Source organism: Schistocerca nitens, chromosome 1, assembly GCF_023898315.1.
Source record: "Schistocerca nitens isolate TAMUIC-IGC-003100 chromosome 1, iqSchNite1.1, whole genome shotgun sequence".
NCBI lineage: Eukaryota > Metazoa > Arthropoda > Insecta > Orthoptera > Acrididae > Schistocerca > Schistocerca nitens.
Genome location: NC_064614.1, coordinates 898303429 through 898375517, shown reverse-complemented (window position 1 = coordinate 898375517; position 72089 = coordinate 898303429).

Sequence of the window (72089 nt, the reverse complement as noted above, 5' to 3'; positions counted from 1 at the left end):
CGCTTCGATAAGACCTGTCGAGACTTCATTAATGGCACCTTCAGGTCAAAGATTTAGGCGGGATTGTTATCTACATATTATTGGGGATCGTTAGTTACATGAAAATATCTTTCCTTTTCATAAGATTCTGAGAAGTTCACTGTATGTGAAAAACTGTTTTTCAGTATGCGTAGTACAAGCTTGCAGAGTCAGACGTCGTAAGCTTCCACCTCAGCTAATTTTAAAAAAGAAACTTTTTAGATTGGATTCGTGTGAGTGAGCAACACTATTATAAAGTAGGCCCTACTTTACATATGATAGACGTTACTTTCTGTACCTGAATCCAGCACTTGCAAGTAAAGCTCACACATTGCAGAAACAATTTATATTGTTAGGACATCGCATCTTTGGCATCAGTCGACAGTGAGAGCCTGTAGCGTTCGCGTTTTGAGCCTCTGGGAAGGCTACAGTATCTGTACAAGTGGTTCCATCTATTGAAATTGTACTTTGTAATATTTAAACCTTTCTTATTTGTTACCAGCCTGGTCGATGGTTGAACTACTGCAAATTGCTCATATAACAATTATCTCGACAGCAGGCGAACAAGGTGGTGCAGTGATACGACACCAGAGGACGACGGTTCAGTGTCCCGTATCCATCATACTGATTTAGGTTTCCTGTATTTCCCTGAATTGCTCAAGGCAAATGCTGAAATGGTTGCTTTGAAAAGGAAAGGGTCGATACTCTTCCCCGTTTTCCCCAAGTCACAGTTTGTGCTCCGTCTCTAATGAGCTTGTCATTGACGGGTCGTTACACCTTTATCTTGCTTCGAAATAAATGGTGTTTTTTTTACATAAAGTTAGTATACATAATTAAATTCGGTCTGACGCTGAATAAAATGATGGACAGCTAGCTATATGAGAAGCTGCACAGCACAAAAAGACGTACTCTTGACATTCCAAAAGAGCGCTTTCCAGACTCCCACTGCCCAAATTCCTATACAATTCACCTAACAATCGCGATGGTAAACCGAAATAACTTCTAACTTATTTATTCTTTATCCACGAATTGAACGTGTAGGAGAGAAATAGACATGCTTAACTATGTATCCTTCGCCACGTACTGTACGGTATGCAGATGGAGATCCAGTGGGCCCTGGTGTTAGGAATGATGGCAAGGACGCACGTCGCTGTTGCGGTGCCGTTAGCAGTGCATCCGCTGCAACACTTGCTTCAGAAGTGGTGGGAGAAGCCTTAAGCAAGAAGCCGAGCCTTGCGTCAGGATAGCGAGTAAAGAGCCTTAAAACGCGTGACCGGAGTAATGCCGTCTGCGGCCTCTCCTCTCTGAACAAGCGGCCGCAGCGACCACTCTTGCAGCACTCGAGGATGTCCCCCCCCCCCCTCCCCGCCCCCCTCACCAACCACCGCTTATTGGGATATTTTCCCTGTCCCACTGCTCTGCCCCAGACAAGTCGCTCCAAATTGTCTCCTATCTGCACCTCAGTACACATCCAGACTGAAATGCGGTTTCTGCTAGTCGGGAGATCCTACTTACTTCTCAGTCTGTTGTAACTTCCAGGGTCATTTTCGAATGTTTTGTAAACTGATGTCGAAAGAGGGAAAAACAATGTTCGCTAACGCATAACGAGATGTGAAATAAGGTATTATAAGCTTGCTGCGACCGAGGCGGTAAAATAGCGAATGCTTCAGTCACATTATGCAAGGAATACGGGGTTTCTCTGCTTTTAGGTCTGTAAATGGCAGTGGGTTTGCCGCCATCACCTCTCCGTTACTGGTGAGGTGTTATTGCTTGTGCTCAACAGTCGGGCAAAGAAATCGACTGTGGCCTACATAAGGCAACAATTCGAGAACACAGCTACATCACTTAAGGCTGATAAGCTTAATCCTCTTGAAATGTCTCGCAGCTAGCGTGGCCTGTTTTCCCGCTGCATTATGACAGTCATCTGCTTAGCGTGCTGTTCTGTTTAATGAGATCCTTTTTGTCGGGCAAATAAAAACAATAAAATTTAGGCTGCTCGTTTGTGCGCTCTGCGGTTCCCCATTTGATTTCGTTGAGAGGTTCCCAGAATTGTCATTGGTGACCTCCCTTTCATCATTAATTATGGGTATAGCTTAATTATCCTCTTTACCCTATTGAGTGTGATAGATTGATCTTCTGTAACGTCTTGTGCGACGAATAAATTAATTCACAATGGCAGAGGATGAGAATTTCTTTTACACTGCTGATTTCAATATGATTTGCTAAAATGACGTGAAAATGCGGGACCTGACGATAGAATAAATCGCTCAATAGATCTCAAGAGGAAACGCTTTATTTGTAATCAGGACGATATGGATTCAAATTTTGGTTCTATCAGTAGAAGGACGGCTGGGAGGACATTCCTAATGTAGAAAACTGACACGGAAGACTGAGGCTGCCATAGCGAAACATTCGTAACATATGAAATTTCTTGGCAGCTGATAATGGTAACAATGTGAAACGCCTTCAAATACTGAAGAACTGACCCTTGTCACAACGCCCTGTCCTGTAATATTCGCTGAACTCTTATGGTGGGTACCAATCGGGCTACACGATGAGGTGTTCCTCTGTCATAAGCCGGTTAGCTTTGAACACTATCGTAGCAAACTATCAACGTAGAGGTCAATTTAAAAAGTCAGCACATCGCTATATTTATTTCAAATGGCATCTTTAATTCAACTACAATTCAATATCACAGGAGGAGATGACTTGGATTACGGAGGCGCTGGCTTTAAACTAGTAAACGGGCGTCCAGATTTAAGTTTTCCACGAATTTTACTGAATCGTTTTAAGGCCATTCCGGGAAGATCCTATCAAAAAGACACTTCTGATTTCCTTCTCCAATTTTTCCGATCCTATCTTACGCTTCGTCTGTAATGACCTCATCGTTGATATAACGATAAACCCTAATGCTCCCCTTCCTTGTAATGATACCCTTCTTAATATCTTGGACAGACTAGAATAACTTCATCGCCTTCCGATGTAACACACATGACACATCACCGATACTGGCACACGTCAAAGACACAGGAAGTAAATTTGAGAACATAAACACTAATACGAAAATACTGTACAGATAACGAAAAGCCCGTATGATACATTTATATGAAGAGGAGAAGAAATGTATTCGCAATTGCGAGTAGGCTTAGACATCAGCTGCACAAGGCGATATATGAAAATTGGTGCCCGACAGGGACTCTAACCTGGATTTTCCGCTTTACGCAAGCGGTCGCCGTAGCCACTTCACTATCCGAGGAGGCCTCCCAGATCGACCTAAACCCTCATAGGTCCCGCACAGGGCAAAACATTTTATTATTACGCGAGCGCTCGCCTCAACCACTTCGGCTGTCCGAGCACACCTTCCGAGCCGACCCAAACCTCCATATGTGGCCGTGTGTCTTACTCGCACAGTTGCTCTTATTGCCGCAAAGAGACTTACTTGTTACTGTCACGGCCTCTCTGGGCATGTAATACTATTTTACAGTGTCTGTGTATCAGTGTACTATGCAATGTCTTTCAGACATGCACGTATGCTGAAGGAACAGGCACTCCTACGATGGTATTTTCTAACGGAACGAGTGTATTTATTCAGTTATGCAGTAACTAAAACTTCTGCTTACTTGTCGAAACGTGTAAAACATCTTTCGAAGCCATAATTGACGCTAAGGGTTCTTCACAAGTGCTTGTTACATCGCTATCTGTGAAAATAAACAACAGACGTGCAAGCCAGAAGTGCATTCCCTGATGTAACAAAGAACGAAATCCAGCTATTGACGATGTGACCTGTCGATGTGACGCTGTAGTTCACACACTGCTCTCGCATTCGGGAAGATGGCGGTTCAGATTCCCGTCCGGCTGTCCAGACTCAGGTTTCCCATAACGTTTAAGGCAAAGCAAGGAATGTTTCTTTTGAAAAGGACTCAACTGATTTTCTTCTCCGTTTGTTTCCAATCAAAGCTTTTGCTCCTTCTCTAATAACCCCGGCTTTGGCCGGCTGTTAAACCCTAACCTTTCTTTCCATCTTTTTCGCAGGTTATCGAAAGGCGTAGTGGCCTTTAAAATAAACAGTGATTAAGCAACAAACCGATGATTTTTTGTGTATATTTCTCTTTCTTTCCACGTAGGTACCGGAAGAGGCCGTGAAGTTTGCCGTTTTGAGAGATATTGCTGCCTTTAGCCTGAAAGCAAACGATGCTTTTTATTTAAGCTGAAAAGTGTCGTATTAATGTATCTATGTCAGCAGTGAGCGTAATGCGTAAAGACAGCTTGTGTACCTACTTCTCCAGTGAACATTACGCAGCGCGCCCCATGAACGTCACTACTACGAGGTGATCGCAACAACGTAGCCCGAGTGCGAAGAGTTGTCAGCAGTAAGAGTCGACCTTGCGAATTCGCCGGGCCGCGTGTCCTGGGAAGGCGCAGGAGAGCGCGCCAGGTGTTTGCGCCGTCCGCCCCCGCAGGCGTCCGCGTCTCGGGAACCAGTTTCATTGTCCGGCAGCAACCGCCTTCCTGTGACTCAGCTCTCGTCGGCGGCGACCTCGCGCTTCCGGCCACCGCTCCCGTACGTTGACCGCGGCCGCAGCTGCTCAAAATCTTGACTCAGCACGTCGGTAATTCGGCAAGTACGCTTCTCAAGACGTCTGTATATCTAGGGCAGTTTTGTACGTGATGTAGTTATCGGGATATGATGGCAAATTCTTTAAAGCACATAGTCGATAACATGACTCACAGCGCTTCCCTTTGGCTCCCTGCATCTTGAGAACCGGCTCACTTCGCTAATCGTAACGAAACCTGTAGTATAATGTGGACTCTGGACAACGGCGTAACCAAGTATTTTTCACGTACACAAAGCCTTATTAAGGGAGCAATGTCAAGGCAACTTGCAGAGGAAATTCTAGGACCAATTAAGGATTGAAACCTGAATCTCTCTATTGATAGTATAATACATCAAAAACTTGACCGGTTTAAGGCCTAAGTGACTCAAGCCGGCACTTAGGCGCTAAGCTGAGAGGGGTATGAGAGACACCACAACTGTCACAACTGTACGACTTCAATATGGGACTCATCACAATTATTAGCGGCCTCTGGGGCCACCAGGTTGAGAAGGGCGCCAGGGGCGCTCCTGTTCATGATTTATATACAGCGGACGTCACAAATTAGTAGCGGGAACGGGCACGGGTGAAAGCGCTCGAGAAAAAAGGGAGGAGGGTGGGGGGTTGGGGGCGCCAAATGATAAGTCGCTTATGTGCAAAAATATTCTCGAACTGGTACTGAACTTGCAATAAACAGTCATAGGTTTTCCCTAAATCTTATAATCCTGGCTGGCAGTGTAATTCATTTCATCAGTGCATTACTTGTAACTTTGCCATAATGCTTTTCACATGACGGACTGTTATTGTATTACCTGATTGTTAATAACTTTAAAATATTGAACTAGGTTATCGGTAGTACATTTTCTCATATACCAGGAATAAAATTTCAGTAATTTTTCTGAAGACTTGTCACTTGTCTAGTTGACTATAACATTTTCAGCTAAGTTTGCATTTTGCGCTAAATATGTCTACTAAGTCACGGAAAAAGCAATAAGAACTCTGCGGTATATACTCATAGTTGCTCTGAAATTCTCGCTTTCGTGTCAGAGACGTAAGCTAGCTTTGAATTGATTACGTCTACCAATCCAGTGGAACATAATCCAGTGTGATTGTTATTACTACTATGTGTTTCACGTCTATCCAGGTGAATGTTAAATTATCTCTTCATTCCAGCTCCGCTAAACCACATGAATACGAGTACATTTAAAATAAAAATATACAGGAGAATACGGTTGAAACGATCCTTGTAAACCTGTCGTGTACAAATTTCCTACTTACTGTGTACCATATTCGTTATCCTGGTCTAAAGCGAAATAAAAAATGTTGAAAGACTGTTTATGAATGACTCAAAGTGAGTTAAATGGAGAGGAAAAGTTAACACAAGTCTGTGCTACCTGTAGGCGTGTTCGTGTCTTAACCGTGCATTCAAGTCTCCAGTATGTTGTGTCTTACCACATGTATCGAAATCCTTTGAGGGATAAGTCGCAGCTCTCAAAGTGTACTTTCCTGTCTTCGGTAACAAACTATATGAAACAGACAGAAAAACGGATATTTGAAACGCGCATCGGTATCTCCCTTTTCCTGCTACCGCTATTCGGGCAGTCCTCTTTCACGTAGTTGCCTGCTCCAGCTGCTGCTAGCAGACAATGGCGCCGTGGTCGGCGGCCACTAGTATAAACATTGGCACGGCGCCAGTCGGCAGGCTTGTTGGCAGCGCGTGGGTGGCCGATAGGGAGTCTGATTTACCGCTCTCGCGCCGGAGCGCGTGCTGTACGTGACGTATCTCTCCCCACGACCTCCTGGCACGCTGAGACATGCAGGTCTAGCAGCACGTGGCGGATCTCTCTCCCTCTCTCTCTATCCTTTTCCTTCGATTCTCCTGCTCTCTTTAGACTCCATCAGAAATACGAACTAGCAAAGATCAAAAGCAAAGCAACATTTTAAGAAGAACTGTCTACATCATTTAACGAATTGTCGAAATTGTCTTCAAGGTCACAATGCTTGAATAAAGGGTAGTTCACATAAGAAGTTGTTGCTAAATTTTGGTCGACCTGTTCAAAACAGGAGTCCACTGATTGCGAAACCTGATACGTTATGGCTTGCGTAAGTTCTCTAAATTTATAGCTGCTGTTCTTGATTCGGACTATATCTGCCGCCTACGTGTCGCTCTCCTCGCAGAGCACACCAAGGCAGACTCCGGTCGGCCACGCCTTCTTCCCACGCGCGAGACAGCCTGACGGGTAGGAGCGAAGAGGGGCTCTGTCGTCAGCGCCTTCGGTCTCCAGCGCTCCTTCGGAACTGCGGATGCAGAGGACGGACAATGTGTCGGTGTCGACACCGGGACCTTATACGGGTGGTGCCACCGGGTCGCGGCGTGGGCCGCAAGCCGTGTGGGACGCGCCGGTTACGCATAGTGCTTGACCAGAAACTGAAAGTTCCGGCGCTTCAATTTTACGCCCCAGAGTACATCCCTACTCGCAAGACATATACAGTAATGTACTTGAAAATGAGCTTATGACCCTAAACCTAGGTTGTACAGTGAAACAAGGCAAAAAACAGTGTTTGGTTAGTTAACATATTTTTGTCTCTGTTAGCAAATTATTAATGGTTTTGAAAGTTGGTATTCTACAGAAACGATTAGCCAAATACGTGCCTGCAGTCGATCCTCCTATTTATTGATGAACTGCCATTTAACCTGGAGAGTGGTTCTAGCCGCGCAGCCTGCTGCTGTGACCGAGCGTTTCTAGGCGCTTCAGTCCGGAACCACGCTGCTGCTACGGTTGCAGGTTAGAATCCTGCCCCGGGCATGGGTGTGCGATGTCCTTAGATTAGTTAGGTTTAAGTAGTTCTAAGTCTAGGGGAGTGATGACCTCAGATATTAAGTCCCATAGTGCTCAGAGCCATCTGAACATTCTAGCCGCGCATTCATTTTGCGCATCCGTTGGAAAATTTACAGTTTGCCAATAAAGTGAAAAAGGGCCGATATGGCGGCTTCAGCATTCTCTGCTGGGACAGCACCTTGTTAGGAGTACGTACGCCACTGTGTATATTTCCTGGAGGTTCCGTGCTGAGTGCAGTATATAGGGATGGCACCTGCAACGGCACGTAGATCTACAGTAGATTTTTCCATCTGTTCGATGATAATACTTGATCAGCAGGACTAATCTGAAAGGATGATGATGTAGGAACAGCAGAACTGGTCTGATGGGCATCTCGACTCTAAAAGCGCCGGTTTGTTTCTCGAAAGAAGTTCTAACATTCCTCCAAAAATGGTTCAAATGGCTCTGAGCACTATGGGACTTAACTTCTGAGGTCATCAGTCCCCTAGAACTTAGAACTACTTAAACCTAACTAACCTAAGGACATCACACACATCCATGCCCGAGGCAGGATTCGAATCTGCGACCGTAGTGGTCGCGCGGTTCCAGACTGAAGCGCCTAGAACCGCTCGGCCACTCCGGCCGGCTAACATTCCTCCCCTTCATCCTTAACAGCCTATCAGAATTAGATAACAGCCACGTTTGCACGTATGTAAGAAAAGAAGTTTTCTCGTTCATCAGTAAACAAAAACACCCTGAAGAACGTCACTCGCAACAGTGACCGAAACGTCGACAGTTCTACATATTAACAATGTAGCCACCAACCCAGAAAAAATTTATTGACTGTGACACTGGCTGCAGAAGCCTACGTTTACGATCATTTAATCGATTTTTATTTCTGACTTCTGTTTTCAGAAGCAGTTGTGGCCTCGCACGGTGGCGATGAATGTGGAAGCAGGGCTTGCACTCGTTAACTTGCATCGAACTCAGAAGCGAAACAACTGGTTATTCTTACTGATGGTGAAACATTTTTGCAATTGGATTCACCGATTCATGATCAGATAGACTGCGCACTGAAGTGTACGCCTCTCATAGATTAATGTATCTCACTGAGGTGAAACTGACATTAAAGGCACACATTGAAAATGTCGATTTTTGTTAAAGTTAAAAGTATCGTGTACGAAAAAATCCCGAATTTCGTGTAGAAAAATCTTTTTCCACGTACGCGTACACCATAATTACTCTACCACGCAAACATTGGGGCTATACTCGTATGGCGTGATAGGTTCCCGACGGGGAGGGGGGGGGGGGGGGCGAACCGCAGAATAACCCTGGGTTCAGTGCGGGGTGGCAGTGGGGTGAGTGGACTCCTGAAGCCTGTTGTGGGGTTGTGGAACACTTAGGGCTACAGCGGGGACGAAGCCTCTCCGTCGTCTCTAGGTCCCCGGTTCCATGCGTACGAACAGGTGGCATCTCTATAATCGCAGTAAATGTATTCGAAACCAGCGGCAGACAGTATCGAAACCAACCGTCACATTACGAGCGCATCCGAGGGTGGCTCGGTACCAGCGCAAGAAACATTCAGTGTGAGCATGGCCGTTCTACAAGACGGATGTAAGCAGAGTTGAACAGCGAGCATGCGTGAAAATAGCCTTTCTCGCTTGCAGAAATGCTACTCAGTGTCATGCGGAACTACAAGCAGCTGCAGTTGATGATGGAAACGTCCGGCACTGCTGGACAATGTAGTCATAGTCTGTGATAACACTACAACCCACACTCGTACAACGATAAGGGTGGATAATCCTCGACCACCAACCCTACTCAGCAGACTCCAATCCATGCGACTTCGACCTCATTCCACAACTCATCAAACCACTGTTTGGGAGGCGCTTTGCAAACTGTGCGGATATCCTCACGGTATTTCGGCGACAGGCGGCACAAATTGATAACATTGGAAATGGCATTCAGCGGCTACCCCATCGTCGCCAGCGCTGTGTGTATGCACTGGCGGGAGCTATTTTTGAGGACAGTAGTTGATTTTGATACATTTTTGTTCCGTTTGTTCTCGTGCACAATAAATTTACACAGAGTTCCAGGGCGTGTGGTCCATTTCACCCTCTGTCGCGACCTTCTGTTCTGGAACCCTGTTATATGTTGTCATTCAGTTACACAGTGTCTTACCGGTTCAACGCTTATCGTTGAATTCCCATTACCGTAAGATACTCATATATCATAGTTGTCGTGACTTACGCAATGACTCTCGTAGAAGATACGGACGTGAGTGTGCGTGATATTAAGGTTATAAGGAGAAAGTGCGTCCGGCGCGCTCTCGCCAGGTGGACAGGTTGTCGGGTGGCACCGGCGCCTGGAGGCTGTCCGCCGGGCGGACTGGGCGCCGCGTTGCGATGCGCGTCGCGCGCGGGCGGCCGCTACGTGCGCTGGCTGCGTCCCCGCCGGCCGCGCCGCAAGTCTGCACGCGCGCCAGATCGCCTCGCTTGACCCGGCGCGGCCCGTCCGCACGCACCACGCCCCGCGCCGGACCCTCCCTCCTACTCTGCGGAAACCTGCCAGCGGCGCCCCGATTCACGCACCTCCGAGTGTACACGACGAGTCTGCAAAGGCGCTCACCAATTCCAGAGGCGCCCGTTAATACTACACTACTGGCCATTAAAATTGCTACACCACGAAGATGACGTGCTCCAGAAGCGAAATTTAACCGACAGGAAGAAGATGCTATGATATGCAAATGATTAGCTTTTCAGAGCATTCACACAAGGTTGACGCCGGTGGCGACACCTACAACGTGCTGACACGAGGAAAGTTTCCAACCGATTTCTCATACACAGACAGCAGTTGACCGGCATTGCCTGGTGAAACGTTGTTGTGATGCCTCGTGTAACGAGGAGAAATGCGTACCATCACGTTTCCGACTTTGATAAAGGTCGGATTGTAGCCTATCGCGATTACGGTTTATCGTATCGCGACATTGCTGCTCCAATGACTGTTAGCAGCCGGCCGGTGTGGCCGTGCGGTTCTAAGCGGTTCAGTTTGGAACCGCGTGACCGATACGGTCGCAGGTTCGAATCCTGCCTCGGGCATGGATGTGTGTGATGTCCTTAGGTTAGTTAGGTTTAAGTAGTTCTAAGTTGTAGTGGATTGATGACCAGAGATGTTAAGTCCCATAGTGCTCAGAGCCATTTTTGACTGTTAGCAGAATATGGAATCGGTGGGTTCAGGATGGTAATACGGAACGCCGTGCTGGATCCCAACGGCCTCGTATCACTAGCAGTTGAGATGACAGGCATCTTATCCGTATGGGTGTAACGGATCGTGGAGCCACGTCTAGATCCCTGAGTCAACAGATGGGGACGTTTGCAAGACAACAACCATCTGCACGAACAGTTGGACGACGTTTGCAGCAGCATGGGCTATCAGCTCGGAGACCATGGCTGCGGTTACCCTTGACGCTACATTACAGACAGGAGCGCCTGCGATGGTGTACTCAACGACGAACCTGGGTGCACGAATGGCAAAATCGTCATTTTTTTCGGATGAATCCAGGTTCTGTTTACAGCATTATGATGGTCGCATACGTGTTTGGCGACATCGCGGTGAACGCACATTGGAAGCGTGTATTCGTCATAGCCATACTGGCGTTTCACCCGGCGTCATGGTATGGGGTGCCATTGGTTACACGTCTCGGTCACATCTTGTTCGCATTGACGGCACTTTGAACAGTGGACGTTACATTTCAGATGTGTTACGACCCGTTGCTCTACCTTCGTTCGGTCCCTGCGAAACCCTATATTTCAAAGGATAATGCACGACCGCATGTTGCAGGTCCTGTACGGGCCTTTCTGGGTACAGAAAATGTTCGACTGCTGCCGTGGCCAGCACATTCTCCAGATCTCTCACCAACTGATAACGTCTGGTCAATGGTGGCCGAGCAACTGGCTCGTCACAATACGCCAGTCACTACTCTTGATGAACTGTGGTATTGTATTGAAGCTGCATGGGCAGCTGTACCTGTACACGCTATCCAAACTGTGTTGGACTCAATGCCCAGGCGTATCAAGGCCGTTATTACGGTCAGAGGTGGTTGTTCTGGGTACTGATTTCTCAGGATGTATGCACCCAAATTGCTTGAAAATGTAATCACATGTCAGTTCTAGTATAATATATTTGTCCAATGAATACCCGTTTATCATCTGCATTTCTTCTCTGTGTAGCAATTTTAATGTCTAGTAGTGTAGTTTACGGAAGATGCTGTGAAAGCGCTATCACTCGGCTCTTATCTACTTTATTGCTAATGCGTTTTAAACAGTCCAAGTTTGGAAAGAGGCCTTTCTTGACGAGCAATTGAATCATGCCTGGTCCGAATTCCCTGCCTGGTTTAATCCCTCGACTACCACTTTTTTCAGAGTAAAAGCAGTTAGTATACGGTTGTTTTAATTACTACCGTAGTCAGAAGTAACAATAAGGAAAATCTATTTCTCTGCTCCGGAAGGGTTGAGACCTAGAGGGTTATTCGTAAGATCCTACAGCGTTTGAGAAGCGGACTGCGCAAAACCTACAAGATGTACAGAAAACAGATAAACATCAGCTGATGGAATATCTTTCCAACTTTTTGTCGCACACTACCGGTGCTCACTACGGGCACCGTTTGTGACGCGCTAAACGTCACTTCATTGACGCGAACTGTCCAGGAAGGTACAACGATAGCCCGCTTTGCAAATCTCTTCATTGGGTTGCCTATTTGTAGGCAGGAACTAATTCGATGCAACAATACAGAACAGTGGGTTAAAATCGAAACTTGAAAACGAACAACCTACAGGTGTAATCTGTAATTATAAGTACGCTGTAAACCATTAGCAGGTTTCCCTTTAGCAGTGGGTCATTGATACATAGCAACAGGCAACAAATTCTCATTGTTTCTCTGATAACTGTCGTGGGACACATACTCCCCGACTGTAGTTAGAGGGTTAAAGTCAGGTTACCTGCATGTCAGCTCTGGCCACAATTTCTGGGCTATTTTCTACACGCGACTAAACGAATACTCTGTCGGTTTCTCCTTTGCTTCTGCAAGAGAGACCACGCAAATGCTTGTTAGTTTAACGGTTTTCGGTCACTTGGCAACACTGCTGAAGACAGAGGCGCCTAGGTTGATACCGTGTTCCTTGTCTTCCGTAAGGCATTCGATACAGTTCCACACTGTCGTTTCGGGAAGAAAAAACGAGCTTACCTAGTGTCGAACCAGATTTATGAATGGATTCGGTAGTAAGGTATAGGACTCAATACATTACTCTTAACGGGATAATGTCTACAGGTGTAAAGGTAATTTCTAGAGTGCACCATGAAACTGCTATAGGGCCACTATTGTTTACAATGCATATCAGTGGTATAGAGGTTAAAGACTGAAGCAACAGCATTGTCTGCTTTTTGCAGACCATGGTGTTATCTATACGAAGGATGCAATGCCAGAAGACTGTAACGAAATGCAGAATGACCCACAGAAGATCGATGGTTGGTGCAGGGGCAGAGTTGCTCGTTGCACCGTAAGGAGGAACTTTTTCTGTAGAGGAGAGGTGGTAAGGCGTCACTCCACGGATTGCCGCTTTGTTTGCAGTTCGAAACGATGATCACCTGTGGCAGTGTTCGACTAAAAATTATGTCGATCAACCTCGTAACGCGCAAGCAGCTCCGCGCGTTTGGTCCTTTGTTGCTCTTTATGATCTCCTTTTAGGGAGCGAGGAAACTAGCAGGCACACACCTGTGGTGGACGAGCACTACCAACAGACACGTCCAGTTGTCCAGCGAGACATTTGATTGTGATCCGTCGAGCACCTCGAATGAGAGTGTCCGCACGTTGCAACATTGCAGGTATCACAACTGTGTGTCGCCGGCCGACACGCGGGAGTCGGACAGGTTTGCGCGAACTGACGGCTCGCCCAACGCCTCACCGTGCTTTCGTTCACTAACTGATCTCCGAAGACATTCTGCAAGTGTGATGCTTTAGTTTTTCTGCGAAGCTCTATTTTTCCGCCAAAAGTAACTAATAACAGCTTTCTGTTTTGCACCTCCATTACAGACGCCACTTTGAAATCTACGTATAGTGCCGCCATCTATCGGAACTTCATGATATTATCATTAAACTGTAGGGGCTGAAACACCCCCCCCCCCTCCCCGCCCCACGAATCGCGGACCTTGCCGTTAATGGGGAGGTTCGCATGTTCGCATGACTCAGCGATACAGATAGCAAGTCTTTTCAGTAGTTCCAGGGGAAACAGTCTCTATGACTGACTGATCTGGCCTTGTAATATCAACCAAAACGGCCTTGCTGTGCTGGTACTACGAAAGGCTGAAAGCAAGCAGAAACTACAGCCGTAATTTTTCCCGAGGGCATACAGCTCTACCGTATGGTTAAATGATGATGGCATCCTCTTGGGTAAAGTATACCGGAGATAAAGTAGTCCTCCAATCGGATCTCCGGGCGGGGACTACTCGGAAGGACGCCGTCATCAGAAGAAACAAAACTAACATTCTACTGACCGGAGCGTGGAATGTCAGATCACTTAATCGAGCAGGTAGGTTACAAAACTTAAAAAGGGAAATAGATTAAAGTTAGATTTACAGGGAATTAGTGAACTTTGCTGGCAGGAGGAACAGGACTTCTGGTGAGGTGAATACAGGATTATAAATACAAAATCAAATAGGTGTAATGCAAGAGTAGGTTTAATAATGAATAAAAAAAATAGGAACGCAGATAAGATACTATGAAAAGCGACGTGAACGCATCATTGTGGCCAAGACAGAAACTAAGCCCACACCCGCCACAGTAGTTCAATTTCATATGCCAAGTAGCAGGAGATCGAGAAAATGTATGATGAGATAAAAGAAGGGAAGGTAGTGACACATAGTTGTAGCCTATCCCTGATATTAGTCAATCTGTATACTGAGCAAGCAGTAAAGCAAACAAAAGAAAAATTTGGACTACGAATTAAACTCCAAGGAGAAGAAATAAAAACTTTGAGGTTTGTCGATGACATTGTAATTCTGTCAGAGACAGAAAAGGATCTTTATGGGGTTGGGCTGTTTGGAGAAGATCAGACAGCGAGGTCATCGGTCTCATAGGATTAGGGAAGGATGGGGAAGGAAGTCGGCCGTGCCCTTTCAAAGGAACCATCCCGGTATTTGCCTGGAGCGATTTAGGGAAATCACGGAAAACCTAAATCAGGATGGCCGGACGCGGGATTGAACCGTCGTCCTCCCGAATGCGAGTCCAGTGTCTAACCACTGCGCCACCTCGCTCGGTGATCTTTATGAGCAGATAAATGGAACGGACAGTGTCTTGAAAGGAGGATACAAGATAAACATCAACAAAAGCAAAACGAGGATAATCGAATGTAGCCGAGTTAAATCAGGCGATGCTGAGAGAATTAGATTAGGAAGTGAGACACTTAAAGTAGTGGATGAGTTTTGCTATTTGGGAAGCAAAATAACTGAGGTCGAAGCAGAGAGGATATAAAATTTAGACTTTCAATGGCAAGAAAACCGTTTCCGAAGAAGAGAAATTTGTTAACGTCGAGTGTAGATTTAAATGTCATAAATTTCTTTCTGAAAGTATTTGTGTGGAGTGTAGCCATGTGTGGAAGTGAAACGTGGATGACAAATAGTTTGGACAAGAAGAGAATTAAAGCTTTTGAAATATTGTGATACAGAAGAATGCTGAAGATTAGATGGTTAGATCACGTAACAAATGAAGAGGTACTGAATATCCGGGCGAAGAGAAATTTGTGGTACAACTTGACTAGAGGAAGAGATTGGTTGGTAGGACACATTCTGCGGCATCAAGGGATCACCAATTTAGTACTGGAGGGAGGCGTGTGGGGTAAAAATCTTAGAGGGAGACCAATAGATGAGTACAGTAAGGATTGTTGGTAAGGCGGGTGCTAGGTTGAGATTCATTGGGAGAGTCCTTAGAAAATGTAATCCATCAACAAAGGAGGTGGCTTACAAAACACTCTTTCGACCTATACTTGAGTATTGTCATCAGTGTGGGATCCGTACCAGGTCGGGTTGACAGATGAGATAGAGAAGATCCAAAGAAGAGCGACGCGTTTCGTCACAGGGTTATTTGGTAAGCGTGATAGCGTTACGGAGATATTTAGCAAACTCTAGTGGCAGACTCTGCAAGAGGGCGCTCCGCATCGCGGTGTAGCTTGCTGTCCAGGTTTCGAGAGGGTGCGTTTCTGGATGAGGTATCGAATATATTGCTCCCCCCCCTACCTATACCTCCCGAGGAGATCACGAATGTAAAATTAGAGAGATTCGAGTGCGCACGGAGGCTTTCCGGCAGTCGTTCTTCCCGCGAACCATACGCGACTGGAACAGGAAAGGGAGGTAATGACAGTGGCACGTAAAGTGCCCTCCGCCACACACCGTTGGGTGGTTTGCGGAGTATACATGTAGATGTAGATGTAGAGATTCAGAAGGATGTAGGTTTCAGTAGTTACTCGGAGATTAAGAGGCTTGCACAGGACATAGCAGAGTTGCATCAAACGAGTATTTCGACTGCAGACCAGAGCAACAACAGGAGCTGAAGCGAGAATATTCCACGACGTCCCACAACAAATGCCACGTTTTTTCAACTGAAATTGGCCGAGAAAAACGTGTTGCATTAGTTACTGAACGCTACTCGTATGCTTCCTTTGTCAGTGGCAAGTTGAAGCTTTCATGCAGTCCGTGAGCTAGATTTAGGTGTCGGGATTCGAGTCTTTGCCCACTATATAGTTTGAATTATAACATGGAACCGACACAGCGTATATTGTAACGAGATGAAAATAAGTCCATCTCATATTCATGTGGAGTTTCAATGCAGATACCGTTACCAGTCGGGATTTGAGCTGCAGCCTTGTCGATATGAGAGGTCGGCGTTTTTTCGTTAGTGACTGGTGGTTTGGCGCCGGGTCCGAGAATAGGCCCAGAGGAGTGTGTTTTTGCGGCGGCGGCTCAGGGGCGTTGTCCCGTGTGAGCACCCCGCCCCCGCTCCGCCCCGCCGCCACCACCGCCGCCGTTCCGCGCGAGCACCTCCTAACAGTTCTCGGCGCCTGCTGCCTGCTGCTGCTGCTGCTGCCTCCAGCCGGCAGACCGGCCGCGGCCGTCGGACGCCGGACGCCGAGCGATGACCCGACGGGCACACCAGCTCAGCCCAGCCCAGCCCGGCCGCGCTTCCCACATCTGAGCGTGCTTTCTTGCTGCCCTCCACAACTGCCGCCATCTGCGCGACACAAAGCCGCGACACGACGTCCAGACGGCAAGACGTCGGTCTGCTTTACTCTCGGTCCACGTCACTCCACTAATATTTCTCTGGGGGTAGGCAGGGAATGTCGCCTCCACTCGGACAATGTCTCGGTAAATGCCCAAGCTAGATATCTTTGCTCTAGTGCGTCGGTCGTCTCACTGAAACTTCGCCATCGTAGGACCGCCGCACTTGTAGTCAACCGCACGATCTGCATTGCACTGTGTGTTGTCGAATGGGGAACCCACACAACTACATTCCTGTAGGTCTCACACCATCCACTTCTCATACTATACGAAGTAGCCTCATTGTACACTGCCGAAAATAGAAAGCGTTACACCGTGAACACCTCGATCGAACTGATGCTCCAGTATTTCGGTGCCTGTGGAATATGTTGATTAAAATTTCACCCTTATGCGAGCTCATTTTCATCACAAAAGAAAAGCTTCGCCTACAGATGAAGAACGGTGTGAGTACATGATGAGTGTGTTTCATATTACTGGAAAATTTCTGGCGGCGGTCGCCACACAGCATGCCCGGAGGACTTGTGCGTCCATCTTATCGCCACCTTTCGGAGTTTGAGAGAGGTTATCTTGTTTCTAATATAACCACACGTTCTCATCTTTCTGGTGGAAATGGCCGCCATCAGAGCAACCGCGGAAGAATGGCGTCCTGTATCTTTTGGGTTTCCTGCGCAAATTGAGAGGCTAGCACTTAGCTGTGACTGGACCCCACTATGATGCGGGGTTGCGGCTAACTGAAAGGAGGTGGGGCTGTAACCGATCTGTTCTAACCACTGCTGCCGTTGCAGAAAGTGCTGGCCATGGAGGTTCAACACCTCTGGCAGAACAAAGGAGGAGACACTGACACTTGCCGCCAAGCCTAAACCGTCGCTACTTCGTGTTCGCTTTTATTTAGACTGATTTATTTACGACACGTTTGTATCCAACGCTGCTCATTTTCGGACTTCAAGGGATACAAATCCTGTAAATACTGACAGTTCCTACCAATTTAGATCGTGCGCCCGACTAGGACTCGAACCCGGGGTCCCTGACTTGAAGACTTTGGCAGGAGAACTTCGATTAGGTTGGGGAGATAGGACATGAAGTACTGGCGGAAGTAAAGCTGTGAGGAGTACTAGCCTGCGGAAGGCCAAAGACCTTGGTTCGAATCTCAGTCCAGCATACAGTTTTAATCTGCCAGAAAGTTTCATATCAGCGCCCATTCCGCTGCAGAGTGAAAATTCGTTATTGAGGTAAATACTGCTCAGCGACGTAGATAATGATTAGTATTCTTTGATGCCCGAAGATGACTAGAAGTGGCTGGAGGTATGTCACGAATAAATTAATATTTCAACATCAATATGCCATAAACAGTGTGATTGGTTCCGGTATGTACATGTAACCTTTTAGCAACTGCATAATGCAATACACTACTGCACTTACTTTTATTTTCACTATGAATTTCGGGCACACTTTGACTATCAAAAATGGCTCTGAGCACTATGGGACTCAACTGCTGAGGTTATTAGTCCCCTAGAACTTAGAACTAGTTAAACCTAACTAACCTAAGGACATCACAAACATCCATGCCCGAGGCAGGATTCGAACCTGCGACCGTAGCGGTCTTGCGGTTCCAGACTGCAGCGCCTTTAACCGCACGGCACACTTTGACTATCCTTGAGTCATAAAACTAGCATTATTTAACGGTGCATTTCACAATTGCAATAACTAGTCATTGTTGAACTGCTCCGTTTTGACGTAACATGTGATATCATGATCATATACTTCTGTCTTCAAATTGAAACGTCGGCTATTTCCGTGGTAGGTGAGTATTCTCAACGCCACTAGGCTGTAAAAACATGTGCGCTATTGCTTTGAAATCTCTGTTCGGTCATCATGAATTAGGTTTCCAGCTATTTACATACACAGAGTGAATAATGATGATGCTACAAACTTTCAGGAATGAGGGAGAAGGATATATGTATGAATTTGAAGCAAGGGACCCTGGTCCGGGACAGAGTCGAGAGACATAACTGAAAATCGTTCTAGTGCCACTGACAGTGGGATACAATTGCCCAGAGGCCTGGAACATATCCCACTTGTTATTCGTCCGTCATGTCGTTCCAACATGATGGAGCCCTAACTCACTTTGGATCAAAATGGTTCAAATGGCTCTGAGCACTATGCGACTTAACTGAGGTCATCAGTCGCCTAGAACTTAGAACTAATTAAACCTAGCTAACCTACTAAGGACATCACACACACCCATGCCCGAGGCAGGATTCAAACCTGCGACCGTAGCGGTCGCTCGGCTCCAGACTGTAGCGCCTAGAACCGCACGGCCACTCCGGCCGGCCTCACTTTGGACTGAGGCTTCCTGAACATCTGAACCAGACACTCCCTGACACGTGTATAAGCAGAGGAGATCTTGTTTAGTGGCCAGCACGTTCATTTAATCTCACCCCCTTGATTTCTTAGTGTGAGGCCATGTGAAAAGTCTTGATTACGAGGCGCCTGTCGAGATTGAAAATCTTCTGGCAATAATTCACGATACCTGCGACACTGTTGAAACGAAGCCGGAGATTTAGAATGTGTACGTCAGAATTTTGTGAGACTATCCCATGTTTGTATTGACGGTTGAGGATGCCATGTTGAACAACTATTGTAAACGTAGCAGTTTGTTAAACTTGTTGCAGGAAAATGGAATTCATTGTTATTGTTCCGAAGAGAGGTTTTTCGGGGTCTCTGACATTAAGATGTATGCGCCGTTACTAGTTAATCAAAATGGGAAATCTGAGGGTTGTTGTTGTTGTGGTCTTCAGTCCTGAGACTGGTTTGATGCAGCTCTCCATGCTACTCTATCCTGTGCAAGCTTCTTCATCTCCCAGTACCTACTGCTGAGGGTGTAGGGCAGTATTCAGCGGGAATTCTGTACGTCAGGACCAGTGTTCGAAAGTGGGGCCCGTAGTTTTAGTTCCGCGCGAGGCCAAGGCGGAACTTGAGAAGACTTTCGGTTATACCTTTCGATTCAGTAGTTTCCGGACTAGTCTTACCTCAGACTGAAACATTTATCCTTCTCCATCATCCCTGAAAGTTTGTAACATCATCGCGAAATTAACTGTATACAGCGAATGGCGTGAAGGTTCCTTCAGCAAGACCAATTTTAGTTTCCTCCCACACTCAGACTCAGCTAGAGTTCTCACCCTGATGGCCACGTTCTCTATGGAACGTCGAGCACTACAGCTCCCTCCCTTCTTTTGCTAGAGCGTTGCCAAACGTATAGCTACTACCTGCATCTTATTGAGCCATACAGAGCCGACTGGTCTAGGGTCACCACAGGTGTGTTTCAGCTTGGTGCAATTGCGCAGCACGATGCACTCCCGACCTAATCTCTGGAGCCGGCGCCTTCCGGCCAGCCGACAGCCGGTAGCCATCAGCGGCCGAGGCGCAGCGGGAGCAAAGAACGCGTAAAGGCGCGGCGCCGCCGCCATATGGCGAACGAACATGGTGTGCACATGCAGCGCTGACTGCCGCACCGCGGTGCGCACTGCCACACGCGAAGTTTTACTCATCACCTCGAAACAATAAAGTTATGTAATTGATTACTGTTTGTTTTCTGGCATCAGGTGGTTATAATTAATGTGCAGCTACTCACGGAGGTCCATTGTGGGCTGTATCACAGTATCGCGGCGAAAGTTGGTCGATATGTTAATGTATTAATGAGGAACCGATTAACGCTAAAAAAATAATTTCCAGTTTTGGTCACCAGATGCAAATCTGGCGCTGTACAGCATCTCGTCGGCGTCTTCTGTGCTCATATTGAACAAACTGTCTAAGAGGCAGTTAACAACAAAAAATCAACATACTTTCTTTATTACTTGTTTGGTCTTTTCTGCCCACGTTCTATTCCTAATCCATTACATACTAAAAATTTCTATAGGTCTTCCTTGCGTTCACAGTTCCAGATTTGCACCTAGTGACCAAAACTGGAACTAAATTTTTTTTTTTTTTTTTAAAGCGTAAATCGGTTCCGTGTTAACGAATTAGAATATCTTCCAAGTTTTGCTGACATAGAATACAGTTCACACTGCACCTCTTTGAGTAGCTGCAGTCTTAATTATAACCACCCAGTACATATTTGCTCTCCTGGTACCCACTGAAATCCCCGCGCCAAGGTACGGTAACACCCCCGCTGTATAGGCCGAAAAAAAGTGGCGCAGACGATTGATAAATTAGGAGATGGCTCCACTATCGTTGCTTGAATCCTCTAGCGGTGTGCTAAGGTACTGTGGTGGGAGTTTCATTGTGTACTAGGACTGCAGACTGAAAACGGGCAAACATTCTGTGCGTAACCTTATTATTTCGAGGTAACAATTAAAACCCGATGTCTATACAACGTAAAACTACTTTTCCGTAAGGCTGGGGATCGGACTGTGGTTTTCTGCGCAGTGCACCTTAACAGTGAACACAGAAATCGTCTAAAGTTTCCTCGTTGTTTTACCACTTCAAACACAGAGCTTCGCTGAAAGTTCGGAGGGATGCCATCATTCGCATACATTCAAGGTTTCCTGAATGAATTAAATATGTGTGTTTTGCCTATTTTCCGCAGTCTTTTCAAAGGACAACTGTTTGCCGACAGCCGGCCGGTGTGGCCAAGCGGTTCTAGGGGCTTCAGTCTGGAACCGCGCGACCACTACGGTCGCAGGTTCGAATCCTGCCTGGCAGAGGTGTGTTGGTGCATGTCAGAGTACGGTGCAGCGAGTAAGTGTACAGACGTTTTCAGAGGTGCTAATGGTGACTGTGTGCTGAAAATTGCTCAAAGAACACATACTGATGACATTATGAGGGGCAGAATGAATACTAGGCCAACTGGAGGCTGGTCAAACACAGCAGGTCGTAGCACGGGCCTTCCGTGCGCCACAAAGTGTGAGTTCAAGATTATGGCAACGATTCCAGCAGACAGGAAACGTGTCCAGGCGCTACAGTACGGGACGTCCACAGTGTACAACACCACAAGAAGACCGATATGTCACCATCAAACAGACATGGTTTATTCGCCAGGAGACCTGCAAGGTGCATTCCACTGACCCCTGGTCACAGGAGACCGCGTAAAGCCTGGTGTCAAGAACACAGTACATGGTCTTTGGAACAGTGGTCCCAGGTTATGTTCACGGACGAGTCCAGTTATAGTGTGAACAGTGATTCTCGCCGGGTTTTCATCTGGCGTGAAGCAGGAAGCAGATGCCAACCCCTTAAGGTCCTTGAAAGGTACCTGTATGAAGGTCGTGGTTTGATGGTGTGGGGTGGGATTATGATTGGTGCACGTACACCCCTGCATGTTTCTGACAGAGGAATTGTAACAGGTCAGGTGTATCGGGACGTCATTTTGCACCAGTATGCCCGCCTTTTCAGGAGTGCATTGGGTCCCACCTTTCTCCTGATGGATGATAACTCACTGCCTCACCGAGCTGCCATCGTGGAGGAGTACCTTGAAACAGAAGATATCAGGCGAATGGAGTGGCCTGCCTGTTCTCCAGACCTAAACCCCATCGAGCACGTCTGGGATGCTCTCGGTCGACGTATCGCTGCACGTCTTCAAACCCCTAGGACACTTCAGGAGCTCCGACAGGCACTGGTGTAAATATGGGAGGCTATACCCTAGCAGCTGCTCGATCACCTGATCCAGAGTATGCCGACCTGTTGTGCGGCCTGTGTACGTGTGCATGATGATCATATCCCATATTGATGTCGGGGTACATGCGCAGGAAACAGTGGGGTTTTGTAGCACTTGTGTGGCATCATATTCTGCAATTATCCTTAAATTATAAGTGTAGTCTGGAACTTTTCCGTTCAGTATCGTACCGTAGACTTAGTGTATGTTGGCGTTATTCCGCAAAACAAGCCCTAACGGTTGAATTTAACCTTGAATCAGGCGGCCATTAATCGAAATTGTCAGCGCAACTGAAACTGAAAAATAAAGTAGTACGACTGAACAGCTGCGGATCGTATTACCGACGCAACGGATATCAGAAGAGACAGACGCGTATGCCCGCGGAGTGTACTGACAGGTTTGTTGCCCTTTCCTCCTCACTGCCAGGAAGAGCCGGAAGTGGCGGGACGCCCAGGTCTGCAGTGCAGAGCAGATGAGCGGCGCGGCCGACAGCTGTTCAATGTGTAATGCAGTAGGCGTCGGTGTGTGCGCCGCTGCGGTACGCACCGGGGGAGAGGCAGCGCGCAGAGGGCCGTGAACCTGCCTGTTTGATCCGGTCCGACCGCGGCAGCCCGAGATACGTCACGGCGGGCAGGCCGGGTACCTGTCGCAGAGACAGCGACGACAGCTGTTGCAGCGGCGCGGCGCGGTGCGCGCGGTTCGATGACCGAGCGGGGCGCGAGCGCACAGTTGCCTGCCTGCCAACCGGGCTCTCGCCTCGCACCACTGCAGCCAGAGAGACGACGCGCCCCGGCTCTCTCATCTGCATCCTAATGCCGCCGGCTTGTTTTACCTTTTTACGGCCCAATACGTTACGGCGCCGGATAACGTTTACGGGCCTTCTTTGGAGTAGCGACAGGGCGAGAAATTAAATCCTCGGTTGGGCTGGCGCGGGTCAAGGAGGCTGCCAGGTGCGTCTGTTACGTCAGCGCTGCGACCCTATCAACCGACTGTCGTAATGCTTTCCAACTGCCGTTATAGAGGCAATGCTGAGTAATTTTCTTCGAAAACGGCGCTTGCTTGGTGGACGATAAAAAAAAAAAAAACTTTTGCCTTAACGATCGGGCTATGAAAGTAATTTACCATAGAGTGAGATGTTTATAAATGGGACTAAAAGAAATGGAGTAATCAGACGAGACAAATTTTATTATGATTACTAGTTATTCGAAACCAAGTATCAGGTATAATTAGATAACTTAGATTACGTTTTATTGGGCTTTAGGGAAGCAATGACGGACGACGCGGTTAATAACTGGAACAATTTAGCTGCGTCTGCTTTGTGCGTACGAATCCGAATCTGCTGATAAGAGGACCCGTCAGATAGAGTAGTTTTAGCTTAATTTAATACAAACCGTTTAAATTGCATGTCTTGAAGTAGATCAGTAATAGATTATGCTGCAATTTATGTAACTACAAAGACTGTACAACGAAATCACGGTGTACAGTTCGTTTTTTGGACTAGGTAACATGGTTTGCCATAGTCACTAGGTGTCACACCTTTCTGCTACAAAACTTTGCGCTTTTCTGACCTGCTAGATGAGGAGTCAAGTATAAAGGTGAACACTCAACAGTCAGTCGGATGCGTGCGGTTCTAGGCGCTACAGTCTGGAGCCGAGCGACCGCTACGATCGCAGATTCGAATGCTGCCTCGGGCGTGGATGTGTGTGATGTCCTTAGGCTAGTAAGGTTTAATTAGTTCAAAGTTCTAGCGACTGATGACCTCAGAAATTAAGTCGCATAGTGCTCAGAGCAATTTCTGAGTCAGTCGGATGCGTAATTCATTTTCGAAATGTAGATTTCCCGTCATGTGCCAAGAAACGGTCAATGATCCCGACTTTTATACCTACCGAGATACTAAGGCAACTATGTAATTTTCATTTAATCTATGCTAATATACAAACGGGACACGTTATTAGCAGTCGGACAGTTCTTGAACGATTTACGTCAGTCTAGTAAGCATTCGGACGGACATACGCTACATATGTTTTCCCAAGCAAGAATGTAGAGGTTTTCTGTTAGAACCGACTGCGAGGAACAAAATGCTGTGGTGTGCTCTAAAAATGTTATAGTTTCTTTTCCTTTTTGTGGTCGGTTTTAACGCTGTAGCCATAGAGTGGTGTCTACATAGAACTGTACGCTTGAAGATTTTTTTTTTTTTGCTTCAAATGCGTTTTATGCATTTTTAGTGCATAATGCAGTCGTTTATGTTAAATATTAACATGACCAGACGTGTTCCATTTTTTTATGAAACGAATTTGCTTCGTTATCTCTACAGACATAAAAGTAGGACTGGGCTACGAAAAGATACGAATAAAACGAAACTTTGCATATTATCACTTCGTGAAAACCGTGTTTTAATATCTTGAACAATTGCAGATATATTTAACAGCTGAGATGACACTCCGCGCATAAAGCCACGATCGATTTTTTCCACCGAACTATGGGGACGCAGTTGCTAAGACATGGATTTATATTCCAGAGAAGCAGGAAAGCGATTACCACCTGACAGTAGCCAGATGTAGGTTTTCCGTATTTTCACTACATCGCTAGAGATGAATGGCTGGTTGAACCCATCAGTAACGCCATGGGCGGTTTTCCTCCATAAAGACCAGTGTGCTGACTCTGAAGACTTCGGTTCCTTCCGACAACTTTCCATAACGACTTAGCTGTCGAAGTTACGCAACAGAAAAAGTCCGCAAAATCTGGTAAATGCTTTGGGGCTATCCAAACAGTTCACGGCCAAGGGCACAATCGAGTTGGATGAAACTTTTTGGCAGATTAAAATTGTGTGCCGGACCGAGACTCGACCTCGGGACCTTTGCCTTTCGCGGGAAAGTGCTCTACCATCTGAGCTACCCAAGCACGACTCACGCCCCGTCCTCACAGCTTTACTTCTGCCAGTATCTCGTCTCCTACCTTCCAAACTTTACAGAATCTTTCCTGCAGGAAAGAGAAGCAAGATTTTCCACAGCTTCTTTTGTTTACGTTTTGCCCCTGCTGGAATATCCTGAAAAATCTTCTCCTTCTGCTTGTTTTCTATTCCCACCTAGGCTCTTAATGGCTCGTTGTCTGCACTCTCACGGAATGAAATCACACATCAGTCGCTCCGACTCTGGTTAGACGACGTCTAATTACGCGATTTCTATGGCGGGTATTGGCACAGATGTCATCACTGAAATTCAGGTAGCTCAGAGTTGTAATTAAACCATAATGGAGTCGGCCTCTGCAAAATTCACAATTAAGGCTGCTGACATTTATTGGCATACCCCGCAGTTTGCCTACACTCAGTGGCAATCCGTGTGGCTCGAGGAGCTGTTAAATGCTCGTTTACACGTCTCTTGCAATTACGACAGCAAATAACTCGATAATTGCTTTGTGGAGGGTTTCGATGATACGTATAAGAAAACGAATGGCAAGATTCATGAAAAAACAGGTTCAAATATTGAAATTGTTAGATATATGTGACGTGTGGCGGATTATGAATTGATTGATTTCGTTCTACCGAATTGGCTATCCAAGAATGCGTCACAATGCGAGCTAAAATCTTAATTTGCTGGTATGCCTTTCTTCATTTCCAAACTCTTTGTAGGTACCCCTGCAAGCTTGCTGCACCTTCATTCCTAGAAATAACCTCTTAGATGTACTTCGACTAAGCTTCCCTTTCTCTGAAAAATGATGGAAGCAACAGTATATAACGGATCAATTGATTACCCTACTCTACTCTAGTTACAAAGCAGCTTACACAAATACCAGTGGTGTGTACGTCGATTAATACAGACGATTTCTGATCGAGAGCAGTGTAGTTCAAATCGCAGTCCAGCTACTTGACCCACTACTGTTTCACCACACCATTGCCGGAGTGATTTCTTCGCAACGCCGTATTCGATTCCTCATTCGCCATCATTGCCCCATTCCTTTGGACTTCTAATGACTTCGACGTCAACAAAACGCTATAGTCATAGCCTTTTAAATTCTCCTTTTTCGCTGACTTGAAGCATGACGAAAAGCGTCCATCAATGTCGTCCTTCTCGTCGTCATGCGTCACGCTAAGCGCAATGTAAACAGTAATGCGCCTATGGAGGAAGTCGGCTCTCTTATACGTATTATGGACATTGGCGATGGTGTCTATTGAGTCATGGGAAATCTTTATCTTCACTTTCGTCTCAGAATAGAAACCTTCATGTACGGCAGTATGTGTACGCGAATATGCAGGGTGACTCAGTTGCTTCTACCTATAGGTTTTATAAAACCAGCAAAGCCTTCAAACTCGGTGCGCGAAATTTTTAAATTCTTTCGCTCGCTATTAGTCCTACAGAAAAAATTGAAGAGGATTTTTCTGTACGAAATTTATTGTAGTTAAATTTTGTATTGAGATATATTTTCGCTGTAGGCCACAAGAAAAACGAGTTTGAAGGTGACTTTTGTACGTTTTTCTTGAATAATTGGAAAACTACAGTCTCTAGCGAGAACGTATCCCAGTACAAAATTTAAGCACATTAAATTTCCCGCAAAAAGGTCCTGTTCAATTTTTTTCTGTAGTACTAATAGGTTGCGTGTAGTGAGCGAGAGTGAAGGAAAATCTTCAGCATGGCGTCTGAAAGTGCTGAGGGTTCATAAAACTAACTTGTAGGGGCAACTGAATCACTTTGTGTATGAATGGAGAGTCTCTGACCTGAATCAGCGATCATCATATTTCCATTCAATGAACAGGAACCACCAACAAGTTTTTTGGGTGGGTTGTCGTATGCGTATAGATATTGTTCTGTGAGCTCTGAAGCATTATGATACTTACATGGCGGTTCACTGACCTGAGCCACTGATTTTCCCATGTCGATTGAGCAAGTGGGAAATCGACAAGCAGCAGCTATGCTTTTTTTTGCTGGTTTTCCGCATGCCTCAGTCGCGCATATTCCCAGGCTGCCTCGCTACCGGAAGGCATCTGGGAAGGAGCGGCCGGTGTGGAGATCCGTGCTTCAGCACCTCGCCGCTTATGTTTACAGCGCAACGAGCGCCGTTGCGGGCTGGGACGGGAAGCGGGCTAATCACTGGGCCGCATAACAGGACCTGCTGGCTGCGGGTCAGCTGAATAATTCCGGGCCCGACCGGTTACGTCGCCCAGCCTCCAAGGCCGCCGCTCGCATCTCGCTGCTTTGCTTCCGCTCGCGCCTGCTTTCCTCGCCACTCTTGCCTGTCGTTCGATGTTCCGTCATCGTTCCGCTTTTTGATGTTTGCTTGGCAGGATGGCAACATAAGGACGTAGACTTTCGTAGCCGTTGTGGATTACGTTGGAAGTGCTCACTTTCTCTAAACCCCGTAATTGTCTCCCATTACGATGCATAGTTTGAAGTTTCGCTCAAAGGTGCCTAAAATCTTCCTAGCCGAAAGCGTGGCGCACTGCGACGTCATCCTCGGGTTCGATGACGGTTCAAACAGCAGCAAGGTGTCGACGCATGCGAAAGAAAGGCCACAGCTCACAAGTTCATGCGACTTGTAAGGTGGATTAATGATGTCACGTTAGCACCAAATTCAGGCACAGTTCTGCCCAACTCCGCCGTGGCTGTGTCACACGCTGGGAATGTCTTCATATCCCTCCTTACACACATTTCACCCATTTCTTGCTGTCTCTGCGATGGAGGTCAGAACCGCGACTCATAGCTTTGAAATGTCCGCCCCGATAGCTGAGTGATCAGCGTGACGGATTGACGTCCTACGGACCCGGGTTCGATTCCCGGCTGGGTTGGGGATTTTATCCATTCAGGGACTGGGTGTTGTGCTGTCTTCATCATCATTTCATTCCCATCTGGCGCACAGGTCGGCCAATGTGGCGTCGAATGTAATAAGACCTGCACCAAGGCGGCCGGACCTGCCCCGCGAGGGGCCTACCGGCCAATGGCGCCAAAAGCTCATTTCCATAGCTTTGAAATCACGTGATTTTCTTATGAGTGACCGAGGAAGACATTCCATACACACTGCGCTCAGAATCGGCACGAAAATGTCTCAGGGGGTCGCATGGAATCAATGAAACCACCGTTTCCCTGATGCATTGATTCCCACACATTTCAAAGCCGAAAACGACAGTTCGCGGTGAGATGAGCAGCAGGAAGGCGTAGCTGACAAACTTTGACACTGCTGACACTTTCTAACGCTTCAAACCTTCCCTAAGGAAACTGTGGGACTATATCTCCTTGTGATCACACCCCTTCGAAGCGCAGCGCGACCGCAATTTTTGGTCTCGTGCCAGTTTGGGAGGGTTGGAAAAGTATAATCACCATTTGCTCCTTCGGAACACGTTCAGATTTCGTTGAATAATTCTGAACGGTCTCTAGTGCTACCAACCTGTACATGAGAGCAAAAACTGTGGTCGAGCTGCTCTTCAGTGGGGAGCGATCACGTTTAATGGAGATGCAGCTACACAATGCCCGTACAAAAGGGTTGAAGCGGCGCGGGGTGTTAACAGTGTCAAAATTGTCAAAACGTGGCCCTATTGGCCATCACACTGCGAATTGTCAACTGCGTATCGCTTCATCTCCCAGGAAAGCGGTGGCTTCACTGACCCCCATTGTAACACCTCCTGAGACCTCTTCGTGTCGGTTATGGGCAGTGGTGCGTCTGGAATGTTTTCCTCGGCCGCTCGTACGAAAACCGCTTGATTTCAACGCTGCATGTCGCGATGGGAGGCTGTGGTGACAGAACCACGGTGGCGTTGGACAGAATTGTCGTTAAATTTGGTAACAATGTAACACAATTAACCCTCCTTACACGTGGCATGAACTTCTGAGCTGTGGCCTTTTCTTCGCACGTGTCGACACTTTGTTGTTTGAAATGTCGTGTCGAGTCCGAGGGTGACGTCGCAGGGCGACATGCTTTTTCACCATTCCATAGGAAGATTGTAGACATCTTTGATTCAAATTTCGAACTTATGCGTCGCAACGGGAGGTAATTGCGGGCTTTCAAGAAAATGATTCTTTAATTCTGTTGCGCAGTGTAGTTACACGCTGTGGGGCGCAGTCAAACTTAAGGACAGTATCTCCCTCTTTCATCGCCGAAGGTGTGCTAGTGGCTAGAAGGAAGGAAGCTTAGGTTTTATCGTCCCGTCAGCCAAGAGGTCGTTAGAAACGGCCCACGATTTCGGATTGGGGTTGGATGGGGCAGGAAATCGGCCGTAACCTTTCAAAGGAACTACCCTGGAATTCGCCTTGCGCGATTTAGGGAAATGACGTAAAACCTACAACTGGATAATTGGGACGTCCAACAACTCTGTCAATCAATGCCAAGTCGAATAACTGTTGCACAAGCGCCAGAGGTGGACCACCGCGTTGTTGAATTACTTAATTTGTGAAGCTCTTTGTCTTGAATAAATCATCCTATCTTTATGAAATTGTGATCATATGTTTGCCTGTACATATACATAATATCTACCAAGCTCCGTCCCATTCAGCTGTTTCCTTCTTGGTGCGTCATTTTTTTATGTCTTAGAGTGTATTTGCTCTTTACTTTCGACATAGTTAAAATCCCATCTCTAACATAAAGATATTTTTCTACTCTCGGTACTTGAAACGCCAAATTGGCCAAATACTCGGAGCCTGATGTGTATGTACTCCATAAATGGGAAGATTTGTACAGCAGGGTTATTTTTGTTTTTCTCATGCACAACTATTTCACTTTGTCAGAAATTCGCCGTCCTGGACCCGGGGCCATATTACCGTTACGAAATACTGGGCTGTATGTACTCGTTAAATGGTGCACATCATCCATGGAAAACAACTGTTTCAACTTTCGTGCCGCGATGACGAGGCTGATAGTCAAACGAACAAAAATTCCAAATCAGATGTAGAACAGTGATAAGATTTTCAGATCAGTGGACATTTGTGTTGCCTCAACGACAATGTGAGTACGCGGTTGGATGTATGTGTGTCAGCGCGTATGCACCCTGATATGTGTGTGTGTGTGTGTGTGTGTGTGTGTGTGTGTGTGTGTGTGTGTGTGTGTGAGAGAGAGAGAGAGAGAGAGAGAGAGAGAGAGAATAAGTCTTCGTGACTACGTCAGCCTGTGTTTGTGTTGATCCAAGTTCTTAGAAACTGGTGAGTTATCAAAAAATTTACGTAAAGGATATTCCTTAAACAGTGAATGGATGCATCATGTATGGTGCTATACGAACAGCCTTTATGAACTGTAGACAAGGCAGCTGTTTACAAGGAGTCTTCCAAATGCCGGTGTTCCTTAGGGAAGCTAACTGAAAATTACGGTAAATAAACAAATTCGTTTCTTCACCTATGACCAACAAAATGAAGACTCAGTAAAACTGACAGCGTCATTTTGTGGGAAATAAAAACGAGATATGGAATGCGGATTTGGACACAGAGGAATTTAAAGGAGGTAGTATAACTGTCATGTTATGAAAGTGTAGAATAAGCGTAAAATATAGCTTTCATATCGTCAAAATGTTAATAAGACAGAAATAGCAGATAATAATTTTCGTTACAAGTTTCACCTATATTCTTCGGCTCACGTGTATCAAGAGAGGAAAAGTATAAAATATACATGAGTGAGACGAGGACACCTGAACGAAGGAATGGCCACTCATTCGGATTTCGAGGAAGAGCAGTCGACCATAACGAGTTGTAATGTGCTCGTAAAGGAACGACTTGCCGTAAGGCGGCAACGCAGTAGGCAACCCGGCGACCCGGGTGTGTGTTGCGGGCAGCTCGCGAACACAGCGGAAGTCTGCGGCGCCACGGCACAGGACAGGTGAGTCGGGGACCAGCCCAGAGCGGGCTGTCGGCACAAGTCGGGTTCGGGGAAGCTTAGAAGATGCTGTTCCGTGTGACTTCGTGTTGTGTAGAACTGTACAGAACTGAGAGCAGTTATAATCGCATTTTGGATACTGTAGTTCTTACTTTTCGAGCTTGTTACGAAAAATTGGAGAGAAATTCCGTTATGTAAGACGTTGTGTGTTCACCTTTCCGTTGAACAGACACAGAAAGTGCTACAACGTATGTGGCCGAAGCGGAAACAAACAAATGGTGTCTTGTAGGAGGTAGAACTTTTAAGAGGGTTCACTTGACATGATGCCACACATTTATGACGAGGTTTTGTTTACTTCCTACAGCACGAAAGATCGTAAGAGAGGGTAAAGTCTGAAACATGCCCTACGACAAAGGACTGCTGCTTTGACAAAATCTGTCAATACAGCGTGACGGATATGGTTGGTAATCTTAGTGGTCAGTTTGATGCAAGACAATAACAAAAAATGTTTTCTTATAACTTTTCGTAATTTGCAAGAGCGATAAAGTGATGACAGGATACTGGTGCATATCGAGTATCCATGTATGGACCTGTTTGATTATATCGATATAGATGTAAACTGCCGTATAAGCTATAAGCATGGAGAGCTACATTTGACATTTCTATTGTTGAATGTACACGAATCACTTGAAAACGGCCTCTAATACTGAAACTCTGTACACATTAAGTCTCGATTAATTTTAATTGTTGACTAAAAGGCCACGGTCCTGTCAGAACCACGTTATTTAAGTTGTACAGAGTTCATACCGACTGTGAAAGATAACGAAAGAACATTGAAAAGCTAAACGATTTGCAGAATCTAAATCTGTCTCGAATTCAAGGCGTGTATATTGACCATTACGTCACATCGCCGCCTATGGCCACAGAATGATACAGTAATGGTAAGTATAAAGCAAAGGTGAAACACTGCAATATACTTTCTGACAAAGGAGAAATATGGGATGTAAACATTCCAGTCTTAAAGCCCACAATCCTCCCTCTGTTCTGCAAATTCCACTATGATACATAGCCGCTGTGATAGTGAGATTGCTTCCTGCGTTCAAGCGTCATTTAACACAAAGCGTTTCTTTACCTCAGCACTAAGTGTAAAATATATTTTTAGATTGATTCTTTTATATGAGTTTGAGATCAGATATTTCATGAAATAAAATAGTTGCAGTTGTACCTATTAAGGGGCCACGAGTAGACGTTTAGGTACTTCACTTAATCGTCTGTGCAGTGGCAGAAAAATGCAGCAGAAATTTGCCTTGTACATAGATCGTAGCGCCGGTGTCCACACCTACTCTAAAATTTATGTTGTATAAAGGTAGCTGAACAAGAAGTGAAATACTTTCTGTGGAGCTCCGTTGTGCATCTCCTAGTCAACTAGTGGAAGATTTAAATTTCTTGAAGGTGTAGTGGACAACGTTTATAGCAGAGAACGGAACGTCAGATGTAAATACCACACCTTCTTAATCACGACAGCCAGGGAGGTGGCGCAGTAGTTAGCACATTGTGTTCTGGTTCTGGAGGATGACGGTTCAAACCCTGTCCGCCTATTCAGATTTTTTGTTTTCCGCTAGTTTCCTAAATTGCCAAAGTTAAATGCCGAGAGAGTTCATTTGAAAGTATGTGCTCTATCTCTAACGAATTCGTTGTCGACGGGAAGTTAAGCCATAATCTTCCCCGCAGGTTGAGAATCGCTGCTCTGGATCATACAGCACTGCACCATCGCGGTCATGGATGACTGTGTGCTCGAATGTAAATCAATAAAACGCGGCAGTAGAAGCGTTCAGTGTGTTATATGTCGTATGTGTGGATAGGTGAGAGAGGCATACAGAAGTACTCACCGGCAGAGGCGGGAAGGCACGTCGCAAGGAGCAGCAGCAGCGTGGCGGCCGCTGCTGTCGACCACAGTGGCGGATCAGACATGGCCGACCTGCAGAACACCAAAACAAGACCATTAATGCAACGCTCCAAGGACATACACAAACGGAAAGTAGCGCCTTCATTAGCAAATCAAACTCTGTGTCTTCTATACACTCGTTTTGTCATCGGTTAGATTCTATTGGAATAGAACAGTAACAATCGTACAATATCTGCTTGAAACTCCACCGTCCGCAGCTCGTGGTCGTACGGTAGCGTTCTCGCTTCCCACGCCCGGGTTCCCGGGTTCGATTCCCGGCGGGGTCAGGGATTTTCTCTGCCTCGTGATGACTGGGTGTTGTGTGATGTCCTTAGGTTAGTTAGGTTTAAGTAGTTCTAAGTTCTAGGGGACTGATGACCATAGATGTTAAGTCCCATAGTGCTCAGAGCCATTTGAACGATTTTTTTTGAAACTCCACCGAGCGAGGTGGCGCAGTGGTTAGCACACTGGACTCGCATTCGGGAGGACGACGGTTCATTCGCGTCTCCAGCCATCCTGATTTAGGTTTTCCGTGATTTCCCTAAATCGTTTCAGGCAAATGCCGGGATGGTTCCTTTGAAAGGGCACGGCCGATTTCCTTCCCAATCCTTCCCTAACCCGAGCTTGCGCTCCGTCTCTAATGACCTCGTTGTCGACGGGACGATAAACACTAACCACCACCACCTTGAAACTCCATCTACTCCATGGACAAATTAGCTACATTAACAAGCTTGAGTTGCCTAGTAACTTTGATCGTTAGGAAGAGATCGACAGCAGTACACCCCCCATTTTTTTTTTAAAAAAAATAACACCTTGTATTTAAATTTATCACTGTCAACCTCTTCTATCTGCATGTCTTCATGTGTTATACACATACTGGAAGGAAATATGTTACAGGCTCTGAAGTGCATATAGTGGTTCTTTTCAAAGTTTAACGCACGTATCTGGGATAACGCCACTCGTCCATGCGATGGAGTTGACAGTAAACGGATGCAAACACAACGGAAATGCACACAGGTCATTCAGTCAACACTATTCAGTTGTTTGCCAGCAAAGGAAACGTAGAAATGCTACTAATCTAAGGAGAATGTAAGTTAGCAAAGCAGTAATTACCTGTGTGAATTTGCGTTCTGTTTCAATTTTTTTGTCGTCAGTTCTAGCAAGTGGAAAATTTATATTATCCCTGATACCTGAATTGTGCGGTAGTATAAGCGAATCGAATTCAACTTTATGTTAAGGTTTACAATAACGTCATGCTTACGTGACACTGTCATATGTTTTTGAATAGGTCTTGAGGAGAAGAAGTGGATTACATAATGAAAAGTATTGAGTGATACTCAAAACAGACGTTCTGCTTAGGCCTGCGAGAAAAATTAAAGGAAGCTAAAGAGCTGGTATCCAGTATCCATCGCTCTCAGCCTTAGTGTGGGACAGAAACTAGTGAGGAATATAGTCATTAACATTATTTGACCACTTAACCAGTGTTATGAACAGTGTAATAGATAACTGCGTCAACTTCAAACAGAAACTGAAACCTTATCTGACAGACAATTACTTCTACTGTATGAAACAATATCTGAATGTCTGTGTGTGTGTGTGCGTGTATGTATGAGAGAGAGAGAGAGAGAGAGAGAGATTGAGAGAGAGAGAGAGAGAGAGAGAGAGAGAGAGAGAGAGGGGGGGCTCGGCTGTGGGGGTTGGAGAGAATGCGACAGAACATAGTTAAGTATAAATCACTGTAAAACTACGCAATAAAATTAAAGGTAACCTAAGATTAATGTAAGCAGACAACATTGTAAATGATGAGCATGTTGCCAAATTTTTTCACAGTGACAGTGTATTATAATTTTAAATTGACTTGTTGCAGTGGCGATGTATGGAAAACGTAGATAACTAACTACTTGATTATAAAAGAGGTCAGATGTCACCCCACCGACTTTTCTGAAGACATTCTAATTTTGGTTTCACGGTAGGCACGTTGTCAGAAAGGAAACTAGTTGTCACTAGAAAAGGTCGATTTAATCCTTTGATGCTAACCAAATGCTTTTAAATCAATACATTTTGTATGTGCCCAGTTGATACATCAATCTAAAATTATTCACGCGATATTCAGTTCAATGACTTTCATTAACAGTGGGAACAGAAATCAATGTTTCCCTCAGCGACTGTGTCGCCTTATACTGTCTTCACACCTGTACCAGAGTGCTACATAATGGAATGATGAAGTCAACACACACTAGGCTAATAAGATTGTTCTGTCGATTGGACACAAAAAATTACAATTTAACAAGAATTGAGAGAGAAATTGAACAAGCTGTATCAGAGTGCTGCATGATGGAATGATGAAGTCAACACACACCAGGCTAATAAAATTGTTCTATCGATTGGACACATAAAATTTCAATTTAACAAGAATTGAGAGAGACAATTATTTTTTTTCCCGACACTTTATATGCCGTGGAACATCACTGAGCAGTTTTCTTTTTTTGGGATGACTATCAAGAAATCACCAGAACAACATTGTTAACGTCTCAACCACTGCGGACCACACTTTTTTTCACTGTTATGTTGTCTTTTTTCTTAGTTATTTACGCTTTTTAATTAACTTTAGTTGACCACATTTTTAATTTAAGTTACGTTGCTGCCAATTATGTAACGCAAATATTCCTATAGTGTCAAGCAAAAGGTTTGCTTTTCTTCTACTGTTAAGTTTGATGGATTGTAAACGTACAGTTTTCAAGTTACTGTATTTGTTGTGATATCGTTGCTATTACTCATCAGCGAACTGTTGCTATTCAAGGCGGTTTACGAGTATCTTGTGAACATATTCGAACATACCAACGCTGGAACAGTAATTTTCGTTCTTGGTTCCTGGTACATGGAATGTTAGTTGTTCTGCGTTAATCTTTCTCCCCCGTAACACGACTACAACCAAAATTATGATACTTTTGGCTTCCCACCTTCACTTTCATTGTCTTGTAGAAATGAGTTTACAGTGAAGCAAGGAACCTGAGATTTTCTCGAAGGAAGAACTGGGCCACACTAAATTAGAGCAAAGCTCATTTTTAGCGCTGGTCTGAACCTTCCGGTGTCAGGTCTAATTATATACTTCATTAATTATCGCATACACACAAAATCCTATATGTGCGGTAGTGGAGTATCCTAAGTTTCGAATATTCCCGAAACAACAAAAGGCAGGCTGTTAGCATCTCCTGACAATAATAGTTCAGACAGTAAACACCCCCCCCCCCCCCCACACACACACACAGAGTGAGAGAGAGAGAGAGAGAGAGAGTGATTGGGAGCAGGGGGGGGGGGGGAAGGAAGTGAGGAGTGAAGGGCTAATGGTTTCCCTTGTATGGAAATTAGGTTGCGTTAACATGAAGCCTTCAACAGATTTTTAGCTTTTCACAAAGCAGTAGAGAGCTAGTTCTTTATTTTTCTTCGGAGAGCGTAATTGTAATGAACTATGATCTCTAAATGCTTTCAATTTTTGAAATGTACATTCCGAGAGAAGTCCCAGAACTGCACGTTAAGGGTTTCAGTCACATACGTAAAATGCTACAATAATAATTTCATTCGGCCGGCCGCGGTGGTCTCGCGGTTCTAGGCGCTCAGTCCGGAACCGCGCGACTGCTACGGTCGCAGGTTCGAAACCTGCCTCGGGCATGGATGTGTGTGATGTCCTTAGGTTAGTTAGGTTTAAGTAGTTCTAAGTTCTAGGGGATTGATGACCTAAGATGTTAAGTCCCATAGTGCTGAGAGCCATTTGAACCATTTAATTTCATTCGTTCCTAAACATCGTGCAAAATTTTGTGAGAAATAAGAATAGAAGGATAATGGCGATCTGAGAAAAAAGGGAACATTCTTCTCCGGTTACGTAAAACACAAGTGTAAAGAAGAAACAGCAAAGCTTGGTAATTTGATCAGAGCTGAATACTGGTGTCGTTACCCGCGGATTACGTGAGACTGTCTTGGTAGTTATTACTCATCAGTCTCACAAAGCTACTATTTTCCAAGTCTCCTCGATAAGCAGCCAAATCTGAGAATGCAAAAGCGCCGCATTTTTAACGAAGTTCGCGTACATTGGAAGACCCGCCCAAAAGAGAAACTGCAGGCGTTGTTCAAGCTGTGGCGTTGCCGAGCACGCCCTCGTGATAGCGCTTTAGGTGCGTTGCTCGCGGATAAACGCTTGCCCATCCATCAGGCGCCGCCGTCCCCGCTATCTGTCCTCCAGTTTCACGTCGGCTGTGCTGGGGCGCGGTGTACCAGTCTGCTGGGGTTAGCAACTCTCCCGCCTGCAAGGGGATCACTTACAACCTAATTATGCCACGGCCGTCACGCCTGTCTCTTCTGCAGCCAAGATAGATGCGAGCGCGCCAGATAAATAACGAGAGCCGACAAGCAGCAAGTCACTGTGCGGCCTTAACGTCTCTATAGCGAGGCGCATTTCTCTCTCACATTCGCAAGCTGCTTGCGAGCAATATTTTGGTGAAAGTGTTTACACTGTCGTCTGCAAAGATAATCAACGTCTTACCCGAAGTTTAAGGACCTGAATAGAAAGAAAACAGTCTTAAATGTCGATTGACTGACTGTATTCGATTCCACATGTATTTACGAAAGGACTTCCGCACTGAACGTATACGTAACTATTTTAGATCAACAAAATTAAAACAAAGGCAATAACTTGTAGTAGAATTGAATCAGGCGATGCTTAGGGAATTAGATCAGGAAATTAGACATTGTAAATGGTATATGGGTTTTGTTCTTTAGGTGGTTAAATGAGTGACAATGGCCAAAGTAAAGATATGTAAAATGCAGATTGGCAACAGAAATCTGTTAACACCGAATTTAATTTCGAATGTAAGGAAGCCTTTTCTAAAGGTATTTGCCTGGACCGCGCCTTCATCCGCAAGTGAAACGTGGACGGTTAATTGTTCAGAGAAGAAGTGAATAGAACTTTTGAAATGTGCTGCTTAAAGGGAGTGCTGCAGACTACGTGAATAGATTGGATAACAGAAGTACTGAATCGAAAGGTGGACAAAAGAAATTTATGCCGCAACTTCGTAGATTGAACACACTCTCAGGCAGCAATAAAACACCAATTTGTTAATGGAGAGAAGAGTGGAGGATAAAAGTTGTAGGGGACTCCAAATCTTGGCTCTAGTCATCAGGCTCCAAAGGATCTAGGCTACAGTAGTTGTACAGGCATGAAGAGGCTTGTACGGGACAGACTAATGTGAACAACTGTGTGTAACCAGTCTTTGGGTTGAAGTCTACAGTAACTAACAACAGCTATTTTACATAATTTACGCATCGCACATACTTAAGAATTTTACATGGTTGGTCATAGTCCTTATTAACTCATTAATGGACATAGCAAAATGAACTTTTGCAAATAATACTGTCTAGATCACTTAACAATTTTTCTGTTATTTTATGACATGTTTCGGCCTCTACCATCTTCGATTCCAAACTCACAGCTTCTGAAACAAGGTTCATTGTCAGTGTAGAAAGAAACATACGCCGAAGTGGGGCGTCACTTCACAGCGAATCTTGTTTCAATGTTTAAGAGTTTGGATCTGGATGCAGACACAGGGGAATGAAGGATCAGACACAACCAGGAGCTTGAGGAACTGTACCAGCAGCCCAACATAGCAGGAACTGTCAAAGCCAAACAAATGCAGTGGGCCGGCCGTGTGGCCCGGATGAAAGATCACAGATGGCTCCGGAAGATCCTGGATTTCACACCTACAGGAAAGAACCCTCCACGGAGACCCAAGAAGCGTTGGAGGGATGGCTTCCATGAAGATTTAAACCAAGCATCAGCAGATGTGGACGGATGGCGGATAGCAGCAATGGACAGAATACAATGGAGGGGGAAACTTGCAGCAGCGTGAGGTCCACTGAGGTTGATCACGTAGAAGAAGAAGAAGGGTCTGTCTTGGAACAAAGTGAGTATTCGCAAAAGTTCATAATAATCGCAGACTCATTCATTCTACTCCCTTTATTAACTGATAAATGAAATGGTGTGTGTATGTGTGTGTGTTTGTCAGAAAGAGAGAGAGAGAGAGAGAGAGAGAGAGAGAGTAGAGAGTAAGAGAAGGGAAGGAGGTTGAGTGTGAGATAGGGTTTATGGGGAAAACCTACAGAGAACATCGGAACTAATTTGACAGCGTCTTGAAAAGTTAGTGTCCTAACCATGCATTGAAGTTACCAGCATGTAAGAATTACTTTCTTCACACCAAGCATTGCTTTTATATTTTGCTTCCTTCTCATAAAATACCCTGAGGCAATTAATTCATTTTATGTAGGCCTTACGACAAGGAAAACTTGGGTTATGATTCATCACGTCTGTTTTGAGTGCTCGTTATCTGGATCAGCAAAAATTAATCGTTTAGTGATCCAAATACGTATTCAAGTTATAGTGTGGTAAATAAATTTTGTTGCATGTACACGGACTTTTTTTACGGTCGTTAGTTTGAATTTGGACGCTCCAGCCCATTTTGTAAGTCTTCTATGCATATAATTTTTTAATTTCGTTTCGTACTACATTGTTTGGAAACAACTTCGATTTCTTTCTGAGGCATTCTCAGCGCGTACATCTACGCCATCCTACTTGACGTTACCCACACATATAACGAGACAGTTCCCCTAGGGCATCAGCCAACAATTGGGCAATTTTGTGCGAGCGACAGTCGCTCTGTGTTGGTTGATGCCCCGCGGCGGGCAGACTGGTTCCCAAGAATGCCGCCAGGGTGGCGCTAATTGTGTTAAACGGCTTGGCGGGCCTCCGTGCAATTAGCGCCCCGTCGCGTGGTCCCTACCGCTGCTCGTATAATGCCACATAATGAAACAATAATTACGAGGACGCGCTTCGTCAGATCGGCCAATTTAGAAGCCGGCCACTCGTTCGCGCTATTTTTATACGAGCCCTCAGACATAGAACGTGGCGCCGCGAGAGTAGATTATTAATTAACAACTGACTGCTCTATGGAGCGCCGGGAAGCCCGCCTGGCAGAGATATACTGTTAATTGCATCATGCCATAGGGGGTCACGTTCACAGCAACCGTTTCAATTAACGGGCCACTGATGTTCCCTGGTGCATTACAAAGCCAATTTGATAGAAACGGTCCTTCAAGAAAATGGTAAAACACGGTGCGTGTTTTACGAAAATAGACTGACCAAACATGGCACTTCTGTTCATAAATATGTATACATTAACAATCTGATGGTCATGTATTGCTTAATACAAAATATATGTACAGAAAACAACACATATGCATCAAAGCACGCAGTAATAATAAAAAAAAAGTATAACGATCCATGAGACAGATGCTATCACATGTAGCGTCAAAAAGACGTGGAAACGTATGTAAACAGAGACGTACCACTCTTTCTTATCAACTACTGCTCGTATACGAAATTCTTTCCTAGTGGACTTATTTTTGAAGGAGCTGTTACAACGAGGCACACTGTTCAGAAGAAACTAAAAATATTCTCTATTTATTTTCGAAGCATTAGACGTAGTTAGGTTGGAACACACAATGTTTGATTACAACGTAGGCAACTATTTATTTACAGCTCGCACAAAATAGATACGCGTTTCAAAGTTTTACTGATCTTCAAAGTAATCACCAGCATTGTGTACAACCCGTTGCCAGCGATGTGGAAGTCGTAGGATACTCTTAGGTGGTGACTACGTTGAAGGTCAGTAAAGCTTTGAAACACGTATCCATTTTCTACGAGATGTAAATAAATAGTTGCCACTATTAAAGTTCCAACCTTCATATATTGTACCATAAACGGCGATCGTAAATGATATATGAACATGACTAATTAGTATCATTTTGGAGTGTTGGGTTATCCTCGACCAAATAGCTATCAACAATTGCTGAATCAAGCAGTTAACCTACTTTAACGACGACGTGTAATACGTATGTGTTTCACCTCCTGCTTTACCCTCTTGGTAGTCTCACCATTTCATGCAATGAGACTGAATCTCTCCAAATGGTGAGTCTTGTAACCGAGGTTGCAAAACCGACTGCTGCTAAGCTGATTCTGAAAGCAATGCTTCTGTAACAATATTTTTGATAACCTTCATTTTCTCAAAATTCCTTTTACTTCGTTCCCATAGCCAAGAGAGTGCAATCCTGGAATTTTCATAGGTTATCTTAGAAACTCTGTATTGCAGTCAACAGAAGACACGGAGCAATCCTGAAACAGTCAGTACGGTTTCGATAAGTTCTACTGGAGAACAATTTGTGCTGAAAAAATTCTGGCTGCAGGCTTACTTGACGGATAAAATTAAAGAAATTTTACCGATACGGCGTGATAAGAAAGTATCGCGTAGCATTTGTGAGTAGGAGATACCAAGACGCTATTGTGCCACATAACCGGAAACGATTTATTCGCACTCATTGGTGCTTTTGTTTAACTGTGTGGTGGCTGGGTTTAAGAGAACGTCTTTGATGCAGGTGCCTGTGGTGGGTTCATATTGATGGTAGTAGTACAACGTCTGTACTGTTGCGATGAATGAAAAGGGTCATACCGTCATACGGGGGCCAACATGTACCTCACTCACATTGAACAAAACCGAGGATAATGCGTGTCACCATGTGACGGAGCAGCATCAGTGGGTTCACATGACGCACTCAATGAGGGATGTATGGTAAAGAAACTTGATTTGTATTCCTGAGGAGTGGGGCACGAAGCCTCCTTCGGCCCACCATATTCAGATTATCAACATTTACCCTAAACAAAAACATCGAGTGCCAAGATAGTTCATAAAGGCTACTGTCGAATTACTGTCTCATTCTTATGCAGCCTGGCCTTGTGCTCTTTTTACAGTTAATTTGTTGCAGATGGGACGCTAAGCACTGCTTTTTCTTCCGTCTTTATCCCAAGAGGCATAACGAAGAGATATTTTAATCCAGACAACGACAGCCAGAGTGACAGATTTTTGCCAGTCGGTAAATAGAAGGCTGGAATTTAATTAAGAGTGGTCCATGGGAAATGACTGCATAAGAGAGAGCTGACGTGCGGAGGAAATGGTTCAAATGGCTCTGAGCACTTCTGAGGTCATCAGTCGCCTAGAACTTAGAACTATTTAAACCTAACTAACCAAAGGACATCACACACATCCATACCCGAGGCAGGATTCGAACCTGCGACCGTAGCGGTCGCTAGGCTCCAGACTGTAGCGCCTAGAACCGCACGGCCACTCCGGCCGGCCCGTGCGGAGGACTCGGGTTCGATTTCCAGTACTGCAAGGATTTTTCCTTGGTCTGAGGACTGGTACTATGAGCACTCAGCCTTGTGATGCCAATTGAGGAGTTGTCGGGAGAGCAGTATGCTGAATACATGTCCCTCCATAGCGCAGTCGAATGACGCCGTAAGGCAGGGGATGACACGGCGGCTGGTGGAAATCCCTTGGGCTTTCACGGCCTGGAAGAGCAGCTTGCTTTCTAGGAAATGTCATTCACACAGTCGTGTCAAACATACCCTTGTCATTGGGATCAATTAAGTCCAGATTGACCGTCACCGCACGAATATGTAATGTCGAATTTTAATACAAAAACGGCTTGGTAGGTGGTGCAGTGGTGCTTCAGCGTCGTGGTCAATTTGACACTGTGTTAAGCAGGAGGTGATTGTATTCACTTCTCCTGCCGTGCCGCACAAAACCTGTCGATTTGAACCATTTGCATGAACTAGTGCACTAGACATCACAAGATACTGCTGTGGTGGTCACTGATGCGCATACTGTTAGCTGTGACTTCTTCTGTTGCATCGGAAACAAATAAATTAAAAAAGAACGCAGTTAAGTCCAGATCGACAGCCACTGCGCTTATATTGCTACGTAACGCTGCAGGTTCAGCATAACGTGCCACATCAGATAGCGATTTACACTTATAGTCACTTACTGGCAAGTATGTTACTTATATGCAGAGGCGCTACTTAATTTAACCCTCCACCCCTGTAACACAAATTAGCACCGGAAGTTTTGTACAGCGTAAAGTGTTTGTCAGTGACTGGGCATGACGCCGCTGCGCAGACTTGACGACAGAACGTAGCTGTCGATGTGTGAAGCAGAGTGCCATGGCAGGCGGCGTGGGACAGCGCGGGAGGCGCGCGCATGTTTGATGCAGCAGGCGCGGCGCGTTCCCAGAGGCGCTGCCAACTACCGTCGCCGCCGCCGCCGTGGCCTGCCAAACTGGAACACGCGGCTGCGCGAGTGTGGCTAAAATTATCCCGCGCTTCCGCACGCGTCGCCGCAGCCGCTGGCGCAGCCGCCGCCGATGCCACCACGGCCAGGGTCGCCCCACAGCACGGCTTCTCATTTGCATCTCATTGACCGCCGACCGGCGCGGCGTGCGGCTTGGCCCCTCCTCGTCCGCACGGCTGCCCCTCCTCCTCCCGGCCGTGGCTTACGCGCGCCAGGCTTCCCACAGCACGTCTGTCGCGGCTGCCGCTGCCGGAGTCAGATCCGTCACGCCGCTCGTCCCTCGCGTATGCAAACTGTAGTCTGGCTACCCCTACTCTGCTGTGACACTGCTGAGCTCAGTGCGGAACTACGACCACTCCCGCCGGTAAATTAATATACAAATCGTAGTAACCTACATACCGGGTGATCAAAAATTCAGTATAAATTTGAAAACTTAATAAACCACGGAATAATGTAGATAGAGAGGTAAAAAATTTACACACATGCTTGGAATGACATGGGGTTTATTAGAACCAAAATAAAAACACCCCAGGCCTCAGTCCGTGCGATTATTGGCTCTGTGGTTACCTCAAGTCGCAAGTGTATCGTGATCGACTGACATCTCTAGGGATGCTGAAAGACAACATCCGACGCCAGTGCCTCGCCGTAACTCCGGACATGCTTTACATGCTGTTCACAACATTATTCCTTGACTACAGCTATTGTTGAGGAATGATGGTGGACATACTGAGCATTTCCTGTAAAGAACATCGTCTTTGCTTTGTCTTACTTTGTTATGCTAATTATTGCTATTCTGATCAGATGAAGCGCCATCTGTCGGACATTTTTTGAACTTTCGTATTTTTTTTTTGTTCTAATAAAACCCCATGTCATTCCAAGCATGTGTGTCAATTTGTACCTCTCTATCTACATTAATCCGTGATTTATTCAGTTTTCAAATTTATATTGACTTTTTGATCACCCGGTACTTGCAGGTGAAGTAATCCATTCCCCCCCCCCCCCGCCCCCCTCTCGAGGCTGTGGACGTTAACAGGTAGCATTATCATCCCATACCTTCAGAGTGCATTACTTTGCAACATTTGGGACGTTGCGGTTTTATGCCATCAATAAATGACATTCAAAGCAGCATTAGAAATTATATTTGTTTATCTATGAGAATTTGATCAGTACAATTTATCTGCAACATGAATTGAGGACCATTTTAACAGAACTCAACAAATGCCATTTACAGAATTTTACTAGAGACGGATTTTTTTATTTATACTCAATATCGTTCATTCAAAAAAAAAAAATTCAAAAATTGATACTCATCATCCATAAAAAATAGGAATTGCTGTAGGAGTAACTGCAGTTCAGTACTAATCTGCTTATTGAGAAAAAATTTAGAAACAACAAATTTTTACAGATCTCAACATATCCACTTTGTCATGTTTTTTCTTTATTGATACGAATATTTTCGCATTTGTTTTTGTATCTTTGCAAAGGGGAGAGTGAATTTTACAATTTAGGAGTTCTTTTTACACAGAAACTGATGCCGTACAACTTTCATGGAGCAGCCGTTTTTGAGTTACAGGCGTTGGAACGTGAGCATAACTCACTTTTCCGCGAAACTGGTAAATAATTTTCTTGAAGCAGCAGTCCACAGCTGTCAAGTACTTGAAATAATCCATTGGAAACCACTAGATGTACCATCACAACTTTACTCCTCTACTGGTTTCGGTTCATACAAAACTCATCACTGGGGAGGAGGGGGAGGTGAGGGAGGTAGGGCGGGGGCAAGCAGGACATTGGTGGTTTACACATACCTATCGGTACAACGGCACTTCACTATAAACTTGCCTCTGCCTAGGCTCACGCAATATTAGCAAACTTGCCTCTGTCTCGGCTCACGCAATAATGGCTAATCATTACAGCAACTTGTGTCAGAAGCTCACGATCACAAACTTTAAGTATTTGATATATTCCAAACTGTAATTATGTTAATGTTGAGTGATGCGTGGCACAATATGAGCGATATTAGGCACATGATGCACCAGATAATGATACAGAGGCCGGCCGGTGTGGCCGAGCAGATCTAGGCGCTTCAGTCTGGAACCACGAGACCGCTACGGTCGCAGGTTCGAATCCTGCCTCGGGCATGGGTGTGTGTGATGTCCTTAGGTTAGTTAGGTTTAAGTAGTTCTAAATTTAGGGGACTGATGACCTCAGATGATAAGTCCCATAGTGCTGAGAGCCATTTGAACCATCAATGATACAGAAAACTGAACGTGCAGTTTCAATTGATGTCGTACGCAAATTGTTATAATTAAACTTTCGTAGGGAAATAAATGTTTACTGCAGAATCACTTGAAAATGGCTGTAGAACCGCAATTGCAATAGTGTCCGAAGGCGAAAGCGTTATCATTTAGACAGTTTTACATGAGTGTTTTTGTTATTGTTGTGATCTTCAGTCCGCAGACTGCTTTGGTGCAGCTCTCCACGCTGCTGTATGCCGTGTTAAGTCTCTTCATCTCCGAATTACCGCTGCAGCCGACATCCTTTTGAAGCAGCTTACTGTATTCACGTCACGGCCTTCCTCCACAATTTTTATCCCCCAATTCCCTCCGTCACCAAATTGAAAATTCAGCCAATGTCTTATGAATCTATCCCTTGTTTTAATCAAGTTGTAGCAAAAATTTTCTTTTCCACCAATTCGATTCAGTATATCCCCATTAGTTACGCGATCAATGCTTCTAATCTTCAGCATTCTTTTGTAGCGCCTTATTTGTAAAAACTTTTTGCCTGAACTGCTTTTCGTTCATGTTTCAATTGCATACAAGGCTAGACTCCAGACAAATATCCTCAGAAAATACTTACAAATACTGAAATATAGATTCGATGTTAACAGAGTCCACTTTTTCAGAAATGCTTTTCTTGCCATAACTAGTCTGTATTTCATGGCCTCTATACTTCTTCCATCGTCAGTTATTTTGCTGCCCAAATAGCTAGACTCGTATATAACTTTTAGTGTCTCATTCCTTAATCCAATTCCATCAGCATCGCTTCGATTATATCACATTATCCGCCATATAACAATGCCTTCCGAAAATAGAAAAATCATCGATAACAGTGATGGTACACTCAGAGAGGCAATTGCTTTGAAACTTGCAAGTGTTCGCTTGAAGACACAAGTGGAAAGAAATGAGAGCTGTTATTAGTGTTCTCCGTGCAGCGAGCGGACGGGGTACCGGCGCGGAAGGCGAGAGCAGCCGGCGCGTGACGCGAGGCGAGGTGGCTGGGCGCTCTTCCGGATGATGCGCCCGCGCGACGTCCAGAATGCAGCCCAGCGGGATTCCCGAGGATGAGCCCTCTCCCCGGGCGTTCATCTGGATTGGGGATCGTAACGGGAGAGGGCGAAGCGGCAGAAAAGGCGTACCATTCCAAATGTGGCAGCAAAGACTCTGAGTCATGTCAGGGGGTAGGTGCCACAGTATAGGGGGGAGTAAAATAGAAATGAACAGCTTTGCTTGCAGCGACTAATGTGCTGTACGCTACGAGCCATTGTATAGTGCACTTCCTTGTTCCTTGGATAGCGACGGGGAAATGATTGCCGGTATGACTCGTACATTACGTAATCTTGTCCTCAGCTCTCGCCACTGGATATGGGAAGGAGGCTATACAGTTGCTTTAGAATCTGTCTCAAATGCTGGTTCTGTAACCTTTTCTAACGGCATTTTGCGAGAAGGAAGTGTTCTGAAGGTAAGCTTCCTACGCACCCTCTTAACACTTTCATATGGCCAATAATTTCGTGTGGCTCAGTGGCCAGGTGCAAGTCTTTAAATTGGTCGACACTTAGGTGACTTGCGTGTCCTTAATCTACTTGAGTTAACCACCTGGGGAAAGGGTACCTGAAATTCGATCCACGTGTCGTCTTGGTGACTCCTCACGTCATTGAGAGGTGAGGGTTAGACTAGAGGCAGATTGAAAATTTCAATCCCGCCACCTCTCTGTTTCTAGGCACGCTTTACCTTTAGACCATCAGACTGTGCTTCGTAGGGAGCTGAAACAGCCTCTTACAATCTAGTGTTCTCTGCCTCGTGATGACTGGGTGTTGTGTGATGTCCTTAGGTTAGTTAAGTTTAAGTAGTTCTAAGTTCTAGGGGACTGATGACCATAGATGTTTAGTCCCATACTGCTCAGAACCATTTGAACAATCTAGTGTGACGCCTTCTTGTTCTGTCTGGCAGACTTGATGAGAATCAAATACTTGCCGAAAACTCGCGAGTAGGTAGCACACGAGTCTTTAAGCCGCCCATTCGCAGCCCGATCGGTACGAGGACTCGCTCGCCGATCGGTCCCAGTGTTTGTACACAGAGGCGGCTGCTTGGCCGACCCTAGCTGCCTGCTCTGATGGAGTGCGATCTGGCAGGTAGCGGTCTGAGCTAGCAGGTAGAAGTTCGCCGATTAAAGAGGCACACCCGGACCACAGACCCGACTGTGATCGTAACACCAAAGAGCAGGTATAACTTTCTCAGGCTCCACGAAAAGCTTACGGCTGATTAACATGCTCATTCCGTTTCTCACTACTTTGCAGTCCGCCCCCGGTAGCTGAGTGGTCAGCGCGACGGAATGTCAATCCTAAGGGCCCGGGTTCGATTCACGGCTGGGTCGGAGATTTTCTCCGCTCAGGGACTGGTTGTTGTGTTGTCCTAATCATCATCATTTCATCCCCATCGACGCGCAAGTCGCCGAAGTGGCGTCAAATCGAAAGACTTGCACCAGGCGAACGGTATACCCGACGAGAGGCCGTCGTCACACGACATCATCATCATCATCACCACTTTGCAAAAACTACCTCTAGAGGATTAAATTTGGTTTCTTTTCATCTTTCCTAAACATAATGATATCAAAGTCGATAGCTTTTCAGAAACGAAATAAATACACAAGTAATTATTTTATCAATCGTCAGTGCCATTACTGGACCTTACAGGTTTCATCGTCTTTACAAAATGCAACAATTAGAAAAGATTGATTTACGGTAAAATGGTTCAAATGGCTCTAAGCACTATGGGGCTTAACATATGAGGTCATCAGTCCCCTAGACTTAGAACTACTGAAACCTAACTAACCTAAGGACATCACATACATCCATGCCCGAGGCAGGATTCGAACCTGCGACCGTAGCAGCAGCGCGGTTCCGGACTGAAGAACCCTAGAACCGCTAGGCCACAGCGGCCGGCGATACACGATAATACATTTCCATTCATAAAGTTCAGAGAAACATTGTTGAAAAATCATTTTTGAATTATTAATGAAACCAAATTTTAGAAAGTATTCAAGTCAGAAATGATTAAAAGGATATTCAAAATATCTTCCACTTGTTCAGTGCTTGTTATCAGATGAAAATCCTCATGAAACATTTGAGGGTAGGCAGCACCAGCTGTTTAAAATTAATGTTGGGTCTGGAATGCTTGATTCATGTCCTCTGCAGACACTTCTTACAGGGTGTTTCAAAAATGACCGGTATATTTGAAACGGCAATAAAAACTAAACGAGCAGCGATATAAATACACCGTTTGTTGCAATATGCTTGGGACAACAGTACATTTTCAGGCAGACAAACTTTCGAAAATACAGTAGTTACAATTTTCAACAATAGATGGCGCTGCGGTCTGGGAAACTCTATAGTACGATATTTTCCACATATCCACCATGCGTAGCAATAATATGGCGTAGTCTCTGAATGAAATTACCCGAAACCTTTGACAACGTGTCTGGCGGAATGGCTTCACATGCAGATGAGATGTACTGCTTCAGCTGTTCAATTGTTTCTGGATTCTGGCGGTACACCTGGTCTTTCAAGTGTCCCCACAGAAAGAAGTCACAGGGGTTCATGTCTGGCGAATAGGGAGGCCAATCCACGCCGCCTCCTGTATGTTTCGGATAGCCCAAAGCAATCACACGATCATCGAAATATTCATTCAGGAAATTAAAGACGTCGGCCGTGCGATGTGGCCGGGCACCATCTTGCATAAACCACGAGGTGTTCGCAGTGTCGTCTAAGGCAGTTTGTACCGCCACAAATTCACGAAGAATGTCCAGATAGCGTGATGCAGTAATCGTTTCGGATCTGAAAAATGGGCCAATGATTCCTTTGGAAGAAATGGCGGCCCAGACCAGTACTTTTTGAGGATGCAGGGACGATGGGACTGCAACATGGGGCTGTTCGGTTCCCAATATGCGCCAGTTCTGTTTATTGACGAAGCCGTCCAGGTAAAAATAAGCTTCGTCAGTAAACCAAATGCTGCCCACATGCATATCGCCGTCATCAATCCTGTGCACTATATCGTTAGCGAATGTCTCTCGTGCAGCAATGGTAGCGGCGCTGAGGGGTTGCGCGTTTGAATTTTGTATGGATAGAGGTGTAAACTCTGGCGCATGAGACGATACGTGGACGTTGGCGTCATTTGGACCGCAGCTGCAACACGGCGAACGGAAACCCGAGGCCGCTGTTGGATCACCTGCTGCACTAGCTGCGCGTTGCCCTCTGTGGTTGCCGTACGCGGTCGCCCTACCTTTCCAGCACGTTCATCCGTCACGTTCCCAGTCCGTTGAAATTTTTCAAACAGATCCTTTATTGTATCGCTTTTCGGTCCTTTGGTTACATTAAACCTCCGTTGAAAACTTCGTCTTGTTGCAACAACACTGTGTTCTAGGCGGTGGAATTCCAACACCAGAAAAATCCTCTGTTCTAAGGAATAAACCATGTTGTCTACAGCACACTTGCACGTTGTGAACAGCACACGCTTACAGCAGAAAGACGACGTACAGAATGGCGCACCCACAGACTGCGTTGTCTTCTATATCTTTCACATCACTTGCAGCGCCATCTGTTGTTGAAAATTGTAACTACTGTAATTTCGAAAGTTTGTCCGCCTGAAAATGTACTGTTGTCCCAAGCATATTGCAACAAACGGTGTATTTCTATCGCTGCTCGTTTAGTTTTTATTGCCGTTTCAAATATACCGGTCATTTTTGAAACACCCTGTACTAGCGTTGTGTACAAGAACTTATTCAAAACACTCTTCCAGAATTTGCTTCAGCCCACAAGCGTTTGGGTATGCTTTTTGGGACTCCATCAACGTAAATGATTTAAACCGTTTGACAAGCACCGGGTAACATGTATTGAAACAGAAAAGTGGGGAAGGGCCAGTTCCACAGCCTACACATTCCCCAGCCGCAACGTCTTAGACTATTTTCTATGGGACCAATCAGAACGTAACGGACATCCTCATGCAGACAGCTTCTACAACATGCCTCGGAATCCTGCGAGATCATTCAACGCTCTATGAGGTTTAAACAGTTCCGACAGTCCAAAATCTGACTAGTACATGCATCTGTGGAATCAGTGGGGGACAGTTTGACATTTATTTGGCGTTTGTGAACCTTTTTAACGTTCTTCAATTAAAAGATCAAAAATTATTTTCCACTTATGTTTATAGGAAGCTTTTTCTTGTTCTGATGTGAGAAATCCGAGCAAAAAGTTAGCAAAAGTGTTTCCCATATATCTAGTAAATTATTTAAAAATCTCATCTAAACTACTTACGCGAACTACTGAGCCATCACAGAGCTGAAAAGCGTTTGCTCATAAATCACGCAAAGCCACTGAATTTGTTAATTATGCTGCTTAGTGGATACTTATCCGCATACGTATATAACTAATGATAAATCATATATCAGATAACACGTCTGTAGAAGAACTTCTCATCTTCAAGCTAAGTGTACAAGAATTTTCATATATTAAAGGTTAGACGTTAAGAAGTCGGACTAATCTCAGTTTAGGACTAAAATCAGCTCTTTTTATGCTCCGTCGGATACACAGGTTTTCACGAAAAGGACTGAATTTAATGTTGGACAGAGCCAGTTCACTCCGGTGTTTTAGTGTCTAACGTTTGTTACTACATGGGGACTTCAGAAAGTTACACACGTTTACCCACACTAAAATCATTGCACAAGAAGCCGGCCGTTGTGGCCGAGCGGTTCTAGGCGCTTCGGTCTGGAACCTCGCAACCGCTACGGTCGCAGGTTCGAATCCTGCCTCGATCATGGATGTGTGTGATGTCCTTAGGTTAGTTAGGTTAATTAGTTCTAATTTTTAGGGGACTGATGACCTCCGATGTTAAGTCCCATAGTGCTCAGAGCCATTTGAATCATTGCACAAGAAGAGTGGCGCGTTGTCAGGAGAGCGCACATATTCTGAGTTCCCTGCAGCCATAGTTCCGCTGCGGCACGGATAACAGGTGCAGTGTGGGACGGAAATGGTGCAAAAATTGAAACGTGCTCCAGAGTTGAAGTGCGTGCGAAAAAGAGTAAACTGCATACAGATTTACCGTGAAATTCAAGCGGTGTGTGGACCCAATGCAATTTCACGTCCAGCCGTAGTGAAACGATTCCAACAATTCATCAAGCTATCATATACGTGAGTGATGTTTATCTGGCATACAGTCCAGATATTGCACCATGCAATTTCTATCGTTTCGGCAACATGTGGACGGAAAGAGATTTTACCGTCATTGTGGACGTGTACACAGTGGTTCTCGAATGGCTCCGTGACCGATAAGCAGATTCCTATCTTTGAGAAACTGAACGATTGGTAAAACATACCGGCTGTCGTTTGCGAAAAGTTGATCACTATCTTGAGAAATAATGCCATGTATCCGTCAGTGTGAAGTCTGATATACCATTCAATGAAAGTTACTTTGTATGCCATAATAATGTACAACTTACTTTTGAAGTAGCTTCGTACGTATTACTTTGTCTTGCTGCGCGGAGTGGAGAGTGGTGTAGTGGTGTAGCTGCTGCGGCGCTAGCAGGGCCAGACTGGTGGAGCGCCGCCCTCTCCCGTGGTGGTGGCGCGACACGGAGGAGGTGGGGCCGTGGGACTGTCCCGGCTGGTATAACGGTTACCCGGCCCAGCAGGGCGCTGGCACACCGCTCTGCTCAGGGATTCACGAATTCCAGGGCCGGATTAGAGGGACAGCCCCAGCAAGCCGTTTGGCAGCCACGCGGCACCCGGCCGACACCCTCACGCGTGCCGTCGTAGCCGGATTCGGTTCTCCAGACGACTCCAGATCGAACACTGGCAATTTCAGGATAAATTCCCTCGACGTTTAGGCTTACAGCCGCCAGAGTCGCCTCTGTAGATAACGTTTATGGGCGACGCCGGCATTCTCAGTTCCACTTTCTGCTTTCCCACTTCGAAAATGCTCTGTTGGAGGCTCGTTCTTTGTCCACTTAGATAGATCTCTGACATATCGACCACGTTGCAAAAAAAATCCTTTAGAAGGCGGCCTCTCAGAAATAAACAGCAAACGGGAAGAAAAACCTGCTGTCCTGAAAACCGCCACACAAACACTATGCTTCTCTAGAGCTGAGTACGCCTGCCCGATATGGACCAGTTCAACCTGTCTGAAGAAAGTCGACATAAGCCTTAACGAAACCTGTCGAATTACAGCAGGGTGTATGAAACCTATTCCTCTACCACAGTTTTACAGAGCTGCTGCTTCAGCTCTCGAAGAACATACCACAGGTTCGCCGAGAGGCTCAGACCAATGATGATCGACATCCTCTCTTCGGCACTGGATGGCTGAAAACTGGAGCATCGCAGGTATTCATAGGCGCTTGCAGCATTTTTACGGAGACCTGTCGGTGATCAAAAGTACGGTGAGTCGTCGGGCGTTGCGAGCGTCTGCGTACCCAAGAGGAGTTCACGAAACTTCATTGGACAGTTTTGTCTCATCCACCCTGCAGTCCGCATCTTACACCTTCCGACTTCCGTCTGTTTGGCCCAATGAAAGATGAACTCCGCGGGAAGCAGTACGTAGATGATGGCAGGTTATTGACGCAGTAAGACGTTGACACCGACCAGTAGAGAGGTGCCGTGCGAGCATACAGTCCCTTCTAATGAAGTGGCGTAATGCCGTCGCATTGAGGAGAGATTATTTCGAAAAATAGGGTTTTGTAGAGCAAAGAGCCGGGAATAATGTAGTGTACTGGAATCCTGAATAAAACTGACCTGCTTTTAGAAACAAAATGTGTTGCATTACTTATTGAACGTCCGAGATAAAAATTCTCGCCGGCCGTGGTGGCCGAGCGGTTCTAGGCGCTTCAGTCCGGAACCGCGCGACTGCTACGGTCGCAGGTTCGAATCCTGCTTCGGGCATGGATGTGTGTGACGTCCTTAGGTTAGTTAGGTTTAAGTAGTTCTACGTTCTAGGGGACTGATGACCTCCAATGTTAAGTCCCATAGTGCTCAGAGCCATTTGAACCATTTTTGAAAAATTCTAAAACAAAGGATTTTCGGACCCTTGTTTCCCCGGACTTTTGTTTTCAAAAATGGCTCAAATGGCTCTGAGCACTATGGGACTTAACATCTGAGGTCATCAGTCCCCTAGAACTTAGAACTACTTAAACCTAGCTAACCTAAGGACATCACACACATTCATGCCCGAAGCAGGAATCGAACCTGCGACAGTAGCGGTCTCGCAGTTCCAGACTGTAGTGCCTGGAACCGCTCGGCCACACTGGCCGGCCCTTTTATTTTCTTTTTATTGTGAGGATTCCGTTCCCAAAGCTTGTAAAACTGTTTCTGCTCCACACTCAAGAACGTAATCGGGATCTGAGCTTGAGGGAGGAGGGGTGTTGCCGCTCATATTAGGTTCGTGGAAAGGGGGAGTAAATCACAGTTTCTTGGCTGGTGCGGATATACATGTTTCGGCTGAAGTGAATCTGAATTCCAGGCACATCTGAAAGATAATGCAGTCAGTGCATTTTTATATTTAATCAGTTCATATTGGTGCACCCATTTTACGGAAAATTAGAGCTGTCAGTTGCGTTGGAAACCCGGAAAGACAGTGACATATAAGTACAGTGGAATAGAAGCCGTACATAACTTGGGAGAGCGGTGCCGACCGGCCGCCTGACGCGGTACAGGGCCGCAGTGGCTGGGTTTATCGGAGAGCGAGCGGCCGGCGCCGGCGGCCCGCGGCGGGGAGACGTATTGCCGCTCAGACGGCCGCGTCTGGCCGGCAGGACAGTGCTTTATTGCGGAGCAGCGCACGCCGAGAACAAAAGACTCGCGCTGTGCGGCCGCGGCTGGGTCACGCCGGAACGTGACGCTGGCGCCGCAGCCGCCGCCACGTGTTCTGCACGCGGGCCGTCTGGCGCTATTCCCGCGTCCGGCGGGCTATCGCCCTCTATCCCAAGTTGTATGTAGCGCTCATTTGTGGGGCCCTAGTTTGGCTTGGTCCCAAAGAACAAACAGCTGGATGAAAGAGCTTTCGCTGTGGTTAATGAGAGTAGAGGAAATGCATTCGCAGTTGCGAATATAAACCAATTTCAGACGTGTATTGGAATGACGATATTGAAATTTTATGGCGGACCGAAACTAGAACCAGGATTTCCCGATTTACACGAGCGGCCGCCTTAATCGTTAGGCTATCCGTGCACAAATGTTCAAATGTGTGTGAAGTCCTAAGGGACCAAGTGCTGAGGTCATCGGTCCCAAGACGTACACACTACTTAGACTAACTTAAACCAACACACACCCACGCCCCAGGGAGGAGTCGAACCTCCGGCGGGAGGGGCCACGCTATCTGTGACATGGCGTCTCTAACCGCGCGGCCACTCCGCGCGGCTATCCGTGCACGAATCACGGCCAGATCCAGACTTCCGTGTGTCGTCATCCTTGTGTCACAGCTTGCACTCGTACGTTGCCTAGATTCCCGTCCAGGATGGATGTATTCATTGAAAGTAGAGGGGGAGTAATGGCGAATAAATACAAAATAGCGCTTATTAAGAAGGGCTGTGCAATGAAGCAACATTACATCGTACTTGTTAATAAAACAGACACTGCTGTTTCATAATGAGAGCGTGCCTTACGGCGTTCGCAGCGTCAAATCGATAAAGCTTTTGTTTGTGTACGGATTTATGAAAGCAGGACGCCACTGTTTTATTCATTCAAGTTAGGGAAACAGTCGCGGCTTTTGGTCCTCAGAAAGTTTATTCTGGATGACAGTGGACTCTAAAGGCACAATTCTACAAGACGCACCAACCTACTGCCAAATGTCTAGCTTGGAAAGCACGCCGGACTCTTTGTCAAACGGTGACACTTACAGTTCCTTACGCTCTTATGAAGTGCAGGTCATTGCATTGTAGTGAAAAAAAGATACATTTAGATAGAAGATATATTTAGAAGAACCGGCAGCTTATGTTATAAAATCACGGTTTAATACCCATATTTGTTTCCTGACTTTTTTAAAAAAGTAATACTATCCCATTTTTCATCAAATTGCAACAAAAATGGCTAAATATACCTTGCTACTTCCCACAGAACGCACGCCCCCTCTAAACTGTACATATAGTTTACAGAGAGGGGGGGAGAGAAAATTGTGATAGAGAGGAGAAGGAGGACTTGGATAGATGTAGGTGATGACAAGGTGGACAGAGAGGGGGAAGAGGAGGTGCACAGATAGAGATCGGGGAGGAGGAGATTTACGGAGACAGGAGAGAGAAGAAGATGGTCAGAGAGAGAGAGAGAGAGAGGGGGGGGGGTGGAAGAAATAGTCACAGAGTCTGGACAGGAGGAGATGTGTACAATATACTTATCGAACACGTACGCGAATGAAGTCGCAGGGAAAAGGCTAAAGATCCTCTAAAATTTGCAGTGTTTTTCAATATACAGGAGAAAAATAGACTCCAGATGGAAACCCGTGTCTGAAGCCGTCATCCACTGACGCAACAAAGCATCGCATTCATAGGAGAAAAGGCCTTTCTACGCAGCAGCTACCTCCATCTTCTCTACTGGCGATCGTGGCAATCAGTCGGTATTACTGAATAATAAACGACAACAGTCAGGATTGGCGCCGATGGGGTGGTTAAGTGCAGGCGCCGGCGCCTATAGCTCCGACGCTCTGTAGCGTTTCCGTAAAGGGATTGCAATCTTCGATTTGTTCCTCAAGACACCCTCTACAACTCCTCGAAGTTTGTTGCAATATTTCTGGGGCACCCTGTATAGATCAATGTGTGCATCGTTAATACAGGGTTATTCAGAAGCACTACTGTCGTTTCGGTAAACGACTGCATGAAAACTAGAGGACATACAGATAAAAGACGCGTACCAGAAAAAAGATCATGTCTCCTTTCAACTTACAGTACAGGCGCTCAGTATGGGCACCGCTTGTGACGCATCGAACGGCAATACGTATGCGTTATTCATTGCAGTCGCTGTTGCAGGGCGTTGGTTCGCCCACCTGCAAGCTCAAACTAATTCAATGAGGCAATTCGGTGGGGATGAATTTTCAGCTTGTTCTGTCACGCCTACCCCCTAGTCGTGCGCTCTGGAACTACATGACAGTGCATATTACGAATAGTAACTTATAGAGATGCTCTATTACTGACATAGTTTTCGCGCATTCGTCTTCTGAAAAAAGAAATACAGGGTGGTTATAATTAAAATACAGATACTCACGGATGTCCAGTGTGAGCTGCAATTATCGTATGGCAGCGAAACTTGGTAGATATGCGAATGTGTCAATGAGAATCGCTTTACGCTGGAAAAAATTAATTGCAATTTTTGCGACCAGAGGCAAATCTGGGGCTGTACAGCATCTCGTCGACGTCTCCAGTGCTCATATTGAATAAATTGTGTAAGCGGCGGTTAATAATAAATAATATTAACACTATGCCTTTCTCACTTGTCTGACTTTTTCTGCCCACATTTTTTTCCTAAGCATTTACATATGGAAGCACTTCTATACATCTTTCTTGCATTCACAGCGCCAGTTTTGCACTTGGCGGTCACAACGGGAACAATTTTTTCCGCGTAATTCGGTTCTGCATTAACGCGTTAGCATATCTTCCAGGTTTCGCTGTCATACGATAATTACATCCTACACCAGACCTCTGTAAGTAGCTTTACTCTAATTACAACCAACCGGTACTTGTGAATAACGCTGTATTACGAGAGCTATTCGGAAAGTAATGTCCGATCCCTGGCGAAATGTTAACCACTGTTAACATCAGAGATGTTTTCTTTGCAGCAGTTAGGTATACCTACCAACTACTTCTCTACATAGTCGCCGCTTCGACATTTATAGTAGCGCTCTAGAAACTTTCCAATATCCTCTGCATAGAAGGATCAACCTGTGCTTTTCGCCAATTCTCTACGCTGGTCTACAGCACGTTGTCAGTGCCAAAATGTTGTCTTCATAGCCAGAATTTCATGTGAGGAGAGATGAAAGTCAGGGGAAGCCAATTAGGGGTTACCCTGTTGGTGATCAAATAATCCACATCTAAAAGGCTGCCGGAGTATCTTCATTGCCCTGCAGAGTGCGGCCGAGAATTTTCATGGAGAACGAAATGCATGACACTTATGTCGAGCCGGCCGAAGTGGCCGTGCGGTTCTAGGCGCTGCAGTCTAGAACCGCGAGACCGCTGCGGTCGCAGGTTCGAATCCTGCCTCGGGCATGGATGTGTGTGATGTCCTTAGGTTAGTTGGGTTTAACTAGTTCTAAGTTCTAGGGGACTAATGACCTCAGAAGTTGAGTCCCATAGTGCTCAGAGCCATTTGAACCATTTTGAACTTATGTCGAGTTACGTGGGGTTGCGTGAAATCAGGCGAAGTCTTTCGGTAGGGATCCGTACTTGGCGGGGTACACTATTTTCTTGGCGTCTTTACTTGCTCACTGTGCGCTCAGAACTGAAAAGAGCGACGCGACGCGATCGAAGGGCATACTGTGAGACTACTGCCCAACACATCTGTTCAAAGCTTCATGGATTTTCGCGTCCGATCAGACCTTATTTTGACAATACCCCTCGTATTAAGGAAAAGAAAACGAAGTCATTGAAGTGATAGAACGTGTTACAAACAGTAGATTGTAAGCTCTAGCCTATACTACAGCTTATTTTAGATCTATGTGGCGATGCTGTGCTGATTATATTTATATGTTTTGACGATGCCATTATGGCCTTATCACTTTAGGACATGGTGTAAAAAACATCTGAGGATGGTCATTATGGACTGAAACCGGTCATCGTCTAAAGAATTGATATTGTGATCAAAGACTGGAATATAAAACATTTGACTGTAAGCTCTGTTTATTGCTCTCCGCGTACGTCGCTAGCGAGCGACGTCACTACAGTGCGAGTAATCACCTAAGCCGAGCGAGCGCTGGAACGGGAGTTTCCTGCGGAGGCAGCCGCCTCGCCACATAGCAACGCCGCCGGCCGGAGTTTTAAGTGTAAAGCGATGTAGTGGGATGACCGGAACGATGAATCACGGTCCCCGGCGGTGGTGGTGGAAGTTCGCTTTGGACACGGCCGGAGGCTAATGACGAGGACTCCGAATGTTTTGCCGGCGTTAAGCGGCCGCGGATGCGGATTAGCGGTTTCCTGCGAGCGCCTCGCTCATTTGCTCGCGGCTTCCTGGTCTGACCACTGCTCGGCCAGAAATGCTAAACAGGCTGCGCGCGAAAAAAGAGCACCAGGCGAGGGAACGGGCGCCGCAGGTCGCCGAGCGTCCGCGTCCGGGTCAACCTCCGCTTCACTGGGCGCCTGGCTGCACCGCGCTGCAAGCAGCAGCCGCGCGCCGACAACACCTGTCCCCGCGAGAATACGCTTTCGCTGCTTGTCCTTAAATGGCATCGAAGGCACTGAATCCATCGAAGGGTCTGCTGCGGGGGAACTGGGACACTAAGTTATTTGCCAGTTCAAAGTCCATTAGCCGACTGTAATGTCTATTTATTAGAGCCTATACATCGAAGTGAGAGCTCCATGTTAGAGACGTACAGCTTCGAGAATGAAACTTCTGCTCTACATCGGAATTTGTGCTGTTTTGAAACTTTCTGTAGTCAAAATGGCTCTGAGCACTATGGGACTGTCCGCCTCAGGTAGCTAAGTGGTCAGCGCTACAGAATGTCAATCCTAAGGGCCCGGTTCGATTCTCGGCTGGGAGATTTTCTCCGCTCAGGGACTGGGTGTTGTGTTGTCCTAATCACCATCATTTCATCCCCATCGACGCGCAAGTCGCCGAAGAGGCCTCAAATCGAAAGACTTGCACCAGGCGAACGGTCCACCCGACGGGAGGCCCTACTCACACGACATTAAAAACTATGGGACCGAAGTTCATCAGTCCCCTAGAACTTAGAACTACTTAAACATAACTAACCTAAGGGCATCACACGCATTCATGCCCGAGGCAGTATTCGAAACTGCGACCGTAGCGGTCAGGCAGTTCCAGACTGAAGCGCCTAGAACCGCTCGGCCACAGTGGCCAACTTCTGTAGTCGTTGTTGTGATAGTCCTTTTGGTTTCACCGTAAACAATCACTAATCAAGACACGTTTGTAGTATTTGCCGACCTGGAAAAACCGTTCCACAACGTAAAAGTAGTGCAAGATGTTCGAAATTATGAGAAAAATAGGGGTAAGCTACAGGGAGATGCGGGTAATATACAATATGTGCAAGAGCCCAGAGGGAATAATAAGAATGGACGAAGTGCTCGGAATAAAAAGGGTGTAAGAGAGGGATATAGTCTTTCGCCCCTACTGTTAAATCTATACATCCAAGAAGCAATGATGGAAATAAAAGAAAGGGTCAGGAGTTTAATTAAAATTGAAGGTGAAAGGATATAAATGATACGATTCGCTGATGACATTGCTAATCTGAGTGAAAGTGAAGAAGAATTACATGATGTGCTGAATGGAATGGACAGTCTAATGAGTACAGAATATGGACTGAGAGTGAACCGAATAAAGACGAAAGTAACGAGAAGTAGCTTGCTGAGCACATACCTTGATTTAGATGAAAGTGCTTTTCTGGCCTTTTTCAGCTTAGGTTCCAATGGCTCTGAGCACTATGGGACTTAACTTCTGAGGTCAGCAGTCCCCTAGAACTTAGAACTACTTAAACCTAACTAACCTAAGGACATCACACACATCCATGCCCGAGGCAGCATTCGAACCTGCGACCGTAGCGGTCGCGCGGTTCCAGACTGTAGCGCCTAGAACCGGTCGGCGAGCCCGGCCGGCTTCAGCTTAGGGAAGCTCAAATCTGGATTCAAGATGGTGATGCTCAAACCAAAAATCATAGCATAGTGAAGTATATGGCTTGCTGAGTATCTGTGTAGATGTAGATTTAGATCTGCATATGGTGCAGAATACAGGGTGAATCAGAACTACACCGAAAAAGTTTCGGAGGCTGTTCTTGGTTATCTGAGATGGTACGAGGAACCGTGGTCTCCAGTGGTTCGTTACAGTTATTGAATTTCGTTTGATTTTTCGCACACATTTATTTTCGCGTCTGTATTGCACTGAAAATATCCGCATAACACTGCAGATGTCGACTGTGTGCATTGTGTGTCCTATCTGGGAACACCTGTTCCGTTCACTCATGGTATTCCATTCACTCATGGTACCTGTTGCTGCCAACAGCAAAGCTGGTTACTTTTCGACCTCAGGATTGCATTCAAAACTTTACAGTTCTGTCTCGTTCTGTTTTTTTCCTTCTCCGGCTGTATTAGTTGTTTCGTTAATGATGTAAAATTTGTGGAAATGCTCTTCGTGTTGGTTCACTGAAAACAGTGGAAGAGCGGCACAGTGCGCTAGGATTAGATCATCTTCCATCGAGATAACCTCATTACACTACTTTTGCGTCTGTTTGAGGGTTGTTGCAATAATCAGTTTGTATTGTCACTTTACGGGCTTTTCGTTATTATGAACAAGTTTTCCTATAAATAAAGCTAATTTGGGTGACAAACTGAATGAATCATAAATAAATCATTTCGCTATAACGAGCCACCAAAGACGATGGGTCGCTTATACCAAAATACACAGAAAACATCCCTGAACAACCCGAGAAATTTTGTCGGTGGAGTTGTGGTCCACTCTGTATACCGTTCCTGTGACATCTTCATTTGATGATGAGTCTGCAGTGGTACAAAAAAAGTATCGTATCCAAAAAGCGCCAACTGCCTTGCAGCAGCGGAAACACCAGTTACCACTAGATCACCAAAGTTACGCGCTGTCGGGCTGGGCTAGCACTTGGATGGGTGACCGTCCGGATCTTCCGCGCGCTTTTGGCAAGGTGGGTGCTCTCAGCTACATTGAGGCCAATTGAGGAGCTACATGACTGAGAAGTAGCGGCTCCGGTCACGAAAACTGACAACGGCTGAAAGAACGGTGTGCGGACCGCATGCCGCTCCATATCGGCATCCAGTTACGCCTATGTCTGAGGAAGTCATGGCGGCCGGTCGGTACTATTTGGCCTTCCGATGGAGAGAGAAAGAAAGAAATTCAAAAAGCAATTGGTTGCTTATTATACTTAGGCTACATAAACCACCAGTTTAAATCACTATTGCATTTCGGATATAATGAATATACTGTTACTTTGTAAATTAGCCACTACAAAGCGTCTATGCTCTGCACTAATACCAAGAAAGTGACCACGATGAAATTCTCCACCTGAAGACTGAGAGGAGGGTGGAGGAGGGGGTGGGTGACGGGAAGGGGGCGGGTGGCGGGGAGGCGGAGGGTGAACCACCAAATTGGCTCAAATGGCTCTGAGCACTATGGGACTTAACATCTGTGGTCATCAGTCCCCTAGAACTTAGAAATACTTAAACCACACATCCATGCCCGAGGCAGGATTCGAACCTGCGACCGTAGCAGTCTCGCAGTTCCAGACTGAAGCCCCTAGAACCGCGAGACCACCGCGGCCGGCAAGAACCACCGAATTTCGTAATGGTACTGCTGCAGAAACTGTTTTATTTATATAGTGAATGTTTTTATTTTTGATATTAAGTAAAACATGTGCCTACCTGAATACTAGTACGATTCAGCTGCCGTGAAAGGTGTGCACTCTGCGTAACGTTTCATTCAACTCATTCTACAGAAAGCGATTCCCTGCACTGTGTGAGACAAATTGTGTTTGGCGTTTTTTTTTTTCTGTTGGGGGGCCTGCGTTTCATTCTGCCGGGACCGTTGAAACCAATTCAGTACTCGCTTCCTCACGCATGTATGTTTTCCAGCGATCCATTCGCGGCTGCGAGGCGCCAGTGTCACGCCGGGTCCCCGGTGAGTAATCTCGGAATTACAACGTGGCGCGGCGAGGCGAGGATGACGCGCGGCGCCCGAGGTCCGTCAATATTGCCCTCGCGCCTCCCCCAGCTGCTTTCATTAGAGGGCCGCACCCCTCCGGCTCTGCACTTCTCACCACCTACCACCACATACCGTGCGACCGCCTAATACGCTTTCCGTATTCGCGCCACCGTCTTTGTGGCTTCCGATAAGCTCTTACTTAGTTTCGTTTTATATATGTTTACATGCAGTTAAGGTCTATAGGATTCAGCCGTACATCTCCTATACGGCTGGTTGCTCTCGTGTACTTGCGAGTAAACCAGAGGATGATTAGTTTTATGACGTGGTGGACCCTAAAACTATAAAATTAATCATATTGATCTTTCGAAAACACTGCAGAATTCATTACTCTCTACGCAAATATCTTCCAGCTGTGAAAGTGGAATAATAGTATCTTCAAATACCGAACTGTGTCAGTCGAATTGCGCCATCACTGATCTTGACAGAATCCTTAACAACGTTTTTATGACACCTCTTTCTTAGTCAGTTGATAACTAATAGTTTGAACATGAGACACGCCGCTGAACACGCATGAGAATGCGTCGAATTCTGTAAAACTTATCGCATAAGAAAGTAACATGATCAATAATCTTTTTTTTAATACTTGGCTCAAATGTGTAACTACAACTGATCGCTCTTTTGATTGTAAGACGGGATTTGTGAAACGAACATTTGAAGGGGACACTGGGATTTTACAACATCGACAAGCTTATACCCACCCCACGGAATAGTTTAGCAAATTTTGTGCATGACGATGATGTTCTTTGCAATGATGTCAATAATACCCTAGTTGCTTGAGAACGGCTATACCGAGATACGTGGAAAGGGAAACATCTTCGTAGTATTACTAAATCAGTAAGTGATATTGCAACAGTGACTACCAATTCAGGCTAATTTCTTAAAAGGTTTTGGTTTTAGTGACTTCGGAATGCAGGACTTCATTTTATGGACCTACGTCGTCTCATCCAGGAGTAGGCTTTTTGATATTTGAAAACGTTGCTACCCCAGCAAGCAGCTATCCTTCTTTCAGAAAGTAAAGCCAGTAGGACGGTAGGCTGTGTCTAACGAAACTTGTTTATTAATTCATCTATAAAAAGGACGTTCGGGTTCCCTACCAACTTTTGATATAACATTGAGAGAGCCACCACACCTACGCTTCCATCCAAGTAATGAACCACCGTCGACATAACCACATGCCCCACTCGATATGACACTGCAGAGAGATTTGGTATCCAGCCCACGTTCACATAGAGGTAAGTAACGATGTCATACATCACCACATCTCCTCACCATTACAGGCAAATCTTGGCGATAAAATCTATTCCTCTTTTTTAAATTTGATATCTGGCAATGATACCAGAATAGTGAAGTCTCTTAACGCCCAGCTGTAGGGACACGTAACAGTTGATTCGGAAGAGATTGGATTCACTCCGTTGCGAAGCGAATGCCATTTGAACAGCAAGACTCATTGAGAGCCCTTAACACATAAATCCGATTCACCGTTCCAAAAAAATCCGTGGTAAATCAGGTTCGGTATACTATTAATATTACTGCACGTGACGATTAGCTTCATAAGCTTGCACCAATTGGACTGTTACTTTTTTCTGTGCACTATGTGTAGTTTCTGTTCCAAACGTATGCCTGTTTTGACAGTAGTTATGTAAGGCGAGAGTAAGGACTGATTCCTCCTGGGATCTTTCAAATGGTTCAAATGGCTCTGAGCACTATGGGACTTAACATCTGAGGTCATCAGTTCCCTAGAACTTAGAACTACTTAAACCTAACTAACCTAAGGACATCACACACATCCATGCCCGAGGCAGGATTCGAACCTGCGACCGTAGCAGTCGCGCGGTTCCAGACTGAAGCGCCTAGAACCGCTCGGCCACTTCGGCCGGCTGGGATCCTTCCCTGACCTCTATTGGTACATGGTCTGCTGTTATTTTTATTCTGTTTCATTCTCTTGCATGATTAATGTAGATAGCACTACATATCGTTGGCTAGGATCCGGAGCTTGGTAGAATAAATCTTGTAATGTTGGTTTCTTGAAAAAAGTTTTGTCACAGTTCTGATTCGTTGGTGTATTTCAACTATTGGCTCCCAGGAAAGAGATAAACTGAATCGAACTGTCTCATCTAATATGCCGGCCGGAGTGGCCGAGTGGTTGTAGGCGCTACAGTCTGGAAGCCGCGCGACTGCTACGGTCGCAGGTTCGAATCCTGCCTCGGGCATGGATGTGTGTGATGTCCTTAGGTTAGCTAGGTTTAAGTAGTTCTAAGTTCTAGGGGACTGATGACCTCAGAAGTTAAGTCCTATAGTACTCAGAGCCATTTGAACCATTTCATTTAATATTTTGCCGCAGTACATGAAACCGTACATCGGTGTAATATTGCTGGCAGCATGGTAGCTTCGTAAAGACGCAGTTTAGTTCGTGTTGAAAGATCGACACTCAGGAAGAATGACGCTATCTATCTAACTATTTTACACTTTGTGACCTTTTCTCTGATGTTTTGTTTTAATGTCATTTGTTGTTCTAGAGTCATACACAAATATTTTACTGCTGTCGACCAAGGCCTTACTGTATATCGTAGTCGAAGCATTCGCTTAGCTGTGAACAGTTTTTTCGTTGTAAACTACACAGCTGTCTTCTTTCCTGCATTTAGTTTATCAGGTTGGACTGTTAGAAGAGAGAGAGAGAGAGAGAGAGAGAGAGAGAGAGAAAAGATCCAACGAAGAGCTGGACGTTTCATCACGGCATCGTTTAGTCAGCGTGAGAGCGCTACTGAGATGATCAACAAAGTCCATTGGCAGACGCTGCAAGAGGGGGGTTCTGCAACACTGAGGTTTACTATCAAAAAGATTCGGCAATATTACTTCCTCCCACATATATCTCATTCTCCCCACGCGCCATTCGCAAGTGGAACAGGGTAGGGGCACCCTCCGCCACACACCATAATGTGGCTAGCGGAGTACGATGTAGACGCAGACGTGGTTTCATTTTTATTCTCTCAAAAAAAAAAAAATGGCTCTGAGCACTATGGGACTTACATCTGAGGTCATCAGTCCCCTAGAACTTAGAACTACTTAAACCTAACTAACCTAAGGGCATCACAAACATCCATGGCCCGAGGCAAGATTCGAACCTGCTACCGTAGCATTCGCGCTGTTCGGAACTGAAGCGCTTAGAACCGCTAGGGCACAACGGCTGGCTTAGATGTATAATTCCCGTGTTTTCTCTAAAAGGCTTAAGCCAAATTTCAGGATGGTTCTTTTGGAAAGGACGCGCCAATTTTCGTTCCCCATTTCGAGTCCGTACTCTGGCTCCTATGACTTCGTTGTCGACTGTAATTACAACTTCCCTTTTACCTCCGGCTCGAGCGGCACCACTCTATATAGTACGCGGCAACGACCTTGGCTTTGGATGCGGATACGGAACAAAAAATGGCCTCCACGTCAGGAGGAAGGAAATGGAGTGTGGAACGCGCGGCGGATGAGGTCCGCCTGTGGCTTGCCAGACGCAATTGGACAGCGGAGGTGCTGGCTGCCCACCCCCCAGACAGGTGGTCCTGTGGAACACAATGCGACGGGACGGGGAAAAAGGCGCCCACCGTACGTGCCTTAACGGCCCGCAATTAGAGCGGCGGTGTGGCCGAGCAAGGCAAGAAGAGCCGGCACCGTTAGCGCAGGTGCCGCCGCCCGAACCGCCCAATCCGGCGGCCCATCGCGGAAGCTGCCCGCTGCCAGGGTGTTGAACCCGCCCAAAGCGCCAAGGACGCACACGAGCAGGGGTCCAATCCGCCCTCGCCTCTTCCTCGCTGCTCCGACACAATGAGCAGTCTTCCCAGGCGGCTGTCGCGACCACAACTCTGGGAAGCTCTTGACCTAGAACTCAACTGCCAGTGGTGGCTGTCAACGAGCAGCGCACCTCTTACCTTAAATGTGAACATTTTAGGTTAGGCTTTACCGTGACTGCTATTGATATCGAATGAAACAACAAGTTTACTGTTACCAGTCACTGTTTATTTCTGTATACAATGCATTTCGAAGATTTAAACCTGCATCATCAGGTGGATTTATACGTGTTAGTATGTCAGATGTGCCTGTAGTTTTACGATTTAGGGGTAACTTGTGACATTGTCTCCAATGGTCATAAATTACCCCAATATCGTAACACAACACACGTATGTCTAAGTAACACATGTAAATCCACCTGATGATGTTGGCTTAAACCTTTGAAACGCGTTGCGGATATAAATAAAGAGTGAGTGGTAACAGTAAATTTGTTATTTCATTCTACACCTGTTGTATTCTAGACAACATTATTTTGCATCTCAAAATATTTATCTTTATTTGGTCTTTTCAGGCACTCTCTAACGCAACCGATAGTTATAACCGTGGACTGAAGCTGGATATTTTAAGCGAAAGTAAGTGTCGTATGCCGTCGTTGGTTAAGAAGCCTGGTGGTCTGGGGGCAAAACGCGTGTCTGAATACGGAAAGGTCGCGGGATAGAATTCCACTGAGACTATGGAAAATTTTTAGTCTGCTTGTAATGTAGCCTTCACCTGTTAATGACGTGATGATCCATCGGGAACGACACGTGGATTAGATTCTCCCTTCCTCGACAGGATTAATGGCGTATGTTAAGAATACGTATTCCGCCGAGACAGGGTCAAATTCAGAGGCTTGTAACAGGTCGTTGAGCCACATCAAATTATATTATTTATTATAATGGTTAAGGAGGTGATAATGAGTTTTACCTCAAACAAAAACTCAAGTTTGGTGGTGAACTAATGAAGAGAGTATGAATAGGAAAGGAAGTCATGCACAGATAACGGTTTTCACCTACGCTATTTAATATCTCCCTGAAAGTTATAATAGGAGAGTTAATGGACGGAAAGGGAAAAGGATGGAGTATCTACAGTTTTATGACGACGTGAATGTTTAAGGGAAGTACAAGCATCAAGGTATTTAATAAAATGCTGTAAGACGTAAATAGCACATTCTAACGAAAATAAATAAGAGAAAAAGCAAAACCATGACAAAAAGGAGACAAGGCCAAAATCAGCCTGCAGGGCTGTCCATAAATTCGTGGGAGTACGAGGGGTTGAAGATTTCTTCTGGACAGCACGTTGCAAGGCATCGCAGATATGCTCAATAATGTTCATGTCTGGGAGTTTGGTGGCCATCGGAAGTGTTTGAACACAGAAGACTGTTCCTGGAGCCACTATGTAGCAATTCTAAACGTTTGGGATGACGCATTGCCATGCTGCAATTTCCCAAGCCCGTGGGAAAGCACAATGGACATGAATAGATGCAGGTTATCAGACAGGAAGCTTAAGTACATGTCACCTGTCAGAGTCGTATCTAGACGTATTAGGGGAACGATATCACTCCAACTGCACACACCCCACACCATTATAGAGCCTCCACCAGTTTGAACAGTCGCCTGCTGACATGTAGGGTCCACGGATTCATGAGGTTGTCTCCATATCCGTACACATACATGCGCTCAACACAATTTGAAACGAGACGCGTCCGATCAGGCAATATGTTTCCAGTCATCAACTGTCCAGCGTCGGTGTTCATGGGCGCAAAGAGGCGTAAAGCTTAGTGACGTGCAGTCAATCAACCGTACGTGAGTGGGCCTTCTGCTTCGAAAGCCCATATCGATGATGTTTCATTGAATGGTTCGCACGCTGACGCTTGTTGATGGCCCAGCGTTGAAATCTGCAGCAGTTTGCGGAAGTATTGCACTCCTGTCACGTTGAACGATTCTCTTCAGTCGTTGTCGGTCCCGTTCTTGCAGGATCTTTTTCCGGCAGCAGCAATGTCGGAGGTTTGATGTTTTATCGGGTTGCTGATTTCTCTACTCTCGTGAAATGGTCGTAAGGGAAAGTCCTCACTCCATCGCTACCTCGGAGATACTGTGTCCCATCACTCGTGCGCCGGCTGTAACGTTCAAACTCACTTAAATCTTGATAACCTGCCATCGTAGCAGCAGTAACCGATCTAGTTACTGCGCCAGACATTTGTTGTCTTTTATTGGTGTTGCCGACCGCAGCGCCGTATTCTGCCTGTTTACATATCTCTGTGTTTGAATCTGCATGCCTGTACCAGTTTCTTTGGTGCTTCAGTGTAGAATACCCAGCATGAGGTCTGAGTCTGGTTCCTACGGTATTAACACTTAAACCTCAATATGTGGTTCCATACCATCCATAAAAGTTGCACCTCTTTTGTCACATAAACAGCCATCTGTTTGCATAACAGAACATGCGCTATGGCTGCTGCGTTCACGTTTATATTTAACAAATTCCCAATTGCGAAAAGTTTCACTGTCATCCATGACAACGGCGATACCATTGTGCTCTTCTTATCAAATACTTTTCGTATTCCGTAGACAGTACGTAGGTCTATTAAATGTGAGGGAGTACATCGAGAGTTCCGCTTTCGAGTAACAGCAACAGAGCTAAGTGGTGCCGTACGACCTGCAGTCATACGCTGAGGGAACCGGTTAGGCAGAAGGACCGCAGCTCGGCAGACGCGGGAGGGGGATCAGCTGTTGGCTGGCGTGGTCTGCCGGCGCCCTCTACTCGCGCCGGGAGACTGCACTGCACTGCCGCGCCGAGCGCCTCCCACGCAGTGAATGTCCTTGTGCTGCCGACACCGTCTGGGCGTCGCGTCTCGCACAGCCTGCATTGTCGGCCCAGTCACCTGTCACTCTGTCTTTTGACCACTGTGGCTTCGTGCAGTTTTCTTCTCGGGCCTGTACTGCCTTGGAGTCTTCAAATAATATAGCGGCGAAAAATAAATGTTGTTTACCCGCTATTTATTTCTTACTCCAAAGAGCTGTGTTTATTGCTTTTCCTATTTAATTGTAATCGATTTATTAGCTACAGATCTCCATATTTAGGAATAAAACGTGGAAATTAATCATTTTAGTTGAACCTGTTAATTTTTTTTTTCACACCTGTTGATAGGTGAATGAGCTGCTTCTCACCCAGGTGATATGCTTCCTCGTGTACTCTATGTACATTGATTGTGCGTTTTACAACTGAAGATGGAGCCTTGTGGCTTCTCAATAAATTGAACTTCTTTTGGGAAGCAATAAATAGAACTGTATGGATTCAGTAAAAAAGGAATAAATAGTATTTGTTGGTAGTCGAGTAAATGTTGGGAGCTGAAGTCGTTACCTCTTCCATCACAATGGAATGTGCAATATCATTAAAATATTAGGCAGACGACATCGATGTGGTGAAAATAACACCCGTGAAGTGCTAAGAACAGTTGCTGTACACGGTTCTAGGCGCTTCAGTCCCAAACCGCGCTGCTGCTACGCTCGCAGGTTCGAATCCTGCCTCGGGCATGGATGAGTGTGATGTCTTTACGTTGGTTAGGTTTAACTGGTTCTAAGTTCTAGGGGAATGATGACCTCAGGTGTTAAGTCCCATAGTGCTTAGAGCCATTCGAACCATTTGAAGTTTCTGTACAATCCACGGACAGCCGATCAGAATTATTTTCTAGGACGTTTCTGGTCGTCCATCTCCCCAAAACTGTTAAGAGTCAAGGAAGTGCGATCCAAACGCAGATTGGATTTTTGTGTAGCTTTAACTGAGTGAAAGCTGCTAATTTTTGGAAATAATCAGATATTATTAACAAGAAACGACAATAAGGAATATATATATATATATATATATATATACATCTATCTATTGTTATATATATATATATATATATATATATATATATATATATATATATATATATATATATATATATATTGAGAGGCCATCGTCAGAATACCCAGACTAGTGAACAGTGGTCGACAAGGTGTTCGCGAACTTACGCCATTTATTGCCCGAATTGCCCGTTTCTGAGCCAAAAATATCCTTTGAGAATGGCAAGAGATACCCCAAAATATAATACCATACGACATAAGGGAATGAAAATAAGCAAAGGAGACTAATTGTCGTGCCGAACGGTAACTTACTTCAGATACCGTTCGAATACTAGAAATTGCACGATAAACTGTTTGAACAAGATCCTGAACGTGGGCTTTCCACGTCATTTTTCTGTCTATCTGAAAACCTAGAAATTTTACCTGTTCTGTTTCACTAATTATATGCCCATTCTGTGAAATTAAAACGTCGGGTTTTGTTCAATTGTGTGTTACAAACTGTAAAAGTTGATACTGTGATGTAGTGTTAGTTTATTTTCTACAAGGCATGAACTTATGTCATGTACTGCACTATTTGAAAAAGAGCCAATGTTGCACACAACATGCTTCACTGCCAAGCTAGTGTCATGAGCAGACAGAAATACTTTAGAGTTACCCGTAATACTAGAAGGCATATCATTTATATACACTACTGGCCATTAAAATTGCTAAACCACGAAGATGACACGCTACAAACGCGAAATTTAACCGAAAGGAAGAAGATGCTGTGATATGCAAATGATTAGCTTTTCAGAGCATTCACACAACGTTGGTGCCGGTGGCGACACATACAACGTGCTGACATGAGGAAAGTTTCCAACCGATTTCTCATACACAAACAGCAGTTGACCGGCGTTGCCTGGTGAAACGTTGTTGAGATGTCTCGTGTAAGGAGGAGAAATGCGTACCATCACGTTTCCGACTTTGATAAAGGTCGGATTGTAGCCTATCGCGATGGCGTTTTATAGTATCGCGACATTGGTGCTCGCGTTGGTCGAGATCCAATGACTTAGCAGAATAAGGAATCGGTGGGTTCAGGAGGGTAATACGGAACACCGTGCTGGATCCCAACGGCCTCGTATCACTAGCAGTCGAGATGACAGGCGTCTTATCCGCATGGTTGTAAAGGATCGTGCAGCCACGTCTCGATCCCTGAGTCAACAGATGGTGATGTTTGCAAGACAACAACCATCTGCACGAACAGTTCGACGACGTTTGCAGCAGCATGGACTATCAGCTCGGAGACCATGGCTGCGATTACCCTTGACGCTGCATCACAGACAGGAGCGCCTGCGATGGTGTACTGAACGACGAACCTGGGTGCACGAATGGCAAAATCGTCATTTTTTTCGGATGAATCCAAGTTCTGCTTACAGCATCATGATGGTCGCATACGTGTTTGGCGACATCGCGGTGAACGCACATTGGAAGCGTGTATTCGTCAGTACCACCCGGCGTGATGGTATAGGGTGCCATTGATTACACATTCGGTCACATCTTGTTCGCATTAACGGCACTTTGAACAGTGGACGTTACATTTCAGATGTGTTACGACCCGTGGCTCTACCCTTCATTCGACCCCTTCGAAACGCTACATTTCAGCAGCATAATGCACGACCACGTGTTGCAGATCCTGTACGGGCCTTTCTGGATACAGAAAATGTTCGACTGCTGCCCTTGCCAGCACATTCTCCAGATCTCTCACCAATTGAAAACGTCTGGTCAATGGTGGCCGAGCAACTGACTCGTCACAATACGCCAGTCACTACTCTTGATGAACTGTGGTATCGTGTTGAAGCTGCATGGGCAGCTGTACCTGTACACGCCGTCCAAGCTCTGTTTGACTCA